We start from the raw sequence: 72,089 nt of genomic DNA, 5'->3' as shown, positions 1-72,089 counted from the left end.
TGGTTAAGGTGTTGTGTTTGTTAGCGGGAGGTTGCGAGTTCGAGTCCTGCCCCGGGCGGTTTATTTCTTTTTAATGCTTCTAAGGTATTATTATTTACTATTATTATTATTATTATTATTATTATTATTATTATTAGTAACATATTGTACATATATTTTATCATCATTATATTTATTAACTTATTATTACAATTATTATTATCAATATTATTATTATTAGTATTATTATTATTATTATTATTATTATTATTATTATTATTTTCATTTTTAACATTAATATTATTATTATCATTATTATTGATTTAACTAAACTTACTAAAAGTATTATTATTTTCATTACAACGAATATTATTTATAATTATTACTTATAGCATACGTATAATAATATTACAAGTTACCATGTTTTTATATCTTAACTAACATATTATTATAACATTAAATTATATATTTTATATATAACATAACCTATTATAGGTACTAATATAATTATACATAAACATATTAATATTAATACATTATAAAATATATATAAACTTTATTCAATTACAAGTATATGTGTTAATATATATATGAATGATATAGGTTCGTGAATCTGAGGCCAACCCTACATTTGTTAAATGTCGTCATATGTATTTTTACTACAAAATACAATAGTGAGTTTCATTTGCCCTTTTTACTCTTTACGTTTTTGGGCTGAGAATACATGCAAATGCTTTATTAACTGTTTTACAATACTTATATGTGTGAGTTTCATTTGCCCTTTTTACTCTTTACGTTTTTGGGCTGAGAATACATGCAAATGCTTTATTAACTGTTTTACAATACTTATATGCGTGAGTTTCATTTGCTCCCTTTTTACTCTTTACGTTTTTAGGCTGAGAATACATGCAAATGCTTTATTAACTATTTTACAATACTTATATGCGTGAGTTTCATTTGCCCTTTTTACTCTTTACGTTTTTGGGCTGAGAATACATGCAAATGCTTTATTAACTGTTTTACAATACTTATATGCGTGAGTTTCATTTGCCCTTTTTACTCATTACATTTTTGGGCTGAGAATACATGCAAATGCTTTATTAACTGTTTTACAATACTTATATGCGTGAGTTTCATTTGCTCCCTTTTTACTCTTTATGTTTTTGGGCTGAGAATACATGCAAATGCTTTATTAACTGTTTTACAATACTTATATGCGTGAGTTTCATTTGCTCCCTTTTACTCTTTACATTTTTGGAACTGAGAATACATGCGCTGTTTTTACAACTGCTTTATTAAATGCTTTTGAAATATATCTTGAATTGCGAATACATGAAATGCTTTTATAAATGTTTGATGAGATAGACACAAGCAAAACATTCCTCGAATGAATTATTATGCAGACAGAAGTTCTGTGGATTATTATTGAATTATGTGGACATGATAATTGCCACCATTGAATTATGTGGACATGATAATTGCCACCATTGAATTATGTGGACATGATAATTGCCACTAATTGAAGTGAATGTTATATATCGAGAGAATGATTTTATACACAGGTTATGTGTATGATATTTTGTAAACGAGATATGTGTACGGTTACAAAGATTTGTTAAAATGGTTTCGTACACGAGAAAGGTGTACTGTATTTAAAAGATATCGCATGTACATTACAGGTGGGTATAGGATTCGGGCCCATTTGTACCATGCGGGATTTAAATCTTGTGGTCTATCAAAATGATAAATTTTATTGTTTTATGATAAACTTATGAACTCACCAACCTTTTGGTTGACACTTTAAAGCATGTTTATTCTCAAGTTTGAAAGAAATCTTCCGCTGTGCATTAACTCATTTTAAGGATATTACTCGGAGTCATTCATGACATATTTCAAAAGACGTTGCATTCGAGTCGTTGAAGTTCATTAGAGATTATTATTAAGTAAATGACAGATTAGGTCATTTATAGTTTGGATATTATGAAATGGTATGCATACCTGTCAACTTTCAATGAAATGAAAGATTGTCTTTTGAAAACGAATGCAATGTTTATAAAAGGTATCATTTAGAGGTCAAGTACCTCGCAATGTAATCAACTATTATGAATCATTTATAATCAATATGGACTTCGACCGGATGGATTAGGACGGGGTGTTTCATAATATCAGGCTTAAAAGCTGATTTTTAATCTTTAAGGAGATTATCCTTTATGGGGGTCTGATTCATTAGTCTTATCAAGCTAATTTTCACGACGCCCTCCCCATTTTACGAGATAAATCCTTCTCATGGTTAGGATAAATCTGACCACTTGGCGACCCTGTTTGATGCTGAGGTCCGTGGATTTCCTGCTGATATTAGAGATGACTTTTCTAGATTTTTCGTCAACCTACAGCTGGTCTGGACGACATCTTCCTGACCTAAATCAAGAAGCGCGTGTCTTTTTCTGAAGACTTTACTTCATTTTAATGATGGAATTGATTCATCGTGTAGATCTATCTTTTCTTTCAAATGTATTACAGTAAATCGGGTAAAACTGATTAGTCTAGTCCAAAGTAAAAGTACCTGCAATAATCTGTACCAAATATGTGATATGTGTTTTAAATAAATTGGTAAATTCTTCCCACACTTAGCTTTTATTTATTCTTTTCTTTGCCTTTTTATTCTCCTCTATTCCATTTTAAATGAATTCTAACGTTTTGGGTTGTTTCTCCATTTATGTTCTCTTCTAGGTAACAATAATTTCGGCATTAACACCTAGTTTTATTGTTCATAAATATGTATAAATATGATTTTGAATTCATTTAGTTGAAAATTTTTCAAATGTTCACAAAATTTGGCAATTTAACTAAGTGTAAACCCGAGAGAATTTATAACCCTTCCCCACACTTGAGATCATGCAATGCCCTCATTTGCATGAAATCAGACTATAATTATAAATTCATAAGGGTGATTAGTGTAGAAAAGTGATTAAAAATACCGAGTTTGCAACATATTATTTTATATCACATTTGATATTTTGCGTCTTGTCGTCAAAATTAGTAGCTTTTGCTGAACTTAATGTCAGCCTTTGATGTTTTACCCTGTTTTGTATATAAGATAAACTACAAACATATATATAGTATATATAAAAATATTTATTTTTTTTTATAAAACCTTTATTTATTAAAACAATTTAAATGAATAAATTTTTTTTTAAAATTTTGTTTCCTTTTACATTAGGTAGTTTCGGTATGTTTACCTAGTCCGTCCCTCGATAAAATTTAAAATTTGTCGTTTTTAAAGCGATTGTTTTAAAAGCAAAGGTTTTTGGGTTTTTTTTAATTTTTTTGGTATACTTTAGATCAATAATATTAAAAATAATGATAACAAAATTTTTCGCCCAGCCCTCGGGTAAAGCTATTTCGGTTCCATGACCTAATCTTCAACTTACGATGAATTTTAGAAATCATTTTTTTTTAAATTTAATGAAATAAAGTAATTTTTGTTTTTAAATTCACACAAAACTTAAATTGAAAAAGCGTATTAATTTCATACAAAACCTACAAAACAAAAATTCAGAATGGGGGGAGAAAACTGGTTGTTTAGTGTCTGCTAGTGGAAAAGACCAATCGGATTCCATTCTCGGAACTAAACGAGAACAGAACAACTAACCCTAGACAGCATTATTTCTTAGAACATTTGAATCTCCCCACACTTAGGTAGCTGTGGTGTCGAAATTGTGGTAAACTTCATCGTCAATTTCTCTTGGACCATAATCAACTTGCATATCTGTGACTTTTGCTTTAAGCCATTGGTCGGATTCATGTGTAATATCCACAAATTCAATTAGTTTCGCCTTTTCTTTAGGTGAAAGATTGGATACTAACCGGTTACATAACTTAAAGTTCCCCTTGGTTCTAGCATCGCGAATCCGTTTAATAAGTTTCTTCATTGAACTGTTAATAACTGGATCATTTAATTTCGTACCAACAACGGGGTTCTTTGTTATCAAGTCATCATTAGGCGTTACTTCATCTTCCCCACACTTAGGCGTTTTATTACTGTTAAGCACTACCGTTGGAGTTGGTAAAACAACATGGTTCTTACCAATCGTTTTTGTTGGTTCAACGGTTTTGGTTGGTGGAGATTTAGGCTTTCGACTTACAAAGGTGATCAATTTTTCATCATTACTAAGTGTCATTCTACCCTCTCGTACATCAAATAACGCCCTGGTGGATGCTAAGAATGGTCGACCTAAAATTAGAGGAATGTTTGGGTCCTCTTCTATGTCAATGACAATAAATTCGACTAAAAAGGTTAAATTACCTACTTGAACGGGTAGGTTGTCAGCAATTCCAACTGGGTGCCTAATGGTTTGATCAAAGAGTCGAACACTCATTTCCGTTAGACTTAACTCACCTACTCCTAATCTCTTATATAATGAAAGAGGCATAACACTCACACTCACACCTAAATCTGCTAGTGCATCATACATGACACAATCACTAAGTAGACAAGGAACAATAAATTCACCCGGATTACCCAACCTGGGTGGAGGTTTTGGTGGAACTATCTTCACCGGGTTTATCTTTACGGTTTTTGTTTCTTGTACTTTCTTATTCTTCTTCTTCTTCTTCTTTCCAGAGGTATCACAAACTTTATTACCTATTACTTGCTCATACTCAACTCCTTTTCTTGGAAACGGGATGGGTGGTCTGTATGGTGCCACCACTGGTTTTACATACTCGGGTGGTGGTGGTGTTGTAACTTCTTCATTGTTACTCACGTCTAAAACCTTCCCATCTTCAGTATTACTCGGTAGCTTTCCTTGTTCCCTCTCACTCATCATGCTAGCAAGAGTACCTACGTGTTTTTCTAGATTCAAAATGGAAGCTTGTTGAGTTCTTAATGACTGATCAAACCTCTCATTAGTTTGGGTTTGAGATGTTATAAATTGTGTTTGAGATTTCATTAGTTTTGCCATCATTTCTTCTAGATTTGACTTTTTCTCTTCGATTTGTTGTGGTGGTTTATACAAACTAGGTCTTTGTTGATCGAAAGTGTTGTTTTGAGTTGGTTGGTTATTCGGACCTTATTGGTTATACTTGTTGTTGTTGGGTCCATTTGGATTGTAAAGAATGTTTTGATTTCGATGGAAGTTTGGCCTTGCCGGTTGATAATTATTTCCCAGCCTTTGGTTCATGTAGGAAACATTCTCTCGTTATTCCATCGTTTGCTCAATGTGACAATCTTTCGTTAAGTGTGGTCCACCGCATTGCTCACAATTGATTCGTATTGCGTGAATATCTTTATTCATCTTTTCCATTCGTCTTTCGAAAGCATCTATTTTTGCGGAAACGGAATCAAAGTCATGGCTAAAATCGGCTCTAGCCGCTTTAGATGATCGAAAGATATCTTTTTCTTGGTGCCACTCATGAGAGTGGGAGGCAGTGTTATCAATGATTTTGTAAGCTTCAGTTGCGGTTTTCTTCATAATGGAACCACCAGCTGTTATGTCGATGTCTTTTCGTGTAGCAATGTCGCATACTTGGTAGAATATTTGTACTATTTGATAAGTGTCTAAACCATGCTGCGGACATCCTCTTAACAACTTTCCAAATCTTGTCTACGCCTCATATAATGTTTCATTTGGCTTTTGCGTGAACGTAAATATTTCTCCTTGAAGTCTCACGGCTTTAGATGCCGGAAAGAATTGTTTAAGAAATTTTTCAACTAAGACATCCCATGTATCAATCGCCCCTTCAGGTAACGATTCTAACCAATCTTTGGCTTCTCCCTTTAAAGTCCAGGGAAACAACCTGAGATAGATCTGTTCATCCTCAACTTCTCAGATTTTAAATAGAGTACAGATCTTATTAAAGGTTCGAAGATGTTCGTTTGGATCTTCCTTCGGCGTACCACTATATTGGCATTGATTAGTTACCATGTGTAGGATTTTTCCTTTGATTTCATAATCTGACGCATTAATGTCTGGCTTAATAATGGTGTGACCTTGGCCAGTGCGTGTGGCTCTCATTCGGTCTTCCATACTTAGAGGTTCAGTTACTTCCATAATTGAATTTGTTGAATACAAATCACTAGAGAATTCTGATTTAACGGTTTGTGGTTCAGAAGGAATGATTAGTGGTTCAGAATCTTGGAATTGTCCTTGAATATCCTCCGGGTTCTCGGTAGTGAAATCGGGTTCAAAAAAATGGATTATCGGAAATTTGAGTTGGAATACTTGGTCGACTAGATGACGATTCTAAAGGAAGATCAACGACGACAATATTGGCTAGATGTCTTGATCGAGTTACATGTGGTGAACGTATGAAAGGTGGTGAACGTTTTGCTCGGTGCATTCACAGAATATCCTATTAGTTATAAAAGATAAAAATTATATAAGTTATCAAATTAATAGACTTTTCTGATTTTGCCCACGTTTCGAATAGCCAATAGATGCAGCAGGTAGCCAGGACCCTTTAAATCGGAAGCCCACAACTCGCCACTAACAAATTCAACTATTACTATGAACCAGAAAATTTTGGATGTCTATCAATTTAACCGCTTAAAATAATTTTTCGTTTTGAATTTTTAGAGAAGAAATAGAAAATTATATGTCCTAAAAACTAGAGCGTCGAGAAATAAGAAAGAAAAAGAGCGCGTCAGAAAACGTCGAAAAATAAAAGGTCGAAAAATAAAAATAAGAAAGAAAAACGTCGAAACTTAAAAGTCTAAAAACTAAATCTAAAAAGTTGCGCCTAAAGGTATTAAAGCTTAAAAGGAATTCTATATCCAAAATGGCAATAACTTAAAAAGTACTAAAATCTTAAAACGGCGTCACAAAATTCTAAAGCACCTAAATCTTAGTCTAAAGAAAAAGCACTTAAGGGATTTTACGGCAAAGCCTAAAAATATAGAAATAAAAATAAACTATGGCTTTTACTATATCTTAAAACTAGTTACGAGCAAAAAATATACAAATAAATGATTAAAATATATAATTTATAAAAAGATAAAAAATAATAAAATTACTTATTTTTATACAAATATTATTTTTATATTATTATTTTATAAAAGTATTAATTTATTATATTAATAAAACTAAATATAACTTAAAAATACAAAATAAATAACGACTAAACTAAATTATTATTAAAATAAACCCTAATTAGGTAATTAATAATAATAATAATTAATTAACTTAACCCTAATTCGGCTGTCCTAGGTTTCAGACGTGTCAGACATCACCATGCGGTCGCATGGATTTGAAGCTTCCGGTTCATGCGATCGCATGGGCCTGAATTTCAGATCACAAATTGGGCTTCTACAGTATCAGGCCCGATTATTTTTACTTTTTTTTCTGTTTTATATTTTTGATTATATTATATAAAACGTATTTTTATAAAAATGAATTAAAGCTTAATTTTTTTTTTTAATAGCGTTTCGCTTCGGCGTTCCCCGGCAGCGGCGCCAAAAACTTGATGTTAAAGCAGAGGGGTACGAAATAGTTATATTTTTTTAATATGAAATACGACGAAATATGATACAAGTTTTATTTATTTATGGAATATACCTAAACCTTGCTACAACACTTATAGGCAGTGTACCTAATCGTAGAGTAGTGTAGTTTTTAGTAAGTCTGGTTCGTTCCACAGGGAGCTAGCTGAGTTTAACGCTATATTTTTAACAACTATATTTATATAAAATATATATAATTATATATAGTAATATTATTATAAAAGGGGTTTTTTTACCGTTTAATGACCGGTTTGTCGATTTTAAATAAAGCGTAAAGATAAATGACGATAATATAAATGACAGAATTTAAATTGCGATAAAGTAAATTGCAGTAATTAAAATGACAGTAAATAAAGGTACGATGAAATATGAAATAAAAATATTATGCTTATTTAAACTTCCGTAATCATGATGTTTGACGTTTTGATTTTAATTAATTGTTACCCGGGTTAATTGTCCTTTGTCCTGGTTTATTTGATACCTATCTGGTTTTTATCCATAATAGTCCATCGGTCATAATTATAAAATGCTCGTCAAATTAACCTTATTCCCGAAGTCAAATATTCCAACTAATTAGGGATTCGAACTGTAACAAGGTTTTAATACTTTGTTAATAATTACACCAGGTTATCGACTGCGTGTAATCCAAGGTTTTAATACTTTGTTAACAATTACACCAATTATCCTTATATGTAATCCACCCCTGTTTTAATGAGATATGAATATTAATTTATCCACTTGATCAGAATGAATAACTAATTACCCAACCCGAATAATTAATTAAATGATCGTAAAAGATGTCGTATAAACGTCACTAAATAGAACATACATAATCATTTTAATAATTATTAGATTAACTAATTTGAAGATAGGTTCGTCAGGTTTCAATAAGTTATCGCTCGATTAGACAATACTCCCTATCTATTAATAGTCAATAGTCCAATTTCCACAAGTGTCGGTCTTATGTCCAAACCTTAATTATGGTACAAAATCTAATAACCCCGTCATAATATTTAGTCTAACATCGTGATTACTTCGGCTTAAATAAGCATAATAATAACTTAGTTATGAGACAATAATTTAAAAGGGAAGAACATAGCTTACAGTGGTATTTAATCGCGTAGCGTTACACGGACAGAGTTCCGACTTTAAAACCCGTAAAACATTTCTTACATTAACCCAACTAAACCATAATTTATTATTAATCTTAATTATAATTAAAATTATAATTATAAATATATATTACATAGAGAGAAAGAGATATTGAAAAAGGTATATAACTCGTCCGAAAAATGCTGAATTTATAGAATGTGGCCTGCTACAGTAACTCATGCGGTCGCATGAGATTTTAGTGCAAATCTCATGCACTCGCATGAGTTTTATGCCTATTTCCCATGCGATCGCATGGCCGTCAGATCCAGCTCACGTATTTTTTGTTTGCTAGTTTGTCGACGTTATTTAATATAATATATAATATATAAATAATTTATATAATTATTTAAATATTATATTATATTCTTGTGCATAGTTGACTTGTAATTTTAGCTCCGTTACGTCGCGCGTTGATAGTTGGCTCAGGTCCCAGTTCCGGTTTTTCGAACGTCCTTTCGTATAATTTAATATCTTGTACTTTGCGTTTTGCGGCTCGTACTCTTGTAATTTTGAGACGTTTCTCATCAATAAATTGAACCACTTGAATTATATCTTGTACATTTGAGCTTTTTGGTCATTTGCGTCTTCAAATCGTCGTTTTCGTCTTTTGTCTTCGCACTTATTTATTTAAACGAGTATTACATAAAAATAGAACAATTGCAACTAAAAGCTTTACATATTGGAAGGATATTGATACTAAATATATGTTCATTTAGAGCACTATCACTTAGTAAATAATTCGTTAACAATCAATGTGATCTCTACAGGACACCATGAATCACAAAATAACATAGCAATTTGATTAGCCTGATTAGCCTGCAATGTGTCATAAGTGTTTATACACTTACTCAAAGTATTTACCCACTTGGGAATCAATATTCATAGACATGGCCATTTCAGTATAAATCCATTACTCATTTGAACGCCCTCGTGACCAAAACTACAACGACTGCTCATGTATAATGTTTGACCTGTTATTCAATTATGCAACTTGGTAACATAAACAAAAAATGCAAAAATAAAACAATACCTTTTGTAAAGATGAGGTTCAAGATTTCAGAGCTTGCATTATATAGCTGCAAGTTAAACGCGCACACACACACAAAACGTCAAATCAAACATACACATAAATAATTTATGATGATTAACCAGCATAAAGAGTAAAAATTCACATACCACACCTTCCATCTTAAAGGAGTATTCCCATGAAGAAACTTGACGATGAACCATCAAACGACTTAACTTTTTTAACTCAAATATAGTAGGCTCCTAATTGTGAAACACATTAAGCTACAAAAAGACTCTATATAAGCTGAAACATTTTAGATTTAAAACACTAAAAGTATCTATCCCTATTTCAATTTGTAGAACATACTATTAGTAACTTTCAAAATGTTAGAAGTAGATCACAAGAAGTGACAATGGAATACTCAGACACCTTTGGTTGCATTTTATGAATATAGTGTTGTTAAGATCCTGCAAAGAAGAACAGTCGAAGAATATCATATAAAACTAATACCTATAAACTATAATGTAGACACAAAAATGGTGAATCCTACATATACTCATAAACTGAACAAAAGGTTAATTCATTGAACATTTAATAATCTTTTCACAAGCATGCAACATCAAGTCCATGGAATTGATACATGATATAAATGACCATATTGTTGGACCCACATATGAGAATGAGACATGATAAACGTCAAATGTGAAGAATGCTATGCTAACTAAAAAAAGTGCTAGAGAAAAAACTAACCAGTTTTAGGCGAGCAGAATGATCGAGTTCAATGAAATACCCTGAAAACATTTAAAATAGTAGATCTTTGGTAGAGTTATTCACATTGAAGAACACCTATTTGATGGGTTTATAATAGCGTTTAATTTTTACTTACGATAACATGCCTCTTTTTCCATATTTCAAACATAGACTATTTAAATATCTTTAACAGTATGCTCACTCAGACCATCCTTTGTGATGATAAAAGTATCTTTAACTTGTACTTTAGAGAAGAAATTACCATGTGTATAACAGTATGCTCACTCGGATCATCCTTTTTTGTGATCACTCAGACCATCCTTTTTTGTGAGACTTCTCTGAAGTTAATAGAAACATAGACATCACAGTTAGCAAAAGGCATTGCAGCATGTTTGAAACAAAAACAAAGTATGCAAAGGCACACTACGCTTTTGGTTGAGAAGATCAATATGTTGATAATTAACTATAACCCAAATCGGCACCTTTATAAGTAATTGGGTCAAAATGGAGATCTCTAATAAATAGAGTTATAGACAGAGGGAGATTTAAGTACCTTGCGTCATATGAATATAATTTCTTGATGAGATGCGTTGAAGCTTTTTAATCCCCCTTTATATATGGACCTTCTAGTAGATGCAATGCAAGCTCATTTTCTGAATCCGAGATTATATTTCTTTGAAACTCTACAACAGTTTCACAACCAACAATAACAGAATACACTGTTGGACCACACAGATGCATTCGTAAAACCAAACAAGACAAGCATTCGTAAAACCAATCGATATATACATAAGTGCCTCGTGGTTTCTGAAATAATCACCATCTGTATAACAATTATATTTTGATTTTGAATGTAGTAAAAACACAAAAATACTATCAGTTTACTAACCACTTATTTGATCATGAAGTCATCAAGTAAGCGCCTCCTATTTTCTGAAATAATAACCATATGTATAAATCGCAGAATCATGACATAGTAATCAATTTGTCCTCTGATGTGTATGATGATGATGATATTCAAAAAGCTATAAAAAAAATACATGATACAAAATGTTGAAGTATACAGATCAAGATTGTTGAAATTGACATGCCTTCAAACAATCGTATTGAATCGAGCCTTTGTGTAACCTTGTATTTAAAAAATGTAAACGCAAAAAATCAGGATATTATATGTAAAATCATGAAATTTAGTAATCTAATTGACAATCTTTTTTTTTATTCAAATCGATAAAAAAAAAACCTAAGAAAACCTGCATCATCGTCTTCATCGCTGAACAAAGGTATGTTTCTAATAACATACCTTTATTTAATCGTCTTCATATCAATTTGCATCGAGACTATATGCCATATTCATTTCAGTATCATCGATAAAGCTAATCACAGTGATTAGATGTTAAACATCATCTCTTATAACATTGAATGTAGTCGTTCTTTTTATTTGATTAGGTTTATCGGGTTAATTAATTAAATTAAGGGCATGAGTGTAATTAGGGAATGTAACTACCCATTAGAAAGGTAAATGACGCTATGTTCAATTTAAATGGATGAGCATAAAGAGTAAAAATTCACATACCACACCTTCCATCTTAAAGGAGTATTCCCATGAAGAAACTTGACGATGAACCATCAAACGACTTAACTTTTTTAACTCAAATATAGTAGGCTCCTAATTGTGAAACACATTAAGCTACAAAAAGACTCTATATAAGCTGAAGCATTTTAGATTTAAAACACTAAAAGTATCTATCCTTATTTCAATTTGTAGAACATACTATTAGTAACTTTCAAAATGTTAGAAGTAGATCACAAAAAGTGACAATGGAATACTCAGACACCTTTGGTTGCATTTTATGAATATAGTGTTGTTAAGATCCTGCAAAGAAGAACAGTCGAAGAATATCATATAAAACTAATACCTATAAACTATAATGTAGACACAATAATGGTGAATCCTACATATACTCATAAACTGAACAAATGGTTAATTCATTGAACATTTAATAATCTTTTCACAAGCATGCAACATCAAGTCCATGGAATTGATACATGATATAAATGACCATATTGTTGGACCCACATATGAGAATGAGACATGATAAACGTTAAATGTGAAGAATGCAATGCTAACTAAAAAAAGTGCTAGAGAAAAAACTAACCAGTTTTAGGCGAGCAGAATGATCGACTTCAATGAAATACCCTGAAAACATTTAAAATAGTAGATCTTTGGTAGAGTTATTCACATTGAAGAACACCTCTTTGATGGGTTTATAATAGCGTTTAATTTTTACTTACGATAACATGCCTCTTTTTCCATATTTCAAACATAGACTATTTAAATATCTTTAACAGTATGCTCACTCAGACCATCCTTTGTGATGATAAAAGTATCTTTAACTTGTACTTTAGAGAAGAAATTACCATGTGTATAACAATATGCTCACTCAGATCATCCTTTTTTGTGATCATTCAGACCATCCTTTTCTGTGAGACTTCTCTGAAGTTAATAGAAACATAGACATCACAGTTAGCAAAAGGCATTGCAGCATGTTTGAAACAAAAACAAAGTATGCAAAGGCACACTACGCTTTTGGCTGAGAAGAATATGTTGATAATTAACTATAACCCAAATCGGCACCTTTATAAGTAATTGGGTCAAAATGGAGATCTCTAATAAATAGAGTTATAGACAGAGGGAGATTTAAGTACCTTGAATTATATGAACATAATTTCTTGATGAGATGCGTTGAAGCTTTTTAATCCCCTTTATATATGGACCTTCTAGTAGATGCAATGCAAGCTCATTTTCTGAATTCGAGATTATATTTCTTTGAAACTCTACAACAGTTTCACAACCACCAATATCAGAATACACTGTTGGACCACACAGATGCATTCGTAAAACCAAACAAGACAAGCATTCGTAAAACCAATCGATATATACATAAGTGCCTCATGGTTTCTGAAATAATCACCATCTGTATAACAATTATATTTTGATTTTGAATGTAGTAAAAACACAAAAATACTATCAGTTTACTAACCACTTATTTGATCATGAAGTCATCAAGTAAGCGCCTCCTATTTTCTGAAATAATCACCATATGTATAAATCGCAGAATCATGACATAGTAATCAATTTGTCCTCTGATGTGTATGATGATGATGATATTCAAAAAGCTATAAAAAAATACATGATACAAAATGTTGAAGTATACAGATCAAGATTGTTGAAATTGACATGCCTTCAAACAATCGTATTGAATCGAGCCTTTGTGTAACCTTGTATTTAAAAAATGTAAACGCCAAAAATCAGGATATTATATGTAAAATCATGAAATTTAGTAATCTAATTGACAATATTTTTTTTATTCAAATCGATAAAAAAACCTAAGAAAACCTGCATCACCGTCTTCATCGCTGAACAAAGGTATGTTTCTAATGACATACCTTTATTTAATCGTCTTCATATCAATTTGCATCGAGACTATATGCCATATTCATTTCAGTATCATCGATAAAGCTAATCACAGTGATTGGATGTTAAACATCATCTCTTATAACATTGAATGTAGTCGGTCTTTTTATTTGATTAGGGTTATCGGGTTAATTAATTAAATTAAGGGCATGAGTGTAATTAGGGAATGTAACTGCCCATTAGAAAGGTAAATGATGCTATGTTCAATTTAAATGGATGGATTTAAAAGTAGCAAACTGATCTAACGGAGGAGAATTTGACATGTGGGTTTTTAACATTAAATAAATATAACATTATAATATTTTTCTTATTAAGTGTAAGACACATTATAATAATAATAATAACGATAACGATAATAATTAAGATTAAGGAAGGTTAAAAGGTTTAATTAGATGTGTTCTGTTAACTTATGTTAACAGAACTATAAGAGTTAGGTTGATTAAACGGAGCTCGTTAACTTATATAACCCGTTAACTTATTTAAACTTATTTAGTCGTGTTCTGGTTAAAAGACGTTTGTTGCAAACTAATTAGACGTGTTTTTTGTAACTTATTAGACATGTTTGTGGCAAAACTTTTTAGACGTGTTTCCAATTAGACGTATTGTTTTTTCATTCAGACGTGTTCCTGATAAAAGTTATTAGACGTGTTGTTAATTAGACGTGTTCCTTTATGTACTTGTTAGACTTGTTGTCAATTAGAAGTGTTCCTGGTAAAGTTATTAGACGTGGTTACCAATTAGAGGTGTTATACTTATTTAGACGTGTTGAAAATTTCTAATTAGACGTGTTGCTACTATTATTTAGACGTGTTCCGTGCTTTTTTTTTTTTTTTTTTTTTTTGTTTTGTAAAACCCTTAATTAGACGTATTCCGTTTGATAAATTAGACGTTTTAAGGTTCCGACCCCGTCTTGCGTCTTTTTCAACATATATATATATATATATATATATATATATATATATATATATATATATATATATATATATATATATATATATATATATATGGTGAGGATCTAAAGAGAATCAAGGGTGGAAGAGAACTCAGAGAACTCGCATATTGAATGCACATTCACTTACCATATGCATCTACTCTTTGAAGAAAAAATATTCAGAAAAAAAGTTTGACATTTTTTTTTAATTACACGTCAGCTCTGACTGACTGCGACGTCAGCGCAGACTCACTGCCACGTCAGTGCAGACCGACACGTGGCTCAATATGTACCACACAGACTGACACATGTCAGTCTGCACTGACGTGGCAGTCAGTCAGTGCCGACGTGGTAGTCAGTCTGCGTTGACGTTAAATTTTAAAAAAAGCAATGATGTCCCATGTATTAAATTGTATTAATATAATTATAATTAAATGCAAGCATGTGGAAAATTATTTTTCACACATTTACTAATACACACACTTCTTTTTATTTTTTTTTGGCAAAAAAATGTTATGAATTAAAAACAGGTAATTAACCCGATATCTACCATAACCTTCAATTTTCTATACCATACATATTCAAGAACCAATGTATTTTTATTCTTTTTTGTCTTTTATTGTATTCATACAAATCTTTTGTCTTGCATTGTAATCATATAAATCTTGATGCTAAGAAATCACATATACATCCATGAATGAACAATCTTTAAGGATACGATTTTTAAATCCTATTTTAAACCTTTTTTTCTTATTGTTTTCAAGTTTGTTCATGATCCTTTATGATTTTCTTATGTAGTTTGCTTGCGTATATGTTTTTTTTTTCTGATTCTTTTTGTGTGGCTGGTGGTGCTGATGCTTCCACCAACGAAGCTGATAACGGAAGCATATGCATATGTGACGGTTAAAACAAATGTTAAATTTTGTATACATATATAAGTGATTTATAGTAATGTATATATTAACAAATACTTCGTACATTTTTTGTAGTATTTATATTTTAAACATGTTTAGTATAATTGTGCTATAGGAGGCTATGTTGGAGTCTGTTTTCTATCAATAAAATCAGTAAAATCATATATCAACGTACATTAATAGTTAACCTAAAACTATTGTGAATGACACTAATATTATAAACATCTTATAATAAACAATATAAAAATATATACTATAGATATTTAAATTCAATTAATTTAACCAAATAGCGAGTAATAAATGTAATTAACGGGTCAATGACACTAATATTATAATGTAGATGTCTTCATCAAATTCGTAAAATTCTGGGGTCGATGAACTGGTATATATATATATATATATATATATATATATATATATATATATATATATATATATATATATATATATATATAGTAGAGGGATCAAATGAGAACTTTTTTTGTGTGAGAACCCTGAGAACTCAAAAATAAACTATAATGCGAGCAAAAAAGGAGAAATTCGAGCAAAAAAAAGAAAAATTCGAACAAAAATAGGAAACGGACGAACAAAAAAAAGCAATTCGAGCAAAACATGGAACAAGGGCGAACAAAAAAAAGGCGGGCGAACAATTTTGTGTTCTACATTTTTGATAGTCGAACAAAAAAATGTAGAACACACGGGTAGTCGAACAAAAATGCTGATATTTGAACAAAAATGTGTTCTAGATTTTGAAATTCGAAAAAAAAAATCGATAATGAATTTTTTTGTTCGTCTTTGTTTTTGATTTTGCTCGAATTTCTTTTTTTTGCTCGCCCGTGCACTTTTTTTTGCTTGAATTTCAGTGTTTTTGGAGTTTCTAGAGTTCTCACACTAAAAAAATTCTCACTGGATCCTCTTCCTATATATATATATATATATATATATATATATATATATATATATATATATATATATGACACATTTATGCCAAGTATATATGCAACACTATTTAGTTACTAATCGCAAATGGCGAGGCTACTTCAATGGCTATGGGTCATATGACCCACATATTTAATTTTTCATTAATAATGTACTCTTTAAATTGTACATGACATCACTAAATTTAAGTATAGGACTTCATATATATTCAAAATTTATAGATTTTTATAGGTAAATGACCACTAAAATATCCTTCAAATATAATTAGTATTGGAAAAAAAAATCAGGATCCCATTGAACTTTGATCCTAGATTCGACACTGCTAATTGCTTTTGAGCACCCATCGGCCATCATTACGTATAGGGTTTGTAAACGTTAGCTAGCATTACAAATCTCAACACATGAGATCTTGCATCATTATATCCAGCAAGCCAGCCTAGCTACACATTTTTCTCTAATAATAATACTAATTACTATTTACTAAGATCTATATATATCGATATATATACATGAGAGGCCCATTACATAAATTGGAGAAAAGGGATTGAGAGCAAAAACTACCCGATCGAGGAAAATGAGAACGGTCGTCGATCCTCATGGCAACTTTTATAGTGATTTTGAAGAAGAAGATGATAATAATGAAAGTTATTCATCACCTTACAAATTACGCGAAGGATCCTCGTCATCATCCTCGTCATCATCGACTGTTTCATCATCAATAAAACAAAATAATACCGAGAAAATGGTGGAAGTAGTTAATGTGTTGGTGGTGGCAGGATGTAAAAGGTGTTTGATGTATTTGATGGTTGCTAAGCATGTAGAAGAATGCCCAAAATGTAATGCTCAACTCATTCACTTTCACACATCTCTAGCTTAATAATAATTACGGAGTACATTACAGTATAAGATATGATTATTTACTCTATTAATCAATGTCTACCTCCCTTAATTTTGTTAGTATATGATTATGCAATATGCAATTTAATTGTTTAATTTTATGCTTACTTTTCATTTTAACAAGAATTTTAAAGGGAAGGTCAACAAGTTGAATTGTATGGTTGTTATTATAAGTGTAAGATTCGGGAAATGGAAGGAGAGTGGGTTTTGTTGGGTAGAAGATATTTCTATAATTGTTTTTGATAAAAAAAAAATCGAAATAAATAGTGTTAATGCACATTTTTTTTTTTTTTAAAGGCAAGCCCCCGAAGTGTAATGTGAAGATTGAACCTGAATCCTTTTAGAATGTTCCAAGCATCTTACCACCAAGCCACTCCTTGGGGTTGCTAATGCACATCTTTGAATTTTGAAATGAACAAATTACACGGTTGGTCAGTCCTGTTTGGCTAATATTGCACATTAGCCACTAACGTTTATTTTGGACACGGCTGGTCACCCAACTATGCACATGGTTTCGTGGTTGGTCACTCGACCTAACGATTGTTGAATGTTTCCGTTAATATAAGTCATGTGCAAATGTGCTAAACATGTGAGGGTGTTTTCGTCTTTTTACCTTTTTCTTCCCCATTTAACTTACATGTTCACTTACTTCCCTTCATTATTTTAACAAAACTGCAAATGATAAACCCAACAATACCCAAATCATAAACTAAATTGCAATTCAAATTATACAAATTCAAATTCAGATAATTTATCCGTGATGTTATAATTATATCAATAGAGAACATACTTTTACTATTCACTAAAAAATAATTATATCAATAGAGAACATACTTTTATTATTCACTAAAATTTTTTATTCTTAATTTTAATCAAACACTAAAAAATAGGTTTTGTAAGTTAACCATTAACAATAAAAAAATGAAATAAGACCCTTAATTAATCATTATTCATTATGTTTCTTCATCCGTTCGTTATCCATTAAGACGAGATGAACCAAACTTACAAATTTATTTCAATATAACCATCAAACAAACACTACCACTGCCGGCCGCAGTTAAGGTGGATATATACAAGTACCATGTTGGGATCGTGCTACACCATAATGTTTCTTCATCCCTTCGTTATCCATACTCAAACCTCTCGTATAGCGCATCACACGTGTCGATCACGTGCCAATAAAAACCACATCAGTGCGAAATATCATAACATTGCGCGCCACTTAAGGTGTATATGCGCTGAAAAGTGACATGCGGAAATAGACCCCGAACCTGCCATCCCCAGAAGGGACACAATGGTGTAGCATGATTCCAACATGGTACTTTTGTCAGAAAGTGCCAGACACTACAAGACAGACCCGGCAGACCCGACAAGAATACTTTTACTTTTGCCAGCCATCACAGACCAATAATACAAAGGGGACTCGCCACGATCTCTTTGTCCTATTACGTGACACTAACAGACAATGCGAAGTTACACAATAAATAAGAAGCTCAAACTACGACACAGATGGATTCCAATCATCAGAAGAACACCTCACATTCGTATATTCGTTGTCGTCAACAGTCAGACCACCCTATTACCCGCACTAGTCTGTCAATGCAATATTCTCCCCCGCTACCGGGTTCACATTATCTCAAGCTACCATCTTAAGGTTAAAGGTAAGGTTCTATGAACATTAACCCTACAAACCTCTTGCGAGCCATCGATACCGGCTATCCTGACGATAGTGGGTCGACGTTTTACCAACCCTGTCGAGATCCTCATCTTACATGGGGTTATTCACGGTACACCATACCGGAGAGTTAAACTCGAATGACCCTTAAATCTCCCCGTTTGTTGTCAAGTATGGACTGAACCCGTCTGATCCAATCTATGCTTGATCACCGAGCATTTTTGTTTTCTTTTGTATTTGTTTATAGGTTTCTTCATTCTTGATGAAAGTCCTTGCTTAGTTATATTTTAGTTATGTTTTTTTTAATGACACGAAACAAAATGGCTTTATTTAATTTTATTTTTCCTACATTTCATATTGGTAAAAATCACACGAGGGTAATGTTTAAACGAGCCCAGCCCATCTTAGTCCAGACCAGACCAACCTACTAGGTCTAAGAGCCCATTAGCTATTATGAACATGAAGAGGAGGTACTGCAAACAGAAAATAGAATCAAAATTTAGAAATAGAAACAGAAACAGAAAAGAAAATCAGGGGAGAATGGGGTTTTGGGGGACGCGAGTGATGGAAATAGTAAAGAAGCACGATTCAGGTGGACTTGTTTGGAAGAGAATTAAGCTCACCACCACCCGTAAAGCCAACGCCAAGAAGCGTATTCTTCGTGTTTGGCAGGTATCCTCTCTTATTCTCATTCTTTTTATTTTATTTTTAATTTAGGATTTTTAATAATAATTAATAATAATAATAATAATTATTATTATTATAATTACTAATTACTATTTCATTTGTTGATTATTGCTGTATTATATCACGAATTACCTTGGATTTTAACTACGTTCGTAAAGTCTACTCATTCCTATCGGTGTATTAGGGTTCTTTTAATCATATATTTATACATTTGGGGGTTAAGTTTGCTGTTATTCGAATTGTATATGATTATTAATGTTGATTAGTAATGCTTGATCGAATGTCTGCGGTTTATGATTTATCTTATTCAGTGTCTGTCAATGATGCTAGTGATTTTATGATGATGATGATGATGATGATGATGATACTAATTATATATTCATTGATAATTATATTATGTGTGGCCTAATATAAACTCCCTTGTAGCTCTGTCTATCATACCAGACTTTGGGGAGACTGGTTTTCTTGCCTTAGATAACAGTAAATGGGACCCACACATCGTTCGAACTTGTTTTTCAAATGCAGTTTGAAATTAGGTTGTAAGTTGGCATGTGACAATTTGTTAAAATTGGTCTATATGCGTTGAATACGAGCAGTTTGTATTCTTGATATAATACATTCCGTATTATGAAATGCTGCAAGCCTGCAACCATTGTTTGTGAAACAAACTTTTGGTGAGTGGCCAATTGTCGCAATATTTAGGATATGCGAGATACGACAAGTAGCTCGGCTCATGTAGACACGTATAGGTGACCAGTAGTAGTGTTGTTAGCAAGTTTGTTAGTTGATAGTTGTACAATATCTTAATCAAGTTTTTTAGTTTTATTGATGTATGAAGGTTTGAGCCATGTGAGATTAACATTGCTGTTATGTGTGACACAATTAATTATAGAAATCTAAGAAATTGTCTGGTCACTAGTTTTTATTCTGAAGCAGAAACATGTCATTTTTTGAAAATATAAGTACGTGTACAATTGTTTTCTCATAACTTTGTGTTCCCGTACTAAAAACAATGTTGGACCAATTGTGGTTTTCTAAAGGGATGATAGCGCTAGACCTTTTAACTTTTACGTAATGTTTTCTTTAGCCTGACGGTTGCATGATATTAGGTGTTGTTTGTTTCCTAAGATGTTTTTGTCTGAAGATTTGCAAACCTTGTATGTAAAGAAGATGTGGCCTGAAGGTCTGTATGCTGAATAGTGACGAATGTTTGTTTTATGTCTGCAAAATAACTTAATCCTGTCTGCAACACTTAGAAGTACATTTTTAAGTCTGCGAGGTTGCAGACAGAATAAGACATTATTTTATCTTATGTCTTCAGAAAAACAAACAGTTTGCAATAAAAACAACATCAAGCGCCGCACAGACATAAGACATAATAAGATCTGCATAGTGAAAAACAAACAACACACCTTAGTGTTGTTACTACCTACTGATTTCTTTGATGACAATGCTTATATTTTCACCCTTTGTATTACATTGTTTCTCTATTTGAGCTGCAAATGCAACCGTTCATTGAAATCTAACTTCATTAGTTATCTGAAATGATAAAAACTTGGTTCCTTTTTGTAGAACGAAGCTGTTCTGAGGGCATGCGCAGAGCCACCACCTTCAAAGAAGACACCAACAAGTACTGAAGGGGCCTCTGTGCAAAAAGTCTAGACAATCAATATGAGAATACCTAACAAGCCCGAAAGGTGTTGTTTTCCCCCGGGTTTTTATATTGTTATTTGTTAGACCTGTGCTGCTGTGCACCTTTCTTTAGCACTAATACTTTCATAATTATAGAAACTCATTAGTTTTGCTAGAAAAATGATTGATGTATGGTTGTTTTTTGCACAATTTGAGTGTCGTTTCTTTTTTTAAGGACTACCTCGTTTATCTTTTGTCGAATTTAATTATGATGTGATGCTCCCTCCGTTTCATAATTATTGTCTCTCGACAAAAATCACAAAGTTTAAGAAAAAAGTGACTGTCACATATACTTTTTGTTAACTTTCCAGTTTACCTCTTCCTTTTTTACACTTTTTTGTTTTACATACATAAAGCAAGGGCATAAAAGAACGTTATCTATTTATATTTATGGAAGTGGACAATTAATTTGGGACAGTTCAAAAAAGAATAGTGGACAATAAATATGTGACGGAGGTAGTATATATGTATGACATATCATGACTGCCCAAAATTCCTTTAGTTAAGTATCTAATATGATCAAGATGCGTTTGATTAGTGGAGTACTGTTGGAGTAAAGGTCACCGTCTACTTTTTTATTTGCTTACATGTTGATTGCAAGATAAATCACCATCGGTGTCAAATTTATAACAAGTGTATACTGCTGTGTGAAACTTGTCCACAGAGTAATGATTCTGAATCTTGAAATAAGATAGCGAGGACCCATTTTAGATTTCGAAATATGCGGTTAGATAAGATAGCACTCTAAGCTGAAAATTCATCCGAGTCCCTCTCGAAAAGACATTAAGAGATAAAGCGACCGTTTATGTTATAAGAGAAAAAGAATGACAAATCCCTTTTCGCTCCTTTATGTTGATTTTAGTATGGAATAATATCAAAGAGTCCTTGTAGCTATTAGTGGATTTCCATTTTTGCACGCAATTACTAACTTTGCACCCAAAGCGGGAGAATTGCGATTTTCTTCTTTCTTTTTTGAGCTATGATATATTCCGAAAATTGTCTGTTATAGAGTTTGTTGATTTGATGATGTACGATATTGCATGAAATCTGTACTTTGGATATGATATGTGACGGTAATTCGGTAACCATAGTTGTTTGGATATGATATTGCGTACGTTGATGGCCGTAAGTTTTGACCCGGTCGATCGTGTGGGTTGTTTGTTTGTTGCATATAATCTTCTGTGTGATATCAGCAGATCTGTTACCTCATATTTTGAAACAGGCTTTGCTTTTTGAACTCATGATCCTGTATTGTCATTAGTATTACTTTGTTTTGTACGTGAAATGTTTGGCTTTTTGGGTGGGTTTGTTTAGCGTCTTTTCGTGAACGTTTAATTGATTAATGTGGATAAGTTAGTGTTAATCCCTTATTGACAAACATCCATAGGGGACCTACAAGCCGTCTATATTTTGCAAGCTATCTTGTTTTTTTTTTTTTTCTTTATATTTATATTTAATTTAATTTAGAATTTATTTTGAAACGTCGCTGTTGCAGAGTGTGTAAGCAATCTTGCTATTTCTTTACCTAAATAAACAGCATTTAAGGTGGTTGGTTTTGGAATTGGTCAACTCGTGCACTGCTCTTGAGTAAGTGGGGGGACCTTTACTTTTATTTTATTTTGGAGTTTGCTAATGACATAATTAAGAGGTTATTATATCCTGATGATTATATACAAGGCCGATCTTGAGTATTTTAGTATCTAGAACGAGGCGAAAAAGAACCTTAGGCCTTAATGAATAATATAAGCTATTTAAAAATGGTCGTTAGATCATAACGAATAATATAAGCTATTTTTTAAAAAAGACTCAAATGAATACTAGCGAACTTAATCATTCTCTTTTACCTAGGGCTTTGATTGTTTTTTTGTGTCCGTTGTGTTTCGTCTTTACTGTTGTTTCAGTTGTGTTTTCATAGTTCCCGTGTTATTCAAATCTCCGATTGTATATGTATATATAAAAAAATTGGGCTCCTGAAAACTTTGTTTCCCCTTCGGGGCTCCCATGATTATATATATATATATATATATAGTACTTCCATTATTTATCTTGGACTAATCTAAGTTTGTTGTGCTCAGATACACGTATTTACGAACTTATGAGTTATGACTCACTTATATATAATAACATAAAATGCTGTGTTAAATCTTTGAATTTAATATAATCAGGCGATTCCTTCTTATTAGTGAAGATGTTGGTTAAGGTTAAAAAAAGAACATAATAGAAGTACATCTACTACATTTTATGGGGTAATAGATTACTTATTTTAGTAGGTAATAATTGACTTGATGATATGATGGTTGTTGAATAAAGTATGATAACTCCGTAGTATTATTAATTCATATAGTAAAGTAATTTTGGTAGAAGTTGACGATTAGACAAGAAAGATGGTTGTTGAAATTGAAGAGTTACCGAAGAAGGCGGGGAATGATTAGTTAGCCGTTGATTAGTAGCTCATAACCACCTCGGAGCACTTTTAGCTCATGAGTGTTAAAGATTGTTTATTCAACAACTCCGAGATTATTAAAGCCAATATATATATATATATATATATATATATATATATATATATATATATATATATATATATATATATATATATATATATATTACGGAGTATTACATTACAATTATATCATTTGAGAGCGGAATTTACTGTTGACTATTGACGAGAATATTAAATTGATTAAATGACATTACATTACAATTATATCATTTGAGAACAAGGATTTACTGTTCACGAGGATATTTTATTGATTAAATAGCATCTCAGTTTTTTTACACCCTTGGTATATAAGCTTTATATTGTAGGATTAATGTGCAAGGTACAACATATAACTGTATGGCCAACTTCATTTGAGCATTCGGGGTCACACACATATACACCGAGACGTCAAATAAAATATATATATGATGTATATATATTACTCAAGTAACAAAATAGTAAATCGAAATTAATTCATTTACTATTCATATGAAACGAAATTAATTAATTTACTATTCACATGAAAGCGACATGATAGAAATTATTAATTATAAGTTACATAACATAGCCCTAAAGTATTTGAGAAATACGATTTTTTAAAATTATATCAAATCCTCCTTATGTTTTTTTGTGATTGATATAAATTGATTTTAAGTGATCAATCAATATGGTATCATTTGGATTTTGTTTTTATCCTCTTAGATGTATACCAAAAGGATATGTTTAACTACCTTGTAAGACCATATATATTCTAATATGTTTTGTTTCTTTTTATAGATACACAAACGGAAAAACAAACTAGAAAAGAGATTACAAATATTGAATAGAAAGATATCCTATTATTCCATTTCAATATCATTCATAAACACATACGGAGTATTATTTTGGGTTCATAATATTAATCAAATGTTGATTAATTATTACTTGAGTTTGGACTAGCATCCATTGACGTTGTTTGAAGTGTAGTGTGGACTATCCAAAGAGACGGTCATACTTTTGATCGTAGGTTTCTCTCCTTCAATCAGTTTCTTCAAGAAAGGTATATCGTTTACTCACTTTGTGAATTACATATTTTGACAATTATTAGTGGTGTAACTGGATCTTTGGAAAAGATTAATCGTGTGCATGTTTCATTAAATAAGTGAATATTTAATCTTATAAAATTTTGTTCAAAAAATAATAAAAGATTATTATTTTAACTGTCCGCTGCGTTAATTTGAATTAAAAGTACACACGGTTTTCCAACAGTGGTATCCGAGCCGCTTTTACACTATCTTAATTGTCGCGTGATTTTCTTTAGATTTAGCTTTGTGGTGAATTGGTAAGAGTCAAAACCTTTATGGTTTTGAAAGTCAACTTTGTTGATTACCTCATGACGCACGAATAAGATTTGAAAAAAAGTCACTATTATAAATTTTGAATTTATTTATTATGGCTTGAATAATTGTTGTTTATTTCATTACATGGTTGTACACATGCATTGTAACTATGGACAAGCCATATGTAGGTTTTAATAATGTAGTTATTAAAAATTATGATTGCACACATAGCCCATAATGCCCTGATGTGACGATCGCTCCAAATCCATATGGACGAACACGTCATTCATCGATTTCATTGCGAGGTATTTGACCTCTATATGATACGTTTTGTAAACATTGCATTCTTTTGAAAAGGCACACCATAAATGAATATTTAAATCAAAGGTTTTCGACATCTGATGATTTCTACATATAGACAATCACCATAAATAATAGTTTACAATAGTACTTCCGTTGACAATGCAGTCAAAATAAGATACATGGTGTTGATTTGGTGAATGCAACGTTTTCTTGAAAAAATATGCCATGTAAGACTCCATGCACATAGCTTGTCTAACATATAATCAAACAGCGGAAGACTTCTAGGGAACCTGAGAATAAACATGCTAACAAGTGTCAACACAAAGGTTGGTGAGTTCATAGTTTTAATGTTGCGCATAATCTGTATATAAAGGTGGATCACAAGATTTCAGTTGTTCAATCCAGAAACGTTTATCAAAATATTCTACGAAATTGAGGACCCTGGTAACTAAACTTAACGTATATATAATTTGTACCCTTTGTATAATCATCTTAATAATACACGCAAACCAACGTGTACGTTTCTCAAATAGCATACGTCCGTTAAAAGGCTAGTGCTCTAGCTCGGACGGGGATATCAAGCCCTATGGATCCATATACTACTACTCGCGCCCACAAGTTCTTATAACTGGCAGTTAACAGTTACCAAAGCTAAGGGATTTTCGGTTCAAACTCATTGTAGAATTTAGTATGTACTTGTATCCATTGCGTTTAAAATAAAGTGCATGTATTCTCAGTCCAAAAATATATATTGCAAAAGCAATTAAAAAGGGATCAATGAAACTCACCTTAGCAGCATATAAAGTCGTTCACCAAAATGTGATCGAAACTCGGATTACCAAATAACCGTAGATCTTAACCTAGAGAACATATGTTGGTCAATAAATGTCTATCAAGCTAGGTCAGGTCATAGTGTATCACAATCCTAATGCTCGAGATCGACATACAAAAGTTATCCAAAGTCGTTTCAAAAAGTCAATTTTGGCAGTTGTTTAACAAAGCGAGACGTACCTTATATAAGGATTCATTTACTCGGTTGGTAATATTCAAAAATCCAATTTATCAATCTCGTAAACAATTTGTTTAAATCTTAATTGCAGATTCAAAAGCAATTTCAATTAACGTCAATCATAATTCAGTTGATCATATCTTTTAATCTGTTCATCGAATTTATTCGATATCTAAATGAAAAGTTATTGATTTTTCGCTAGCTTTCCAAAAACATGTATATCATATACCTTTTACCAGTAATATATGTATTTAATTCGTGATTCATTATAAACTGTTTAACGACGAAATTTAGCATATAAGCATGTATAAATATATATACTCGTGCACTAGACATGGAAACACAATTAATGTATAAAAGATAAAATATGAGTGCTTACGTATCAATATTGAGATTCAATATTGTAGAAAAGTACGTAGATGCAACAGAGATGATAAACACTAGATTTGATTCACAAATATACCCTCGAACATTACCCATAACCTCCTTGGCAATAACCCATAATTTCCTTAGCTCTATCCCGCTTGAAAACCATTTTGAAAGTGACACGCTCATAACCTCGTCGTAGTATTTTATGTATAATACTAATTAATAATATTAATAATAATAAGATTAATAATAATAATAATAATAATAATAATAATAATAATAATAAATAAATAAAATAAATACGGAGTAATATTAGAGAAAGAAGTGTGAAAACTGAGCAATTTATAGAACCTTTTTTGAAAAAGTACCCCATGCGATCGCATGGGATTTGTGCTTCAAGGTCATGCGATCGCATGGCACCCTGGGACAGCTCATAAATTTTTAACTTCTTGTTTGTCGACATAATTTTATATTATATATATAATATATTTAATTTATATAATTAATTATATATTATATTAAATTCACATGCATAGTTGACTTGTAATTTTTGTTCTGATAAGTCGTACGTCATCACTCGACTTATGTCCCGGTTCCGGTTTTTCAAATGTACTTTCGTACGCTGAGAAAACTTGCATTTTACGTTTCGTGTCACGTACCTTTGTCAAAATATAGCCTTAAATTATCCCTAAACTATACCACTCAAAGTATATCTTAAACTTTCGAGTATTTTGGTCATTTACTTTTATAAATCATCGTCTCGCTATTTGTTAATATATATATAATAACAAATCGTTTTATGACCAAGTTAATATATATTTTCAACATTTATAAACACGTTTTAAATATACGTCGCAAGTTATTCAAATAATTAATATTCCAACTTATCATATATATTCAAATAAATATTTAAACCAATAAGTTTAATGTACGGTATCAAACAATTAATACATTGTTACGTTTTCAAGTTATAGTGTATATATATGTATCTATATACATATAATTGTTCGCGAATCGTCAAGAATAACCGAAAGGTATTTGAATATATGAAAGTAGTTCAAAAATTTTGAGATTCAGTTTTACAGACTTTGCTTATCGTGTCGGAAATGTTAATCATACAAAGATTAAGTTTAAATTTGGTCAGAAATTTCCGGGTCATCACAGTACCTACCCGTTAAAGAAATTTAATCCCGAAATTTGAGTGAGGTCGTCATGACTAACAATAAAAATGTTTTCATGACGTATATGTGTTGATAAATAGAGTTTTATCACCGTTTAATAATATGGATAAAACAATCCGATTATTCGAAGTGTATGAGAGAAGTTATCGTAAAAGAGTGAAATGAAGAATAGAGATTCGTCTTAACTCTTGACATATTAACGATTGATTTCCGTAATTTAAGGAATAGAAAATCTTCATAATCTAAATAAGATTTGATTCTTCGGAAATTAAGGAGATTAAGATCTTCTTTAATTAAATGCGTAATCTGCCTCTATTGCTGCGTCCGATATTTTGCTATAAATGGACCTCTTCCGTTTCATTATTTTCACTACTCCTACATCTTCTTCCTCATTTCATACTTTCAAAAGATTGTGAAATGCTTCATCCAGTTCTGATTCTTGATATATTCCTAACTTTCATATCTGTCATTTTTCTTTTTCATCTACCACCAGAGGAAATTACTTTCTTCTACTATTACCTTGGGGTTATAGTGTTTTTCATTCTCCCATGTCTTTATATTGCTATACGTATTTATATACACGGTTTGTAATTTCGGAGTTGTTATCGGGCTTTATATTCTCCATTATATTTCGGAGCTTCATGCTTTCATTTTCTCTTCCCGACCTTAAGTCAAGCGGATAATGGTCCAGAATTCGTAGGTATGAAGTTTCAGATGAACATAACTAATGTTCTAAGAAAGAAATGGTAATAGTACAATCTGACTTGTCAAATTACCAGAATACCTCGAAAAAGACCGAATCATTAAGAAAATATTTTCTTGATATTTTTAGAGATTATATAGAATGAAAGAGTTATGTAACATGGTTCACGATGAGGGTATGATCTGTGAACCTTTATCACGTTCTATTAAAAACTCAGCATGACTTACTGTAATATAATCACGTTGATCAAATGTTATTATATTATACTAACTCATGCTTCAGTTCCCAACACTACTTCAAAGACATCCATTTTTCGAAATTTTCAGAATTTAGAAACTGAAACAGTTTCTTTTATGATATAACACAGATAGCGCGAAGAGATGAATGATTTCAGATAAGAATAGTTATGAAAATATCTTCAGAAATATGGAGGATATTTATAACGGAAGATACGATGATATCTTATAATATTTAAGATAAGATGATGATAAAGAATATTATACGTAAAGGTTTTAGAGTAAGGAGCAAGGTATTCGCTAATGATTTCAGCAGACACTGAATCATTTGGATTCTTTGAAGGTAGATTTAGTCTTTGTGATTTGTCCACAGCCTCCTTCATGGTCTGCTCAATCCGTTTTTCAATTCCAAACCTTCTCTTTTTCTCAGCTTTACCACCATACTATTCTTTATGATCAAACTTTTGACTGTTAAGGTCGTTTACAGTTTTTGCTGCTTCATCAGCATTGTTCCAATTTCAGAGAACTATTTCATAGTTTGGGATGTTTTTCAGAAACTTCACATTCGAAGTATGTAAGTCTAGAAGATAGATGTTATCTATATATAACTGTTGTCGTAGAAAATGCTGCGAGATTCAAAATACTGATTGCTAATTCCCGGTAGTTGGTATGACAATTACCGTTACAAGATGTGGATGAGTACATAATAGGGTTTCAATAAGTATAATGACTTTTCGGAAGGTTAAGGATCAATGAAGTTGTTGGTAAATTTACTGCTAATGTGGTGGAACATAAAAGGTTATCCAGTAATAAAATGTATATGTCAAGGTTATAATAAGACTAATCTGAAAAGTCGAAATTGACTGGTTGAAATTGTGGTAAAACTGGATATTTTGAAAAAGAAATTGTAAGGTTATTTTCGGTAAAAACAACGCTAAAGGATCTTGCACAGTTTTGAAGTCAAAGTATAGCTTTGAAAGATGTAGAGATCTAAGAATGACGTCACCGGTCAGAATTATGAGTTGGATTCTGATCCGTCAATATCAGAATATGTAATTGAATTTGTATGAAATAATTGTGTATCATTGTGAAGATAGTGAGTATAGTTAATGATTTTTGAATCAAAATTGAAGAATGTACAATATAACATATTAATTGTGAACTTATATATTTCCCGGGAATTACCTACCCGTTAAAGATTTCACAAGTAATATTTTGTACAAAAGAATTTTCATTACAGTCTTTATGAAAATATATGTATGTATATTTCTTCAGATGTAATACGGATTTAATGAGTTAATATCATATTAAGCTCATTTGATTTTCGACTTGACTTAAAAATGATTAATCTCTAAAGCATTAAAGATTACATAGTCTTTGCGGAGTATTTCACTAATGAAATCAACACTTCATTATGTATTCTTATTGATATTCCTCAGTGAAGGATGTTGGTGCTCGTGGAATTTTTGTGAACCTTACAAGGCACAGATGATGTTTTCTGGAAAGTTTCGAGTATATCGAAATTGAAAATGTAAAATCAATTATGTAATTGATTAATACACTTGGTTTATTATGAAATGGAATTCATTGGGTTGAAACAGAGATTGTAGTTAACAATGGTTAAGTTGTTAAGGAAGGATGTACATCATTGCATATTAGTAATATGAACTAACCGAGTAGTACCTACCAGTTAAGATTCACATGTAATAGCTTAGTACGAAAAGATTTATTTTGATTTCAAAATTCATATATATTAAATATACATAAAATTTCTTCAGGGGAAATGAGTTAATACTTCATCGGTTATTGTTGCTGGTATTTCTTGGTAACTACGGTGCGTATGACGTTGATGCTAGTGGAACAGATTGAGAAGTTGAGATTTGCGATGCGGATGTTGTTGGTGGTGGTAATGGTGTAGTGACCCGAACTTTTCCATGTTTATATATATATTAAATGAAATTGTTATTTACATGATTAAGTGTTTCCAACATGTTAAGCAATCAAACTTGTTAAGACTTGATTAATTGAAATAAGTTTCATATAGACAATTGACCACCCAAGTTGACCGGTGATTCACGAACGTTAAAACTTGTAAAAACTATATGATGACATATATATGGATATATATATAGTTAACATGATATTATGATAAGTAAACATATCATTAAGTATATTAACAATGAACTACATATGTAAAAGCAAGACTACTAACTTAATGATTTTGAAACGAGACATATATGTAACGATTATCGTTGTAACGACATTTAATGTATATATATATATATCATATTAAGAGATATTCATACATCATATTATCATGATAATATAATAATTTAAAATCTCATTTGATATTATAAACATTGAGTTAACAACATTTAACAAGATCGTTAACCTAAAGGTTTCAAAACAACACTTACATGTAACGACTAACGATGACTTAACGACTCAGTTAAAATGTATATACATGTAGTGTTTTAATATGTATTCATACACTTTTGAAAGACTTCAAGACACTTATCAAAATACTTCTATTTAACAAAAATGCTTACAATTACATCCTCGTTCAGTTTCATCAACAATTCTACTCGTATGCACCCGTATTCGTACTCGTACAATACACAGCTTTTAGATGTATGTACTATTGGTATATACACTCCAATGATCAGCTCTTAGCAGCCCATGTGAGTCACCTAACACATGTGGGAACCATCATTTGGCAACTAGCATGAAATATCTCATAAAATTACAAAAGTATGAGTAATCATTCATGACTTATTTACATGAAAACAAAATTACATATCCTTTATATCTAATCCATACACCAACGAGTAAAAACACCTACAAACACTTTCATTCTTCAATTTTCTTCATCTAATTGATCTCTCTCAAGTTCTATCTTCAAGTTCTAAGTGTTCTTCATAAATTCTACAAGTTCTAGTTTCATAAAATCAAGAATACTTCCAAGTTTGCTAGCTTACTTTCAATCTTGTAGAGTGATCATCCAACCTCAAGAAATCTTTATTATTTATAGTAAGATATCTTTCTAATACAAGGTAATACTCATATTCAAACTTTGATTCAATTTCTATAACTATAACAATCTTATTTCGAGTAGAAATCTTACTTGAACTTGTTTTCGTGTCAAGATTCTGCTTCAAGAACTTTCAAGCCATCCAAGGATCCTTTGAAGCTAGATCCATTTTTCTCATTTCCAGTAGCTTTATCCAGAAAATTTGAGGTAGTAATGATGTTCATAACATCATTCGATTCATACATATAAAGCTATCTTATTCGAAGGTTTAAACTTGTAATCACTAGAACATAGTCTAGTTAATTCTAAACTTGTTCGCAAACAAAAGTTAATCCTTCTAACTTGACTTTTAAAATCAACTAAACACATTTTCTATATCTATATGATATGCTAACTTAATGATTTAAAACCTGGACACACGAAGAACACTGTAAAACCGGACATACGCCGTCGTAGTAACACCGCGGGCTGTTTTGGGTTAGTTAATTAAAAACTATGATAAACTTTGATTTAAAAGTTGTTATTTTGGGAAAATTATTTTTCTTATGAACATGAAACTATATCCAAAAATCATGGTTAAACTCAAAGTGGAAGTATGTTTTCTAAAATGGTCATCTAGACGTCGTTCTTTCGACTGAAATGACTACCTTTACAAAAACGACTTGTAACTTATATTTCCGAATATAAACCTATACTTTTTCTGTTTAGATTCATAAAATAGAGTTCAATATGAAACCATAGCAATTTGATTCACTCAAAACGGATTTAAAATGAAGAAGTTATGGGTAAAACAAGATTGGATAATTTTTCTTGTTGTAGCAACGTGAAAATTGGTAACAAATCTATATTAATCATATCATAGCTAACTTATATTGTATTATACATGTATTCTAATATATTATGTAATCTTGGGATACCATAGACACGTATGCAAATGTTTTGACATATCATATCGACCCATGTGTATATATTATTTGGAACAACTATAGACACTCTATATGCAGTAATGAGGGAGTTAGCTATACAGGGTTGAGGTTGATTTCAAAAATATATATAATTTGAGTTGTGATATAGCCTGAGATGTGTATACACTGGGTCGTGGATTGATTCAAGATAATATATATCAATTTTTTTCCTGTACATCTAACGTTGGACAACTAGTTGTAGGTTACTAACGAGGACAGCTGACTTAATAAAATTTAAAATATCAAAATGTATTAAAAGTGTTGTAAATATATTTTGATCATACTTTGATATATATGTACATATTTGTATAGGTTCGTGAATCGATCCGTGGCCAAGTCTTATTTCCGAGGAAGGAAATATCTGTGAAAGTGAGTTATTGTCCTACTTTTAAAATCTAATATTTTTAGGATGAGAATACATGCAGGTTTTATAAATGATTTACAAAATAGACATAAGTACGTGAAACTACATTCTATGGTTGAATTATCGAAATCGAATATGCCCCTTTTTATTAAGTCTGGTAATCTAAGAATTAGGGAACAGACACCCTAATTGACGTGAATCCTAAAGATAGATCTATTGGGCCTAACAAACCCCATTCAAAGTACCCGATGCTTTAGTACTTCGAAATTTATATCATATCCGAAGGGTGTCCCGGAATGATGGGGATATTCTTATATATGCATCTTGTTAATGTCGGTTACCAGGTGTTCACCATATGAATGAATTTTATCTCTATGTATGGGATGTACAATGAAATATGAAATCTTGTGGTCTATTATTATGATTTGATAATATATAGGTTAAACCTATAACTCACCAACATTTTTGTTGACGTTTTAAGCATGTTTATTCTCAGGTGATTATTAAGAGCTTCCGCTGTTGCATACTAAAATAAGGACAAGATTTGGAGTCCATGCTTGTATGATATTATGTAAAAACTGCATTCAAGAAACTTATTTTTGATGTAATATATTCTTATTGTAAACCATTATGTAATGGTCGTGTGTAAACGGTATATTTTAGATTATCATTATTTGATAATCTACGTAATGCTTTTTAAACCTTTATAGATAAAATAAAGGTTATGGTTGTTTTAAAAATGATTGCAGTCTTTGAAACACGTCTCATATAGAGGTCAAAACCTCGCGACGAAATCAATTAATATGGAACGTTTATAATCAATATGAATGGGACATTTCAGTTGGTATTAGAGCGTTGGTCTTAGAGAACCAGAATTTTGCATTAGTGTGTCTTATCGAGTTTGTTAGGATGCATTAGTGAGTCTGGACTTCGACCGTGTTTACTTGAAAAATGATTGCTTAACAAATTTTTTTGAAAACTATATATTTTTAACATGTGAATATTATGTGATATATTAATCTCTTAACGTGTTTGATATTATGTGATAGATGTCTACCTCTAGAACAAGTCCCATTGACTCACCTAATAATAATGAAGAGTCAAATGTAAATTGGAATGATTCGTGGACTGATTCACAAGTTCCCGAAGAGGAACCGAAAGAAGAGTCGGAACCGGAAGAAGAATCGGAATCGGAAGAAGAAATAGAACCAGTGAGGGTAAATAATAAAACGGTTAAGTAGAAGAAAATCCTCAACCAACCGACCAAAGTTAATTATGGTCAATGGTGTTTCCGCCAAGGAAGCAAAGTATTGGGAGGATTACCAATTCTCCGATGAATCGGATCCCGACAAGGATTCCGATGATGTTATAGAAATTACCCCAACACAATTTAATAAGGCAAAAGAGAACAATAAGGGGAAGGGCATAAAAATAGAGAAATTTGATTCCAAACCCGATGAACTTTATATGTATCGTCAACACCCGTATTTCTTAATTTGTGACAATAACCCGGGAACCTCTAAACCACCAGGTTTTTCTAAACCAATGTGGAAAATGACGACTCGTATTAGGGGAACATCATATATCCCTAGAAACTTGGCAAAACGAACCAAAATCGAAGAAGAAGAAACGAGCGAGTCGGAATAAGATAGTTGTATTCGTGTGGTGTAATATATGTAATATAGTGTGCTTATGCTTTATGATATATGTAAAAATTGCTTGTATTAATAAGTATTTTTTTATGAATCTAACTCTTGTCTATTTTACAGTATAAAAACACAAAATGGATAGACAACCCAATATTTTAAGAGACCTACCCGGAGACATGATTGATGAAATCTTGTCTAGAGTCGGTCAGAATTCCTCGGCACAACTATTTAAGGCGAGATCAGTTTGTAAGACATTCGAAGAACGTTCCAAGAATGCCTTGGTTTATAAAAGGCTTTCGTTCGAAAGATGGGGGATATCACATTGGGAAATCCATAAGTTACGATGTGTTTACTTTGACGCATATATTGCGGGGAACCCAAATGCTATTTTACGCAACGGGTTAAGAAATTATTTTGACTCAATATATCCGAATATAGGACTTCGTGATTAAGAAAAAGCGGCTAACATACAACATAAAGAAGCATGTTATGCTTACGAGTTAGTAATGTTCGCTTCTCACCAAAGTGAGAACAAGAACATCGGGCTACAACTATTAAACAAAACATTCCCACAAGTGACGGACTCAGTAGTTGGGGTGAGAAACAAAGTTTTTAGATTGTTACGGGACTGTTGGACATTATGTAACCCTCGTCCCTTTGACGACGTTACAACACGCTGTCTTATCAATGGCCATAACGGTTATGTTCCACAAGACCAAGAATGGGAAGTAGCCCTAGTAAAACCAGAATGCATGACTTGTTTCTGGACGTGTGAATTACGTGTCTTTATTGCCTTTGCTGAACGACTTGTGTACTAGCTAGAATTATCTTCACAAATATCTTGTATCAAAGTTATTGTGTGCTATATTTCATGTTATATGTAAAATAAGCGGTATTGTAAGTTTGTAAAATATTGTGAAAAAGTTTGAACGCGAAATATTATTATAATCAGTTTTTCATATAGAATTGTAGTAGTTGAATTGTATATTAGCTACTAAGTATGAACTTAACGGGTAGGTACTACCCGAATTTAAACTTATAAAACGCTAATATGAAGAAAAAGCTTTTATAAATGAGTTCATATTATGCTACGAGATACTATTGACTACTCTTAATATTCTGTATGATTAACTTGTTTCATTTGACTATTTGAAGAAAATGGCACCGACTACTCGACAAACCATGAATATGAGCGAAGAGGAATTTCGTACCTTTCTTGCTGCAAACATAGCCGCAGTACAGGCTGCGCTACATACCAACAATAACTCCGAATCTAGCAATGCAGCTAACGGTGCAAGAAATCGTGTAGGATGCACCTACAAAGAATTCACTGCCTGCAAACCTTTGGAACTTGATGGAACCGAAGGACCGATCGGATTGAAACGATGAACCGAGAAGGTCGAATCGGTGTTTGCCATAAGTAAGTGTACTAAAGAGGACAAAGCGAAGTACGCTACGCATACCTTCACAGGTACTGCGTTAACATGGTGGAATACCTATCTAGAGCATGTGGGACAAGATGATGCTTACGCACTACCGTGGTCAGCATTCAAGCACTTGATGAACGAGAAGTACCATCCCAGAACCGAGGTCAATAAGCTCAAGACAGAACTTAGAGGGTTACGAACCCAAGGATTTGATATTACCACGTACGAAAGACGATTCACAGAATTGTGCCTATCATGTCCGAGAGCGTTCGAATATGAGGAAAAGAAGATCGACGCGTTTGTGAAAGGATTACCGGAAAGAATCCAAGAAGATATAAGTTCACACGAGCCCGCCTCCATACAACAGGCATGTAGAATGGCTCACAAACTAGTGAACCAGATTGAGGAAAGAATTAAAGAACAGGAGGCTGAAGAGGCCAATGTGAAGCAAGTCAAAAGAAAGTGGGAGGAAAACGGTGATAAGAATCACCAATACAACAACAACAACAATTACAACAATAATCGCAACAACTATCCTAACAATCACAACATCAATCGCAACTACAACAAACAGCCAAACAATAACAACAACAACAGCAACTACAACAATCATCCCAACAACAATAACAACCGCAACAACAACAATCAGAAGCAGCTATGTCAAAGGTGTGAAAAGTATCACTCGGGGTTCTGCACCAAATTTTGCAACAAGTGTAAAAGAAATGGTCATATCGCGGCGAAGTGTGAGGTCTACGGACCAGGGGTTAACAGAACAAAAGGAACAAATGGTGTCGGAACGAGTAATGGTGGAGCAAGTAGTCTCGGAGCTAGTTATGCCAATGTAGTTTGTTATAAATGTGGAAAACCGGGCCACATTATTAGAAATTGCCCGAACCAGGAGAACACGAATGGACAAGGCCGCAGAAGAGTTTTCAATATTAATGCGGCAGAGGCACAGGAAGACCCGGAGCTTGTTACGGGTACGTTTCTTATTGACGATAAATCTGCTTATGTTTTATTTGATTCAGGTGCGGATAGAAGCTAAATGAGTAGAGAATTTTGTGCTAAATTAAGTTGCCCATTGGCGCCTTTGGATAGTAAATTTTTACTCGAATTAGCAAATGGTAAATTAATTTCAGCAGATAATATATGTCGGAATCGAGAAATTAAACTGGTTAGCGAAACATTTAAGATTGACTTGATACTAGTAGAGTTAGGGAGTTTTGATGTGATAATCGGTATGGACTGGTTGAGAGAAGTGAAAGCAGAGATCGTTTGTTACAAAAATGCAATTCGCATTATACGAGAAAAAGGAAAACTCTTAATGGTGTACGGAGAAAAGTGCAACGCGAAGTTAAATCTTATTAGTAATCTGAAGGCACAAAAACTAATAAGAAAAGGTTGCTATGCTGTACTAGCACACGTCGAGAAAGTCAATTCCGAAGAAAAGAACATCAATGATATTCCCGTCGCAAAAGAATTTCTCGATGTATTTCTGAAAGAATTACCGGGACTACCTCCACACCGATCCGTTGAATTTCAAATAGACCTTGTACCGGGAGCTGCACCAATAGCTCGTGCTCCATACAGACTCGCACCTAGCGAAATGAAGGAACTTCAGAGCCAATTACAAGAACTTTTAGAGCGTGGTTTTATTCGACCAAGCACATCACCGTAGGGAGCTCCTATTTTGTTTGTCAAGAAGAAAGATGGTACATTCAGGTTGTGTATCGACTACCGAGAGTTGAACAAACTTACCATCAAGAACCGCTACCCACTACCGAGAATCACGACTTATTTGATCAACTACAAGGCTCGTCTATTTATTCAAAGATTGACTTACGTTCCGGGTATCATCAAATGCGGGTGAAAGAAGATGATATTCCAAAGACTGCTTTCAGAACACGTTACATTCATTACGAGTTTATGGTCACGCCGTTTGGTTTAACTAATGCACCAGCTGTGTTCATGGACCTTATGAACCGAGTGTGTGGAACATACCTTGACAAATTTGTCATTGTTTTCATTGATGACATACTTATTTACTCAAAGAATGACCAAGAACACGGTGAACATTTGAGAAAGGTGTTAGAAGTATTGAGGAAGGAAGAACTGTACGCTAAGTTTTCAAATTGTGCACTTTGGTTGGAAGAAGTTCAATTCCTCGGTCACATAGTGAACAAAGAAGGTATTCAGGTAGATCCGGCAAAGATAGAAACTGTTGAAAAGTGGGAAACCCTGAAAACTTCGAAACACATACGCCAATTTTTAGGACTAGCTGGTTACTACAGAAGGTTCATCCAAGACTTTTCCAGAATAGCAAAACCTTTGACTGCATTAACGCATAAAGGGAAGAAATTTGAATGGAATGATGAACAAGAGAAAGCGTTTCAGTTATTGAAGAAAAAGCTAACTACAGCACCTATATTGTCATTGCCTTAAGGGAATGATGATTTTGTGATTTATTGTGACGCATCAAAGCAAGGTCTCGGTTGTGTATTAATGCAACGAACGAAGGTGATTGCTTATGCGTCTAGACAATTGAAGATTCACGAACAAAATTATACGACGCATGATTTGGAATTAGGCGCGGTTGTTTTTACATTAAAGACTTGGAGGCACTACTTATATGGGGTCAAAAGTATTATATATACCGACCACAAAAGTATTCAACACATATTTAATCAGAAACAACTGAATATGAGGCAGCGTAGGTGGATTGAATTGTTGAATGATTACGACTTTGAGATTCGTTACCACCCGGGAAAGGCAAATGTGGTAGCTGACGCCTTGAGCAGGAAGGACAGTGAACCCATTCAAGTAAAGTCTATGAATATAATGATTCACAATAACCTTACTACTCAAATAAAGGAGGCGCAACAAGGAGTTTTAAAAGAGGTAAATTTAAAGGATGAAATACCCAAAGGATCGGAGAAGCATCTTAATATTCGGGAAAACGGAACCCGGTATAGGGCTGAAAGGATTTGGGTACCAAAATTTGGAGATATGAGAGAAATGGTACTTAGAGAAGCTCATAAAACCAGATACTCAATATATCCTGGAACGGGGAAGATGTACAAGGATCTCAAGAAACATTTTTGGTGGCCGGGTATGAAAGTTGATGTTGCTAAATACGTAGGAGAATGTTTGATGTGTTCTAAGGTCAAAGCTGAGCATCAGAAACCATCAGGTCTACTTCAACAACCTTAAATCCCGGAATGGAAATGGGAAAACATTACCATGGATTTCATCACTAAATTGCCAAGGACTGCAAGTGGTTTTGATACTATTTGGGTAATAGTTGATCGTCTCACCAAATCAGCACACTTCCTGCCAATAAGAGAAGATGACAAGATGGAGAAGTTAGCACGACTGTATTTGAAGGAAGTCATCTCCAGACATGGAATACCAATCTCTATTATCTCTGATAGGGATGGCAGATTTATTTCAAGATTCTGGCAGACATTACAGCAAGCATTAGGAACTCGTCTAGATATGAGTACTGCCTATCATCCACAAACTGATGGGCAGAGAAAAAGGACGATACAAACGCTTGAAGACATGCTACGAGCATGTGTTATTGATTTCGGAAACAGTTGGGATCGACATCTACCGTTAGCAGAATTTTTCTACAACAACAGCTACCATTCAAGCATTGAGATGGTGCCGTTTGAAGCACTTTATGGTAGAAAGTGCAGGTCTCCGATTTGTTGGAGTGAAGTGGGGGATAGACAGATTACGGGTCCGGAGATAATACAAGAAACTACCGAGAAGATCATCCAAATTCAACAACGGTTGAAAACCTCCCAAAGTCGACAAAAGAGCTACGCTGACATTAAAAGAAAAGATATAGAATTTGAAATTGGAGAGATGGTCATGCTTAAAGTTGCACCTTGGAAAGGCGTTGTTCGATTTGGTAAACGAGGGAAATTAAATCCAAGGTATATCGGACCATTCAAGATTATTGATCGTGTCGGACCAGTAGCTTACCGACTTGAGTTACCTCAACAACTCACGGCTGTACATAACACTTTCCACGTCTCGAATTTGAAGAAATGTTTTGCTAAAGAAGATCTCACTATTCCATTAGACGAAATCCAAATCAACAAAAAACTTCAATTCATCGAAGAACCCGTCGAAATAATGGATCGTGAGGTTAAAAGACTTAAACAAAACAAGATACTAATTGTTAAGGTTCGATGGAATGTTCGTAGAGGACCCGAGTTCACCTGGGAGCGTGAAGATCAGATGAAGAAGAAATACCCGCATTTATTTCCAGAAGATACGTCAACACCTCCAACTGCTTAAAATTTCGGGACGAAATTTATTTAACAGGTAGGTACTGTAGTGACCCGAACTTTTCCATGTTTATATATATATTAAATGAAATTGTTATTTACATGATTAAGTGTTTCCAACATGTTAAGCAATCAAACTTGTTAAGACTTGATTAATTGAAATAAGTTTCATATAGACAATTGACCACCCAAGTTGACCGGTGATTCACGAACGTTAAAACTTATAAAAACTATATGATGACATATATATGGATATATATATTGTTAACATGATATTATGATAAGTAAACATATCATTAAGTATATTAACAATGAACTACATATGTAAAAGCAAGACTACTAACTTAATGATTTTGAAACGAGACATATATGTAACGATTATCGTTGTAACGACATTTAATGCATATATATATATATATATATATATATATATATATATATATATATATATATATATATATATATATATATATATCATATTAAGAGATATTCATACATCATATTATCATGATAATATAATAATTTAAAATCTCATTTGATATTATAAACATTGGGTTAACAACATTTAACAAGATCGTTAACCTAAAGGTTTCAAAACAACACTTACATGTAACGACTAACGATGACTTAACGACTCGGTTAAAATGTATATACATGTAGTGTTTTAATATGTATTCATACATTTTTGAAAGACTTCAAGACACTAATCAAAATACTTCTACTTAACAAAAATGCTTACAATTACATCCTCGTTCAGTTTCATCAACAATTCTACTCGTATGCACCCGTATTCGTACTCGTACAATACACAGCTTTTAGATGTATGTACTATTGGTATATACACTCCAATGATAAGATCTTAGCAGCCCATGTGAGTCACCTAACACATGTGGGAACCATCATTTGGCAACTAGCATGAAATATCTCATAAAATTACAAAAGTATGAGTAATCATTCATGACTTATTTACATGAAAACAAAATTACATATCCTTTATATCTAATCCATAGACCAACGACCAAAAACACCTACAAACACTTTCATTCTTCAATTTTCTTCATTTAATTGATCTCTCTCAAGTTCTATCTTCAAGTTCTAAGTGTTCTTCATAAATTCTACAAGTTCTAGTTTCATAAAATCAAGAATACTTCCAAGTTTGCTAGCTTACTTCCAATCTTGTAGAGTGATCATCCAACCTCAAGAAATCTTTATTATTTACAGTAAGATATCTTTTTAATACAAGGAAATACTCATATTCAAACTTTGATTCAATTTCTATAACTATAACAATCTTATTTCGAGTGGAAATCTTACTTGAACTTGTTTTCGTGTCATGATTCTGCTTCAAGAACTTTCAAGCCATCCAAGGATCCTTTGAAGCTAGATCCATTTTTCTCATTTCCAGTAGCTTTATCCAGAAAACTTGAGGTAGTAATGATGTTCATAACATCATTCGATTCATACATATAAAGCTATCTTATTCGAAGGTTTAAACTTGTAATCACTAGAACATAGTTTAGTTAATTCTAAACTTGTTCGCAAACAAAAGTTAATCCTTCTAACTTGACTTTTAAAATCAACTAAACACATATTCTATATCTATATGATATGCTAACTTAATGATTTAAAACCTGAAAACACGAAGAACACTGTAAAACCGGACATACGTCGTCGTAGTAACACCGCGGGCTGTTTTGGGTTAGTTAATTAAAAACTATGATAAACTTTGATTTAAAAGTTGTTCTTCTGGGAAAATTATTTTTCTTATGAACATGAAACTATATCCAAAAATCATGGTTAAACTCAAAGTGGAAGTATGTTTTCTAAAATGGTCATCTAGACGTCGTTCTTTCGACTGAAATGACTACCTTTACAAAAAAGACTTGTAACTTATATTTCTGACTATAAACCTATAATTTTTCTATTTAGATTCATAAAATAGAGTTCAATATTAAACCATAGCAATTTGATTCACTCAAAACGGATTTAAAATGAAGAAGTTATGGGTAAAACAAGATTAGATAATTTTCCTTGTTGTAGCAACGTGAAAATTGGTAACAAATCTATATTAATCATATCCTAGCTAACTTATATTGTATTATACATGTATTCTAATATATTATGTAATCTTGGGATACCATAGACACGTATGCAAATGTTTTGACATATCATATCGACCCATGTGTATATATTATTTGGAACAACCATAGACACTCTATATGCAGTAATGAGGGAGTTAGCTATACAGGGTTGAGGTTGATTCCAAAAATATATATACTTTGAGTTGTGATCTAGCCTGAGACTTGTATACACTGGGTCGTGGATTGATTCAAGATAATATATATCAATTTTTTTATGTACATCTAACGTTGGACAACTAGTTGTAGGTTACTAACGAGGACAGCTGACTTAATAAACTTAAAACATCAAAATGTATTAAAAGTGTTATAAATATATTTTGATCATACTTTGATATATATGTACATATTTGTATAGGTTCATGAATCGATCCGTGGCCAAGTCTTATTTCCGAGGAAGGAAATATCTGTGAAAGTGAGTTATAGTCCCACTTTTAAAATCCAATATTTTTGGGATGAGAATACATGCAGGTTTTATAAATGATTTACAAAATAGACACAAGTACGTGAAACTACATTCTATGGTTGAATTATCGAAATCGAATATGCCCCTTTTTATTAAGTCTGGTAATCTAAGAATTAGGGAACAGACACCCTAATTGACGCGAATCCTAAAGATAGATCTATTAGGCCTAACAAACCCCATCCAAAGTACCGGATGCTTTAGTACTTCGAAATTTATATCATATCCGAAGGGTGTCCCGGAATGATGGGGATATTCTTATATATGCATCTTGTTAATGTCGGTTACCAGGTGTTCACCATATGAATGAATTTTATCTCTATGTATGGGATGCATATTGAAATATGAAATCTTGTGGTCTATTATTATGATTTGATAATATATAGGTTAAACCTATAACTCACCAACATTTTTGTTGACGTTTTAAGCATGTTTATTCTCAGGTGATTATTAAGAGCTTCCGCTATTGCATACTAAAATAAGGACAAGAGGGAAAATGGTGTCTCGAAAAGGTTCGCCGGTAAGTGCTTCAGGTTCTTCGCCAAGAGGGAAATGTGGTGGATGGAAGGGATCATCTTCTTCTTGTCTCCAATGATTAAGTAAACTACGAACCCATCCCCAATTCATCTAGAATAGATGATGGCTAATTGGTTGATCCATTCCGGTTACAATGTCTTCGGAATTCAGGTGAATATCCATATCGGAATAGCTGTCGGAGTTTAAGGAATTTGAACTAGATACGGGATCCATCTTGTATAATTAGGGAGATGATTTTTGATATAAATTAAATTATTGAATTTAGTTTGGTATTATTCAATACATAATTTACGTATGTATATAAAATACCAAATTCCATAAATTACGGAGAAATTTTTAGAAGATGTCAGGAAAAGTTTACAGTAACAGATACGCTAAGATATGAATTTTTGTCTATACACTATTTATACAATAAATGCAGGAAAATGTGTCAAGACTTAAGAATGATAAGCATGTAATTTCCGACAAGAAATGATAAGCAAAACTTTTAATATGCAGACACGGTCGAAGTCCAGACTTACTAATGCATCGTAACAACTATCAGTTAGACACACTCATGCAAGACCTGGTTCGCTAGGACCAACGCTCTGATACCAACTGTGACGATCGCTCCAAATCCATATGGACGAACACGTCATTCATCGATTTCATTGCGAGATATTTGACCTCTATATGATACGTTTTGTAAACATTGCATTATTTTGAAAAGGCACACCATAAATGAATATTTAAATCAAAGGTTTTCGACATCTGATGATTTCTACATATAGACAATCACCATAAATAATAGTTTACAATAGTACTTCCGTTGACAATGCAGTCAAAATAAGATACATGGTGATGATTTGGTGAATGCAACGTTTCCTTGAAAAAATATGCCATGTAAGACTCCATGCATATAGCTTGTCTAACATATAATCAAACAGCGGAAGACTTCTAGGGAACCTGAGAATAAAACATGCTAACAAGTGTCAACACAAAGGTTGGTGAGTTCATAGTTTTAATGTTGCGCATAATCTGTATATAAAGGTGGATCACAAGATTTCAGTTGTTCAATCTAGAAACGTTTATCAAAATATTCTACGAAATTGAGCACCCTGGTAACTAAACTTAACGTATATATAATTTGTACCCTTTGTATAATCATCTTAATAATACACGCAAACCAACGTGTACGTTTCTCAAATAGTATACGTCCGTTAAAAGGCTAGTGCTCTAGCTCGGACGGGGATATCAAGCCCTATGGATCCATATACTACTACTCACCTTAGCAGCATATAAAGTCGTTCACCAAAATGTGATCGAAACTCGGATTACCAAATAACCGTAGATCTCAACCTAGAGAACATATGTTGGTCAATAAATGTCTATCAAGATAGGTCAGGTCATAGTGTATCACAATCCTAATGCTCGAGATCGACATACAAAAGTTATCCAAAGTCGTTTCAAAAAGTCAATTTTGGCAGTTGTTTAATAAAACGAGACGTACCTTATATAAGGATTCATTTACTCGGTTGGTAATATTCAAAAATCCAATTTATCAATCTCGTAAACAATTTGTTTAAATCTTAATTGCAGATTCAAAAGCAATTTCAATTAACGTCAATCATAATTCAGTTGATCATATCTTTTAATCCGTTCATCGAATTTATTCGATATCTAAATGAAAAGTTATTGATTTTTCGCCAGCTTTCCAAAAACATGTATATCATATACCTTTTACCAGTAATATATGTATTTAATTCGTGATTTATTATAAACTGTTTAACGACATAATTTAGCATATAAGCATATATAAATATATATACTCGTGCACTAGACATGGATACACAATTAATGTATAAAAGATAAAATATGAGTGCTTACGTATCATTATTGAGATTCAATATTGTAGGAAAGTACGTAGATGCAACGGAGATGATAAACACTAGATTTGATTCACAAATATACCCTCGAACATTACCCATAACCTCCTTGGCAATAACCCATAATTTCCTTAGCTCTATCCCGTATGAAAACCATTTTGAAAGTGACACGCTCATAACCTCGTCGTAGTATTTTATGTATAATACTAATTAATAATATTAATAATAATAAGATTAACAATAATATTAATCTTAATAATAATAATAATAATAATAATAATAATAATAATAATAATAATAATAATAATAATAAATAAAATAAATACGGAGTAATATTAGAGAAAGAAGTGTGAAAACTGAGCAATTTATAGAACCTTTTCTAAAAAAGTACCCCATGCGATCGCATGGGATTTGTGCTTCAAGGCCATGCGATCGCATGGCACCCTGGGACAGCTCACAAATTTTTAACTTCTTGTTTGTCGACATAATATTATATTATATATATAATATATTTAATTTATATAATTAATTATATATTATATTAAATTCACATGCATAGTTGACTTGTAATTTTTGTTCTGATAAGTCGTACGTCATCACTCGACTTATGTCCCGGTTTCGGTTTTTCAAATGTCCTTTCGTACGCTGAGAAAACTTGCATTTTACATTTCGTGTCACGTAGCTTTGTCAAAATATAGCCTTAAATTATCTCTAAACTATACCACTCAAAGTATATCTTAAACTTTCGAGTATTTTGGTCATTTACTTTTATAAATCATCGTCTCGCTATTTGTTAATATATATATATATATATATATATATATATATATATAATAACAAATCATTTTATGACCAAGTTAATATATATTTTCAACATTTATAAACACGTTTTAAATATACGTCGCAAGTTATTCATATAATTAATATTCCAACTTATCATATATATTCAAATAAATATTTAAACCAATAAGTTTAATGTACGGTATCAAACAATTAATACATTGTTACGTTTTCAAGTTATAGTGTATATATATGTATCTATATACATATAATTGTTCGCGAATCGTCAAGAATAACCGAAAGGTATTTGAATATATGAAAGTAGTTCAAAAATTTTGAGATTCAGTTTTACAGACTTTGCTTATCGTGTCGGAAATGTTAATCATACAAAGATTAAGTTTAAATTTGGTCAGAAATTTCCGGGTCATCACAGTACCTACCCGTTAAAGAAATTTCGTCCCGAAATTTGAGTGAGGTCGTCATGACTAACAATAAAAATGTTTTCATGACGTATATGTGTTGATAAATAGAGTTTTATCACCATTGAATAATATGGATAAAACAATCCGATTATTCGAAGCGTATGAGAGAAGTTATCGTAAAAGAGTGAAATGAAGAATAGAGATTCGTCTTAACTCTTGACATATTAACGATTGATTTCCGTAATTTAAGGAATAGAAAATCTTCATAATCTAAATAAGATTTGATTCTTCGGAAATTAAGGAGATTAAGATCTTCTTTAATTAAATGCGTAAGCTGCCTCTATTGCTGCGTCCGATATTTTGCTATAAATTGACCTCTTCCGTTTCATTATTTTCACTACTCCTACATCTTCTTCCTCATTTCATACTTTCAAAAGATTGTGAAATGCTTCATCCAGTTCTGATTCTTGATATATTCCTAACTTTCATATCTGTCATTTTTCTTTTTCATCTACCACCAGAGGAAATTACTTTCTTCTACTATTACCTTGGGGTTATAGTGTTTTTCATTCTCCCGTGTCTTTATATTGTTATACGCATTGATATACACGGTTTGTAATTTCGGGGTTGTTATCGGGCTTTATATTCTCCATTATATTTCGAAGCTTCATGCTTTCATTTTCTCTTCCCGACCTTAAGTCAAGCGGATAATGGTCCAGAATTCGTAGGTATGAAGTTTCAGATGAACATAACTAATGTTCTATGAAAGAAATGGTAATAGTACAATCTGACTTGTCAAATTACCAGAATACCTCGAAAAAGACCGAATCATTAAGAAAATATTTTCTTGATATTTTTAGAGATTATATAGAATGAAAGAGTTATGTAACATGGTTCATGATGAGGGTATGATCTGTGAACCTTTATCACGTTCCATTAAAAACTCAGCATGACTTACTATAATATAATTACGTTGATCAAATGTCATTATATTATACTAACTCATGCTTCAGTTCCCAACACTACTTCAAAGACATCCATTTTTCGAAATTTTCAGAATTTAGAAACTGAAACAGTTTCTTTTATGATATAACACAGATAGCGCGAAGAGATGAATGATTTCAGATAAGAATAGTTATGAAAATATCTTCAGAAATATGGAGGATATTTATAACGGAAGATACGATGATATCTTAGGTAAAAGAGCTAAAGATCTTTTAGGACTAATACATACTGTTGTATGTAGCCCTTTAAGAACAATGTATAGATTTAGTTAATTTTACTTCATTACATTTGCTGATGAGTACAGTGGCTATGATTATGTTCATTTGCTGAAGCATAAACATAAAGCTATTTTAACATTCAAAAGTATTCCAAAATGAAGTAGATAACCAGCTTGGAAAGACCATTAAAGCACTTCGCTCTGATGGAGTAAGTAAGTTTATGAATCAAGAGTTTTTTTTTGGACCACCTAAAGAATTGTGGAATTGTCTCATAGTTCACTCTACCTTACACACCACAACACGATGGTGTGTCTGAGTAAGAGGAATCGAACTTTACTTGATATAGTTTGATTTATGATGAGTCTGATTTCTCTACTACCGTCTTTTAGGGATATGCATGAGAGTCTGCTACATGCATACTCAATGGGATTCCAACTATGAAGGTAGAAAAGACACCATATGAGTTATGGCATGGGAAGAATCTCAAGTTGTCTTATCTGAAAGTCTGGGGTTATAAAGCGTACGTGAAGCATGACACTTCAAACAAATTAGAACCCAGAACTATCTAATGTTACTTTGTACGATACATAAAGGAAACAATGGGTTACTACTTTTACTACCAAGCTGAAGACAACGTGTTTTCTGCTCGGTCTGCTAAATTCCTGGAAAGAGATATTCTCTTACAAGAAGTCAGTGGGAGTAAAGTAGATCTTGAAGAAATTTAAGTACTTTAAAGTAACATACCTTGTAAGCACTAGCAATCCACACGTTGAAACTGAGCGCACTGTTGGTGAGCCAGAACGTGTTACACCTGCACTTTATAGATCTAGTAGAACTCATCGGCTTATGAGGTTTAAACTGATTAATCCACACGTTGAAACTGAGCGCACTGTTGATGAACCCTCTATCTGCGTGAGGCCATATCAGATCCTGAATCTGAAAATGACTAGATTCTATGAATACAGATATGCAGTTTGTAACAACCCAACTTTTTCGACTTGTTTTTGTGCCTTGTGATTTTTGCGAAACTGCGTATTTGTGCGTACTGTGCTACTTTATGTAGTGACCCGAACTTTTCCATGTTTATATATATTAAATGAAATTGATATTTATATGATTAAGTGTTTCTAACATGTTAAGCAATCAAACTTGTTAAGACTTGATTAATTGAAATAGGTTTTATATAGACAATTGACCACCCAAGTTGACCGGTGATTCACGAACGTTAAAACTTGTAAAAACTATATGATGTCATATATATATGGATATATATACATAGTTAACATGGTATTATTATAAGTAAACATATCACTAAGTATATTAACAATGAACTACATATGTAAAAGAGAAAATTGCGCGGGTAGCCCCTGTGGTTTGTACCACCCAGCTAGGATAGACATACTTGTGGATTTGAGGGGGGATAGTCATTATGCTTGAATTCTTGTGCAAGGATAGCCCTAGTTACGGTTTCTGTTTGCTTCTCCCGTTAACCCATTACCACGTGATCTCCACGTGAGGGTAATTTGGTCTTTATTTGTTACACTCTCGTTATCCCCATTAACTCACCCACTTTTTCATTTATTCCCAATAAATTAAAGACCTCTCTCATATTCAATCTACTGGTTCGAGTTCTTCATCCCCAAATCTTAAAAAAGTAACCAAGATGAATTCTTGTGATTGTGGTCGACCTTTGATTGAACAGATAGCATGGACAGAGGGCAACGCTGGTCGTCGATTCGTTTCTTGTCAGGTTAACAATTTGTGAGTATAACCCTAATTTTTCCATTATTTAATTGAATAATTGATTCATTTTTTTTTTGGTACTTAGATTCGCAATTGTGGGTTTTTTGAATGGATTGACCCACCAACCCCTGTTCGTCTACTAGCTATAATTCGTGGATTGTTAAGATAAAAAAATGCAGCAGAGGCGAAGGCCAAAGAGCTTGAACATAAATTGTGGAGATATCAGTTGATGACAATGGTCTTGTCGATGGTAGTTGGTTATCTTGTGTTTTTTTAAGTAGTATGAAGTATGAAGTAGAGCAGCAGATGTAATTTTGTTCTTTTTTTTGACATCTCTGTATTTGTTGAACAACTCATGTAATATGATGGATTATGTTCTATCTTTTATTGAATTGGGTTTATTTACTTTTAGTTTTAACCATCCAAATAACAATTATAAGTTATACATGAGACACAAGTTTTAACCATCCAAAAGTATTCATGAAACACAAGTTATATAGTAATATCCATTGAAACACAAAAAACAGTTACAAACACAAGTTATAAAGACATTACAAGTCATACATAAAACAAGTCATACATTACAAAGACATTACAAGTTACAAACACAAGTTATAAAGACATTACAAGTTACAAACACAAGTTATAAAGACATTAATAAAGTCATACATTACAAACCAAAGTTTACATCAAACAGAAGTTTTAACCATCCAAAAGACATTACAAGTCATACATAAAACACAAGTCCTACATCCAAAACACAACACAAGTCCTACATCCAAAACACAAAACATGAAACTTAAACACTTAAACTCTTGACTTCTTGATACCACTTGTAACATTGGTATCCTTCTTCCTTTTCTTGCTACCTGCACCATTTTTGCTGCCACTTACACCATCATTGCCACTTTTACCTGCTGTACATGTCCTCTTGTTATGACCATCCCCTCTACAGTTACCACAAGTCAAGGTCTTTCCCAATCTTGACAACTTTCCATTATTCACCATGCTGTCATTCTCATCCATACCTTTCCTCCTGTTTTTCTTTGGCCTTCCTGCACATGCTACTCTAATTGGTGGTAACAGAGTGGTTTGCCCTGTTGCTTTCTCCCATAAAGCACTTCCATTAACTGCCGTGATTGTTGATTGGTAGGTTTTTTTCCGGGTTTCCAACCAATACACTGGATGAACCCATTGCTCAGGCACTTGAATGTTTTCACTATGTAAAGCCATGTTATTCAGGGCTGCAACAGCATGTTTACATGGCATGCCAGTCAGTTTCCATTTTCTGCATGCACAAGTTTTTGCACCTAAGTCTACAGCACACTGATCATTATGAGGTCCAGATACTTGATATTGATCATCTCCACCCTAAATAATAGTATATTGTGAAGCAGCTTCTTTGATAGTTTCAAACAATTTGGTTGCAGTTGGGGTTAGATGTCCATCAGCCTTTGAAAGTTTAACTTTCACAACTGCGATTCTTCTCATCAAATACTCCCTCACATACTCTAAGGCAGTTATTATTGGTTTGTCCCTAGCCTCCAATAAACATTTATTCAATACCTCACACATATTGTTAAGTAACACATCAGACAAAGCTCTCCCTGTGAAGACACATCAGACATATGATATAACTAATAATGAAGACAAGTACCAGTAATAATGATATAACTAATATGATATAAATAAGAGAATAGAAAAGTACCAGTAAAATGACTCATACCCCAATGTTTTGGTTGAATGTCTGCCAAGTATTTCCAACAAGCTGCATTCAGTCCTTTCATTTCAAGCATGGCTTTCTCAAACTGAGGCACAGTAGTTGCACTTGCACAGTTCCATAACTGTTTTTTGCATACCAGCCCACCCCATTTCTTCTTCATGTTCTCATGTATATGTCTTAGACAGAACCTATGTTCAGCACATGGAAAAACTTTTTCTACTGCATGAATTAATCCCTAAATACATAAAATAAAACTATATAAGAACATTAAGTTGATAAATGTGATAAAGTAAGAACTAAAAAAATCTTGAATAAAGTCATACCTTCTGTCTATCACTCATAAAGGTGAAATTTGATGTTCTGTCCATCTCTAAATCATCTCTCAAGCAATCAAGAAACCAGCACCAAGCATTGTAATTTTCTTGCTCCACCATAGCATATGCAAGTGGATAGATTCCATTGTTTGAATCAATCCCCACAGCTGTCAAGAGTTGACCATGAGCAGGTGCCTTCATAAATGCACCATCTACACCAATTAAATCTCTGCCTAATTCATTAAAACCTTGTTTCAAACCCCCTAGACAAATATATATTCTCTTAAACTGAACAGCTTCTGCATTAGGATCTTGATTACCTGTTAAAACCCTAACTGTTGTGTTTGGATTACTTCTCTGTAATTCCTTAATATAATCCCTTAAGTGTAGATACCAATCCATGTAATCCCCTTGAAGTTTTGTATGTGCCTCTCTTAAAGCTCTATATGCCTTGTATCTAGAAACATTCAAGTTGAAATTAGCCTCAGATTGTGCTTTAACAGCCTTAGTGGGTAGATTAGGGTTTGAGGTTAACTGGTGAATGATCTTTGAGGAAAGAAACTTATATGTGCAATTCTTGTTAGATTTGGTCTTCAAACATTTGTGTTTATCGTTCAAGGTTTTGACCTCAAATGTCTGTGTTTTTAGATTAATGGAGATCTGAACCACCCATGGACATTTAAGATTTTGAGTCTTGCTTTTCTTCTCTCTAACTTGGTACCCACTGCCTTTGTTTTCTCTTTCTTATCACCCATTTTGATTCCTTTTCTTGGATTCTTCTCACTTGTATTTACTTTTTTGGTGGTTCCCACATTTATGTCTTTTTCTGTTTCACCAACCCTTTATCTTGTTGCTCAACATTATTAGCACCACAAAAATCCTTTTTCACAAACTTTGGCAGCATTCCCTCACAACCTCCTCTTATCCTATCTTTCTCATTTCTTATTAAAATAAGAGCTCTCCTTGTTTCTACAGCATGCAACTTAAAGTACTCTTTTGCATCTTGAGCAGTTGCAAATTCTTGCCCAACATAGAAACTAGTACTTTGTAATTCACTATCTTCTTCCTCTTGCAGCCTCAACTCCCTCAATTTTTGTTTCCTTTCCCTTTCCAAATCAACATCATTTTCATCATCACTTTCAAATTGTTCAAGATCCAACACATCCAAGTCAATATCTTCATCATCATCTGTGAGATGAAGGTCTTTGTTTTGAGCACCATTACCCATAAACTCAACATCCTTGTCTACACTACAGTGAAAATTCCTCATGTCAACTTCATGATCACTAATATCATTCTCCTCATCAACCAAAAAATCAGGGTCCCCAATTTGATCATCAACTCCTTCAGTTTCATCATCCACTACCTCACTATTTTGAGTGATCACATGATCATTCACAGGTTCATTCACAGGATCATTCACAGGTTCATTCACATGTTTATTCACAGGATCATTCACATGTTCATTCACAGGTTCATTTATAGGGTAATCTAAAAAAATTTACTTTGAAACCCTAGGATTTGAACAGCTAGCTCCCTGATTGAATTTTGTAACCTTAGGTACCTCATCCCCTTCATCCTGAATTTCCTCTAAAATGAACGGTTTTTGGGTGGGCTTATAAAATAATTTACATGTGGTTCATCATGTTCAGCGTATACAGCCATGTACCTGTTTTCAGACACATATCTAGACATAATACGAACATCATCATCACAACCTAGAGGTTCTAATCCATTATCTAAAGAAAAACCAGGTTTCTGAAAGTGATAAATTATGAAACCCCAACCATCGTAACCTAACATCTCTATCACATCATTCAAATCATGAACTGAAAACATATCAATGTCTATAGCATCAATATAGGTTACCCGTCCATTTTTGTAGATTCTGCCAGGAGCATCTGTAAAAACTCCTCCGTGATGCAACTCGATTGTGAAGTAAGTGTCGTACAAACCTGCAATTGAAATAGGCATTAATAATTGAATAAAAAATGCAATTGAGATTAATACTTACATTGCTGGGATACTTACCATATAGCATTCGAAGATCGCTGTCATCGTATTCAACATCATTATCTCGTATATGTATCCCATCGTTGTTCATCTTGCAAGTCGATTAATTAGGTTTTTTTAGTATCTCATCAGTGATAAATTGAAAGAGGGAAAAGGGGAAATGCACGTGCAATTATAATAAATAAATGAAAAAGTGGGTGAGTTGGTGGGGATAACGAGAGGGTAACAAATAAAGACCAAATTACCCTCACGTGGAGATCACGTGGTAATGGGTTAACGGGAGAAGCAAACAGAAATCGTAACTAGGGCTATCCTTGCACAAGAATTCAAGCATAATGACTATCCCCCCTCAAATCCACAAGTATGTCTATCCTAGCTGGGTGGTACAAACCACAGGGGCTATCCGCGCAATTTTCTCTATGTAAAAACAAGACTACTAACTTAATGATTTCGAAACGAGGCATATATGTAACGATTATCGTTGTAACGACATTTAATTGTATATATATCATATTAAGATATATTAATACATCATCATATCATGTTAATGTAATAATTTAACATCTCATTTGATATAATAAACAATGGGTTACAACACTTAACACGATCGTTAACCTAAAGGTTTCAAAATAACACTTACATGTAACGACTAACGATGACTTAACGACTCAGTTAAAATGTATATACATGTAGTGTTTTAATATGTATTCATATACTTTTGAAAGACTTTAAGACACTTATCAAAATACTTCTACTTAACAAAAATGCTTACAATTACATTCTCGTTCAGTTTCATCAACAATTCTACTCGTATGCACCCGTATTCGTACTCGTACAATACACAACTTTTAGATGTATGTACTATTGGTATATACACTCCAATGATCAGCTCTTAGCAGCCCATGTGAGTCACCTAACACATGTGGGAACCATCATTTGGCAACTAGTATGAAATATCTCATAAAATTACAAAAATATTAGTAATCATTCATGACTTATTTACATGTAAACAAAATTACACATCCTTTATATCTAATCCATATACCAACGACCAAAAACACCTACAAATACTTTCATTCTTCAATTTTCTTCATCTAATTGATCTCTCTCAAGTTCTATCTTCAAGTTCTAAGTGTTCTTCATAAATTCTATAAGTTCTAGTTTCTTAAAATCAAGAATACTTCCAAGTTTGCTAGCTTACTTCCAATCTTGTAAAGTGATCATACAACCTCAAGAAATCCTTGTTGTTTATAGTAAGATATCATTCTAAATCAAGGTAATACTCATATACAAACTTTGATTCAATTTCTATAACTATAACTATCTTAATTCGAGTGATAATCTTACTTGAACTTGTTTTTGTGTCATGATTCTACTTCAAGAACTTTCAAGCCATCCAAGATCCTTTGAAGCTAGATAATTTCTTATCACTTCCAGTAGGTTTACCTACTAAACTTGAGGTAGTAAAAATGTTCATAACATCATTCAATTCATATATATAAAACTACCTTATTCGAAGGTTTAAACTTGAAATCACTAGAACATAGTTTAGTTAATTCTAAACTTGTTCGCAAACAAAAGTTAATCCTTCTAACTTGACTTTTAAAATCAACTAGATACATGTTTTATATCTATATGATATGCTAACTTAATGATTTAAAACCTGAAAACACGAAAAACACCGTAAAAATGGATATACGCCGTCGTAGTAACACCGCAGGCTGTTTTGGGTTAGTTAATTAAAAACTATGATAAACTTTGATTTAAAAGTTATGCTTCTGGGAAAAATGATTTTTCTTATGAACATGAAACTATATCTAAAAATCATGGTTAAACTCAAAATGGAAGTATATTTTCCAAAATGGTCATCTAGACGTCGTTCTTTCGACTGAAATGACTACCTTTACAAAAACGAATTGTAACCTGTATTTCCGACTATAAACATATACTTTTTCTGTATAGATTCATAAACTTAGGTTCAATATGAAACCATAGCAAATGGATTCACTCAAAACGGATTTAAAACGAAGAAGTTATGGGTAAAACAAGATTGGATATTTTTGCTTGTTGTAGCTACGTGAAAATTGGTAACAAATCTATATTAATCATATCCTAGCTAACTTGTATTGTATTATACATGTATTCTAATATATTATGTAATCTTGGGATACCATAGACACGTATGCAAATGTTGACATGTCATATCGACCCATCTATATATATTATTTGGAACAACCATAGACACTCTATATGCAGTAATGTTGGAGTTAGCTATACAGGGTTGAGGTTGATTCCAAAAATATATATACTTTGAGTTGTGATCTAGCCTGAGACGTGTATACACTGGGTCATGGATTGGGTCAAGATAATATATATCAATTTATTTTCTGTACATCTAACTATGGACAACTAGTTGTAGGTTACTAACGAGGACAGCTGACTTAATAAAATTAAAACATTAAAACGTATTAAAAATGTTGTAAATATATTTTGAACATACTTTGATATATATGTACATATTTGTTATAGGTTCGTGAATAGACCAGTGGCCAAGTCTTACTTTCCGACGAAGTAAAAATCTGTGAAAGTGAGTTATAGTCCCACTTTTAAAATCTAATATTTTGGGATGAGAATACATGCAAATTATAAATGTTTTACGAAATAGACACAAGTAAATGAAACTACTTTATATGGGTGAATGATCGAAGCCGAATATGCCCCTTTTTAGCTTGGTAGCCTAAGAATTTTGGAACAAACCCCAAATTGACGCGAATCCTAAAGATAGATCTATCGGGCCCAACAAGCCCCATTCTGGAATTTGGAATGCTTTAGTACTTCAAAATTATCATGTCTGATGGGTGTCCCGGAATGATGGGGATATTCTATATGCATCTTGTTAATGTCGGTTACCAGGTGTTCACCGTATGAATAATTTTTATCTCTATGTATGGGATGTATTGAAATATGAAATCTTGTGGTCTATTATTTCGATTGATAAATATATAGGTTAAACTATAACTCACCAACATTTTTGCTGACGTTTAAAGCATGTTTATTCTCATGTGATTATTAAGAGCTTTCGCTATTGCATACTAAAATAAGGACAAGATTTGGAGTCCATGCTTGTATGATATTATGTAAAAACTGCATTCAAGAAACTTATTTTTGATGTAATATATTCTTATTGTAAGCCATTATGTAATGGTCGTGTGTAAACGGTATATTTTAGATTATCATTATTTGATGATCTACGTAATGCTTTTTAAACCTTTATCGATAAAATAAAGGTTATGGTTGTTTTAAAAATGAATGCAGTCTTTGAAAAACGTCTCATATAGAGGTCAAAACCTCGCGACGAAATCAATTAATATGGAACGTTTATAATCAATATGAACGGGACATTTCACTTTATATGCTGGAATATTTATACACATGACCTACTTTCATTTATGTGTTAAAACGTGCCTTTAAGTACGTAGGATGCTTAATTTGATCACCGGAAGCCTTTATGACCGTTAGTGTCACTTGACGTTACGAACAAACTGCGTACTGCTTACACGTTTAACTTTTGTCGTAATCGGAATATTATGACTACGAAATCTTAATTATTATTTCATAATAATAAATACTTGGGTTTTTGGATGCTTAATTACGCGTAGTAATTTACTTATGCTTACTAGTTAGTCTTGTTGGACTTTCTACCTTGTTGGGCCTTAGCCCACCCTACACTAATTAGTGGACTATTTAATTAGCCCAATTATTAATAGCTAGTGACCCATTAATATGTAAGATAAATGCCCATTTATTAGAGGGAACATGCTAGCATTTTTGTCAAGTATTATCCTTAATATTGCATGGAATCCTAACATAAGCACCAACTTTAGACAACCATTAACCAAAAAGCAAAAGTGTGTCCCCCTTATCCCCCTCCCATTCCAATGGCCATCACCACCACCCTCACCCTCATTCACCTATAAATACAAGCCTTATTCCATCCATTTTACAATTGCTCTCATTTACATTTCACACACACTTACTCTCTTATTTCCTCTCTAGTCTTTCTCACTCTAAAACTTGTAAGTTTTTGAATTTCTTCTTCTTCTTCTCTTATCATTTTCGAATTCATCATCATCATTAAAGGGTCTAGCTTTTTAGCTTTGATCTTGATTACATCTTGTAGATTCAAACTTGGATTTGAATCCTTCAAGAACATGGAAGATTCAAGCTTTCTAGCTTTGAATCTTCACCTACTTTACAGATCTATATCTTTTATCTTTAATCTTGTTATTTTGTTATAAAGATTCAAACTTGTGTTTGTAATCTTCATGTAACTTAAAGATCCAAGCTTTATGCTTCAAGATCTTCAAGAACAACCAAGATGCAAGCTTTCTAGCTTGAATCTTCATATATTTTGTTGGATCTAAGTTTCCTAACTTATGATCTCATTATTTTGTTATAAAGATCAAAACTTGTATTTATGGTCTTCATATAACTTAAAGATCTAAGCTTTATGCTTCAAGGTCTTCAAGAACACTAAAGGTTCAAGCTTTCTAGCTTTGTGACCTTATAACTTGGGTGAAAAGGATCCAAGCTCTCTAGCTTAGGGCTCCATCACTTTATTTGACCTAGATTATGTTCATACTTGCTTGATTGAAGTAAAGTTTGTAGCTTTAGTTGTAAATGTAACTTGTAATTGTGTTAAGACTAAGGATATGATGTAACCTTGGTTCATCATCCATCTAAGACTCTTAAATGAGTTGTGTTCTTACTTAGTCTTAACATATTGTGTGTTTATGGTAGAATCTTGGTCAAAGTGATGCTAACCCATCAACGAGTTGTACACTTGAAGCTACAAGCATCAAGGATGAGAACCGTGATGAGCCTCAAGCACTAAGAAACTTACCGGAGCACCTTGCTTACTGTTTTCGTGATCTGATCATGCTCCTGGGCTACTGGAAAAGTTGATTTTAAGATAATCTGGTTCGAGTATATGACTTTCCGTTTAAGACTCGTCTCAATTCGAGTTACGGTTTGGGATTTATGGCCTTTTCAAAATCACTACACCCTTGTAACGTTGTGCTGAAAATTCGGACCTACTCGCACTTAAACCATCGCCATGGTCAAACGAAGACGAGTTTAAGTCTAGAAATTAGTCAGAAACTATAGGACTCCCATACGGAGCCATAGCCACTAATTACGTGTCTTTTCGATTTACGTAGAGGCCGTAGCAGATGATCAAACTCAACCTATTGTTTAGACCTCTATACTTGTTAACCTTACTTAACTTTTACAATGATGAATGATGATGATGATCACACTTAAACTTATTTACGACCTTTGACTTAGGTTTACGACCTTTCGGACCGACTTACTACTTGCATACTTTCATTATCGACTTTACCGCTCTTATCACTGTGAGTTATAGCATCCCTTTTTACTTTAATTATTTTGGAACTAAGAATACATGAGCTTTTTACGTTTTACATACTAGGAACGAGTACTTAAACTTTATATATGTGTGGGTTATACAACGGCATAAACTTTCCCCTTAGCTTGGTAACGTTTAGTCATTGGTTTTTGAACCGATGAACGCGAATCTTAGATATGGATCCATAGGGTGTGACATCCCCACTCGGGCTAGTCGCGCTAGCATTTAACGGGTGTTTAATACTTCGTAAACTTACGCACTTGCCAAGTGTACTTTTAGGGGGTTATAAACGTTAAGTTAGTTACCAAGTGCCCACGGTTAAACATATACTTTTCATACTGTTTTGAAACACTGAAATTTCGTGGTCTACCTTACATTACTGTTACAACTTAAACTATAGCTCACCAACATTATTGTTGACGTTTTTAAGCATGATTTCTCAGGTGTTTAGAGGTTTGTTGCTTCCGCTGTTTAGACTTGCTGTCTTGGTGTTTAAACTTGGTGTTTAAACTTGCTGTTAAGGACCTGCTGTGCTAGAATTCCGCTGCATTACTTAGAGATGTCTCAATCATGGAACTTTTCTTTTGCATTCGTAATTTATGTTATTTTCAAATAATGACTTTGTAACGACCTTTGTGTCACGTTATCTTTTGTAAATGCTATCTTTTTATGAATGCAAAACTGGTTTTCAAACAGCATATAGTGTTTGACCTTGTAATGATCCTGTTGTTGATGATCCATACACGATGGTTTTGTACAGGGTGTCACATTTGGTATCAGAGCATTGGTTGTAGGGAATTAGGTTGCATTAGTGAGTCTAGACCGGACCGAGTAGGATTCACTAATAGGACTAATCTACAACTTGCTAGTTTACTTGTTTCTGCGAAACTTACTGCATGCGGCCGCTTACTTTTACTGCTATATGACGTATACTGCTACTCGATTTTCATTACTGCATGCTACTATCTACTTTCGATTGCATGATACTTCTGTACGATTTGCTATTATTGCCATGCTATTTACTGCTATAGATGATCTAGACTGTCGTAGTTATTTTGCCTAATACGTGCTTGCCTTATGACTTACTGACATGGAAAAAGTTATTTTTCCCTGTTCAGATGTCGGATGTCCCGCCCGTTATCATTTTGGAGAGCGACTCAGACTCATCCGCCACCTCGCCTGCCATTGTTGCCGATTCACAGATCCAGTCGTCGACACCCTCCAGTAATTCTGGTGCTTCGTTCCCTGGAGCCAGTGGCCATGCACCTGACCCAGTGATCACCTCAGATGGACACGAGCATCCACCGGAGATTCCAGCTCCTCTCATCCCAGGACCCTCGGAGCCACAACACCATTCCAGTGGTGTTGTGATTCCTGGGGAATACGGGGACGTTCCATTCCGTAATGAGCATAACCATTGGGCTAGACGCCTTCCTGATGGGCGTTTCGTGCCGATCCCACCTTTCAGATATCGGATTATGACTACTGGCCGAGCGCATCCACCTTCAGAAGATTCCGACGACTCACCACCCGACGACTCATCATCCTCTGATGACTCCAGTGACGAGGATTCCGACGAGGACCCTGAGGAGGCGCCCATGCAGCCACCCTCTACCCCACCGAAGAAGCGGTATCGTTTTGATGGTACCATTATTCCAGGGGTTAATGGAGGTAGGTCGTTCGTTAACGCACATGGACTGAGGACTAGGGTCACCGCCCGCAAGCGAGTTGTGCCGTATCCTGCCGATCCATTCTTGTGTAAGGCTTACCGTTACGCACCATCTACTTCTGGCGCTGGACCGTCTGCACCACCTGTACTGACTGCACCGCCTGCCCCACCATCTCCCTCCGTCAAGGAACTGATGAGGGAAATGGAGATCCTCCATGCTCGGGTGACTGAGCTCGAGGACCAGATGTCCCACGTAATGGACATCCTTTACCCACCGTCACCATAGGGCATTGTAGTAGATTTCATTATGTAATCTCGTTTGTAGTTTCATGTTTTACTCATGTATTGTACGAACCTATGCGGATGTATGCAACTTATTATTAATGAATAAAACTTAGTGTTGTTTACTTTTTGTACGGTGTTCTAATTACGTTACTGTATGATGATTCTGTGGTATCTGTATCTAGTTGCATTACTTAGTTAACGTGTGTTGCGTTGATTCCATGTTGGTTGCCATATACTATATTATTATTTATTAAATGCTGGATTTTGACTTAAGTTAAAATTTTTGTTTAGTAGAGCAATGGCAAATGGAAGAGCAGCGCCCACAGCAGCACAAATTGAGGAAATGATTGCTGGAAGAGTAGCAGCAGCTATTGCGGAAATCAACCCACAAGCTCCACCAGTTAACCAGCCCATATGCAACGGGTGTACATATAAGGAGTTTCAAAGCTGTAAGCCCCACAACTTTAGTGGTACTGAGGGGCCAGTTGGATTGACTAGGTGGTTTGAGAAACTAGAAGCTGTGTTCCGTGTAAGCAACTGCTCAGAGATGAACAAAACCAAGTATGCCTCCTGTACGCTGTTGGACGGCACCCTAACCTGGTGGAACACACTTGCTCAGGCCAAAGGTATTAATGAGGCTTATGCTACTCCTTGGGAAGAATTTAAGGGAGCCATGATCGAAGAGTACTGCCCCAGAACATAGATACAGAAAATGGAGGCTGAGTTCTGGGAGCTGAAGGTTGTGGGAAACGATCTTGATGGTTACAACCGTAGGTATCTGGAATTAGTGCTGATGTGTCCCATGATGGTTACCCCGGAGTTTAAGAGAATGGAGCGATACTTGTGGGGACTTCCCAAGTCCATTCAGGGAAATGTCACCTCTTCTAAGCCACCCAACGTCCCGGAAGCTATGCGCATGGCGCATACCTTTATGAACCAAATTACCAGCAAAGAACTGGAAAAGGCTAAATCCGAATCGGGAGCCAGTGGTGAGAAGCGTAAGTAGGAAAACAACAAGGGGAGAGCCTATGATCAAACCCCCGCTAAGAGGCATAAAGACGGAAGGAACCCCAACCCAAACACTAGCTCGAACCCCAACTACAAGGGTAGTCTACCGCAGTGCAAGAGGTGCTACAAGCACCATACCAGGTACTGTAATATGGTCTGTGAAAAGTGTAAAAGGACCGGGCATATTGGTAAGGACTGCAAGATTCCCACCCCAACGGTGAAGACAAACCCTACTGGACCAAGGCAGTGCTATAAGTGCGGACAACATGGCCACTTCAGGAATGAATGTCCCAACAAGAGAAAGGACGGCGGGCCAGCGCGTGAAAGAGCTTTCAATGTAAACGCAAGGGGTGCCCATGAGAACCCTGACTTGGTTACAGGTATATTCACTATCAACAATCTATTAGCTTCTGTCCTATTTGATACTGGTGCCGATAGGAGCTATGTTTGTAGACACTTTTGTTCTAAGATAGATTGGTCATTAGTTCCTTTAAAGGAGAGTACGCTTGTTGAGGTAGCCAATGGAAAACTTGAGAAAGTTGACCAAATTGGCCAAAGAGCTATTGTCAACATAGCTGGTGTGGATTTCGAGATTGACTTGATACCCATTCAATTGGGAAGTTTTGATGTGATTGTCGGTATGGACTGGTTGACCAAAGTGAGGGCCGACATTATCTGTGGAGATAAAGCTCTTCGTATACCACAAGGGGATGGTGAGCCACTTATTATTTACGGAGAGAAATGTAGTTCGAAGCTGAACCTCATTAGTTGCATGAAAGCACAAAAGATCATGAAGAAAGGACGTCTTGCTGTTTTAGCACATGTGAAAACGTTAGAAGATGAGGTGAAGAGTGTGAATGATGTACGAATTGTGAACGAATTTCCTGATGTCTTTCCGGAAGAATTGCCTGGATTACCGCCACCGAGAGCAGTGGAGTTCCAGATCGATCTAGTGCCGGGAGCTGCACCCGTAGCTCGCGCACGTTATCGACTAGCACCTTCTGAACTGCAAGAGTTGCAGAGTCAACTGCAGAAATTGCTAGACCGTGAATTTATCCAACTGATTTCTTCGCCTTGGGGCGCACCTGTTTTATTCGTGAAGAAGAAGGACAGATCTTTCCGTATGTGTATCGATTATCGTGAGCAGAACAAGTTGACGATTAAGAATCGATATCCCCTTCCCCGGATTAACGATCTTTTCGACCAACTGCAAGGATCAAGCGTTTACTCCAAGATCGATATGCGATCCGCTTATCACCAATTGAGGGTGAAGGAGAGTGATGTGATGAAAACTGCGTTTAGAACCCGTTATGGTCATTATGAGTTTCTCGTGATGCCATTCGGTTTAACCAACGCACCTGCCGTATTTATGGACCTCATGAATCGTGTATGCAAGCCATACATGGATAAGTTCATTATCATTTTCATAGATGATATCCTCATCTATTCCCGAAGTGAAGAAGAACATGAACAACATCTTCGACTAGTGTTGGAACTCTTGAGACGAGAGCAACTTTATGCCAAATTCTCTAAGTGTGAATTTTGGTTGCAGGAAGTCCAATTTCTGGGTCATATTGTGAGTGATCAAGGTATCAATGTTGATCCCGCAAAGATCGAAGCAATCAGCAAGTGGGAAACCTCCACTACTCTGACTCACATCCGCCAATTTCTAGGTCTTGCCGGTTACTACCGAAGATTTATTGAAGGTTTCTCTCTGATTGCACGTCCTTTGACCGCGCTGACTCACAAAGGGAAGAAGTTCGTGTGGGAAACCGAACACGAAACAGCATTTCAAAACTTGAAGCAGAAATTGACCACCGCACCTATCTTATCTCTTCCTGAAGGCAGTGATGATTTCGTCATATATTGTGATGCCTTAAAAAATGGTTTTGGTTGCGTATTGATGCAAAGATCGAAGGTTATTGCCTATGCTTCTCGTCAACTAAAAATTCACGAGCGAAACTACACTACTCACGACCTCAAACTTGGAGCCGTTGTCTTTGCGCTCAAATTGTGGAGACACTATCTTTATGGAACTAAAAGTACCATCTTCACTGACCACAAAAGCCACCAGCACATATTCGATCAGAAACAACTGAACATGAGGCAGCGATGATGGATCGAGACGCTGAACGACTATGATTGTGAACTTCGTTACCATCCTGGAAAAGCAAATGTTGTAGCCGGTGCCCTGAGCCGAAAGGAGAGGATGGTACCTCTTCGTGTCCGTGCCTTGAACATCACCATTCATTCAAATCTAAATAGCCAGATCCGAGTAGCCCAAGATGAGGCTCTCAAAGAGGAGAATATTTCTCAAGAACGCTTGAACATTCTCGTTTCACGATTCGAGGTTAAGGAGACTGGACTCCGATGCTTTGCTAGAAGGATTTGGGTACCTAGTTATGGAGATCTATGGAGCCTTATACTAGATAAAGCCCACAAGTCGAGATATTCGATTCATCCAGGAGCCGGTAAAATGTACCACGATCTCAAGGAACAGTATTGGTGGCCTAATCTTAAAAAGGATGTTGCAACTTACGTTGGTAAGTGTATGACTTGCTCAAAAGTTAAGGCCGAACATCAAAGGCCATCTGGATTACTTCAACAACCAGAAATCCCGCAATGGAAGCGGGAAAGGATAACAATGGACTTCATCATGAAGCTACCAAAGACGGTGGGCGGATACGATACCATCTAGGTTATTATTGACCGTCTTACCAAATCTGCACACTTCTTAGCCATGAAGGAAACGGTTACGATGGATAGACTCGCTCAACTATACATCAAAGAGGTTGTATCCCGTTATGGTGTGCCCTTATCGATTATCTCAGATCACGATACCCGTTTTGCTTCCAGATTTTGGCGTTCTTTGCAAGAAGCCTTTGGAACTCGTCTCGACATGAGCATCGCGTATCACCCACAGACCGACGGTCAGAGCGAATGAACGATTCAGACTTTGGAGGACATGTTGCGTGCCTATGTTATTGACTTCGGAAAGGCTTGGGAGAGACATTTGCCGCTAGCTGAATTCTCTTACAACAACAGTTATCATTTGAGTATTAATGACACACCTTTTGAAGCGTTGTATGGCCACAAATGCCGTTCTCCTATATGTTGGGCCGAAGTAGGAAAAAAGCAGATCACCGGACCCGAGGTAGTCCATGAAACAACCGAGAAGATTGTCCAAATTCAAGCGAGACTTAAGGCAGCCCGTGATCGCCAAAAGAGTTATGCCGACCTTAAACGTAAAGACTTTGAATTCAACGTGGGTGACCGTGTAATGTTGAAGGTCGCACCTTGAAAAGGTGTGATCCGTTTTGGAAAGCGCGGAAAGTTAAACCCGCGATATATTGGTCCTTTTGAAATCTTGGAGCATATTGGACCCGTTGCTTACCGTTTGGACCTTCCGACTCAATTGAGCTCCATACATCCTACCTTTCATGTATCAAATTTGAAGAAGTGTCTTGTGGAACCAGAACTTGTCATACCACTAGAAGAGCTTACGATTGATGACACACTCCACTTCGTGGAAGAACCTGTTGAAATCATGGACTGAGAGGTTAAAACCTTGAAGCATAATAAGTTCCCAATTGTTCGAGTCCGATGGAATGCCAAACGTGGACCTGGGTTAACTTGGGAACGAGAGGATAAAATGATGCAGAAGTATCCTCACCTTTTCCCGACTCCAACACCTGCCTCAGCTTAAAATTTCGGGACGAAATTTCCATTAACAGGTGGGTAATGTAACGACCTGACTTTTTTGACTTGTTTTTGTGCCTTGTGATTTTTGCGAAACTGCGTATTTGTACGTACTGTGCTACTTTATGCTATAGAATCTTTATACACATGGCCTACTTTCATTTATGTGTTAAAACATGCCTTTAAGTACGTAGGATGCTTAACTTGATCACCGGAAGCCTTTATGACCGTTATAGTAAAACTTTATGTGTTAAAACTTTATGCTATAGTAATTTACTTATGCTTACTAGTTAGTCTTGTTGGACTTTCTACCTTGTTGGGCCTTAACCCACCCTACACTAGTTAGTGGACTATTTAATTAGCCCAATTATTAATAGCTAGTGACCCATTAATATGTAAGATAAATTCTCATTTATTAGAGGGAACATGGTAGCATTTTTGTCAAGTATTATCCTTAATGTTGCATGGGATCCTAACATAAGCACCAACTTTAGAAAACCATTAACCAAAAATAAAAAGTGTGTCCCCCTTGTCCCCCTCCCATTTCAACGGCCATCACCACCACCCTCACCCTCATTCACCTATAAATACAAGCCTTATTCCATCCATTTTACACTTGCTCTCATTTACATTTCACACACACTTACTCTCTTATTTCCTCTCTAGTCTTTCTCACTCTAAAACTTGTAAGTTTTTAAATTTCTTCTTCTTCTTCTCTTATCATTTTCGAATTCATCATCATCATTAAAGGGTCTAGCTTTTTAGCTTTGATCTTGATTACATCTTGTAGATTCAAACTTGGATTTGAATCCTTCAAGAACATGGAAGATTCAAGCTTTCTAGCTTTGAATCTTCACCTACTTTGTAGATCTATATCTTTTAACTTTAATCTTTTTATTTTGTTATAAAGATTCAAACTTGTGTTTGTAATCTTCATGTAACTTAAAGATCCAAGCTTTATGCTTCAAGATCTTCAAGAACAACCAAGATGCAAGCTTTCTAGCTTGAATCTTCATATCTTTTGTTGGATCTAAGTTTCCTAACTTATGATCTCATTATTTTGTTATAAAGATCAAAACTTGTGTTTATGTTCTTTATATAACTTAAAGATCAAAGCTTTATGCTTCAAGGTCTTCAAGAACACTAAAGGTTCAAGCTTTCTAGATTTGTGACCTTATAACTTGGGTGAAAAGGATCCAAGCTCTCTAGCTTAGGGCTCCATCACTTTATTTGACCTAGATTATGTTCATACTTGCTTGATTGAAGTAAAGTTTGTAGCTTTAGTTGTAAATGTAACTTGTAATTGTGTTAAGACTAAGGATATGATGTAACCTTGGTTCATTGTCCATCTAAGACTCTTAAATGAGTTGTGTTCTTACTTGGTCTTAACATATTGTGTGTTAATGGTAGAATCTTGGTCAAGGTGATGCTAACCCATCAACGAGTTGTACACTTGAAGCTACAAGCATCAAGGATGAGAACCGTGATGAGCCTCAAGCACTAAGAACCCCACCGGAGCACCTTGCTTACTGTTTTCGTTATCTGATCAGGCTCCTGGGCTACTGTAAAAGTTGATTTTTAGATAGCCTGGTTCGAGTAGATGACTTTCCATTTAAGACTCGTCTCAATCCAAGTTACGGTTTGGAATTTATGGCCTTTTCAAAATCACTACACCCTTGTAACGTTGTACTGAAAATTCGGACCTACTCGCACTTAAACCATCGCCATGGTCAAACGAAGATGTGTTTGAGTCTAGAAATTGGTCAGCAACTAGAGGACTCCCATATGGAGCCATAGCCACTGATTACGCATCTTTTATATTTACGTAGAGGCCGTAGCATCTGATCAAAGTCAGCCTATTGTTTCGACCTCTATACTTGTTAACCTTACTTAACTTTTACAATGATGAATGATGATGATGATGACACTTAAACTTATTTTATGCACTATTAGAACTTATGAGGATAACATACTGACCTAGTAACCTTTGACTTAGGTTGACGACCTTTCGGACCGACTTACTACTTGCATACTTTCATTATTGACTTTACCGCTCTTATCACTGTGAGTTATAGCATCTCTTTTTTACTTTAATTATTTTGGGACTGAGAATACATGCGCTTTTTACGTTTTACATACTAGGCACGAGTACTTAAACTTTATATATGTGTGGGTTATACAATGGCATAAATTTTCCCCTTAGCTTGGTAACGTTTAGTCATTGGTTTTTGAACCGGTGAACGCAAATCTTAGATATGGATCCATAGGGTTTGACATCCCCACTCGGGCTAGTCGCGCTAGCATTTAACGGGTGTTTAATACTTCGTAAACTTACGCACTCGCCAAGTGTACTTTTAGGGGGTTATAAACGTTAAGTTAGTTACCAAGTGCCCACGGATAAACATATACTTTTCATACTATTTTGAAACACTGAAATCTCGTGGCCTACCTTACATTACTGTTACAACTTAAACTATAGCTCACCAACATTATTGTTGACGTTTTTAAGCATGATTTCTCAGGTGTTTAGAGGTTTGTTTCTTCCGCTGTTTAGACATGCTGTCTTGGTGTTTAAACTTGCTGTTAAGGACCTGCTGTGCTAGAATTCCGCTGCATTACTTAGAGATGTCTCAATCATGGAACTTTTCTTTTGCATTCGTAATTTATGTTATTTTCAAATAATGACTTTGTAACGACCTTTGTGTCACATTATCTTTTGTAAACGCTATCTTTTTATGAATGCAAAACTGGTTTTCAAACAGCATATAGTGTTTGACCTTGTAATGATCATGTTGTTGATGATCCGTACACGATGGTTTTGTACGGGGCGTCACACAGTCCATGAAGGATAATCAAGTATGAGACTTGATTGATCTTCTACCTAATTGTAAGACAATGAGGTAAAAATGGGTCTTCAAAGAAAGACTAATATGGACGGTAATGTAAACACTTTTAAAGCTCGATTGGTGACAAAAGGTTATGATGAAAGTTTTTCACCAGTCGCAAGCCTTAAAACAATTAGGATACTTATTGCCATGGTTACTTTTCATAATAATAAAATATGGCTAATGGATGTCAAAACCGCTTTCCTAAATGGCGACATAAGCGAGGACGTATATATAGTTCAGCCGGAAGGGTTTATGAATCCGAAGCATCCTAATAAAGTATGCAAGCTTCTAAAATCCATTTATGAATTAAAGAAAGCATCCAGGAGCTAGAATCTTAAGTTTAATGAGAAAATCAAAGTGTTTAATTTTTCTCAAAACCAAGATAAGCCCTAAGTTTACATTAGAGCTAGTGGGAGCAAATTAGTGTTCTTGATCTTATATGCTGATAACATATTACTTATTAGAAATAACATTCCAACTTGCAAGATGTCAAGTCTTGGCTTGAAAAATGTATTTCCATAAAGGATCTTGATGAAGCTACTTATATTATTGGAATGAGGATCTATACAATAGATTCAATTGGCTTATTGATTTGAATCAAAGTACATACATTATCTTGCAGAGATTTAGCATGCAAAACTCCAAGCATGGAGCTTTGCCAATGCAAAAGGGCATAACCGTGAGAAAGTCTCAAAAGTCCTATCACAGCAGATGAGATGAGACAAACGAAATGTATCACATATTCTTCGGCTATATGATCCATTATGTATGCCATGATATGTACTATACTCGATGTTTCGTTAGTTTTGAGTTTGAAAAGTTATTGTCAACATAATCCAGGTGAAGTACATTGGATTGTTGTTAAGAATATTCTTTAGTATTTGCAGAGTACTAATGATATGTTCTTGGTTTACGGTGGTTTGGAAGAAGAGTTAAGTATTAAGTTTTATACTGATTCTAGTTTCCAAACTGATCAAGATGATTCTCGATCCAGTCACGTTGTTTCTTTGTCATGATGGGCAAGACAATTGATTAAAAGAGCTCTAGGCAGAGCACTATTGAACAATCTACAACAAAAGCAGAATACATTGTTGACTGAGAAGCTGCTTAGAAAGCTGCCTGGATAAGGAAGTTTGTTGTTATACTCAGAGTAGTACACAACATTTAATCTTCTATAATATGTAGTGTGATAGTTCGAGTGTTAATATACTTTTAAAATAATCACATGTACATAAAAGCATCTGGCACATTCTTCAAAAGTTTGACTACATTCATTAAGTCATTAAGAGGAATGATATTAGTATTCTTAAAGGTTCATACAAATAATAATGTGGCTGACCCGTTCATGAAGCCCATGATGCACAACAAGCATGATGATCATTCTAGTAATAATGGACTTCGTTATGCCGCTGATCTTTTTCATTTGTAATTTAGTATTAGGATATTTTTGGAACATTAAGCAGTTTTATATTAATGAATTGATATATAGTTGGTATGATCGTTTTCATTTATATCACTGTGTTTTATATTAGCCTGTTTAATCCATGAATAATTGTTGATTATTCAAATCTCCATAGTCGGTCATGTTATGGGAATAACATGAATTAAGATTAATGTGAAATTTTGGTTATATTCATTGATGATGAATAGTTAACTTAGTGAGACCAAAATTCATATGTATTCATTGATGATGAATATTGGAATGACCCAACCATGAGATGTCACTACATAGATCGTAGTTAGTAGTGAATCTTTTAGTGATTATGTCTTTGTATTCTTAGACTTGAGATGCACGCCTGTCTTGATGAGTGTAGCATTGTACTTTGATATGGTTAAACACTGTCCTGAATAAGACTGTTATAAAGGCCATTATTGGGTATAATGTAAAGCTCGTAATAGACACGTGTATGCAATATAGGATTTGTTCCTCTAAAATGTTTGGAGTTAGATACTTTTTGAGCTCCTCGATGAATGAATAAGATATTTGTGTGGCCGCACCCAGATGTAATTAAGACGATACTTAATTAATTTGGTGATCTAATTCAGTTCTAAGATCGAGAAACAAAATTGTTAAACAAATGAGAATGACCGATGATCCATATCTCAAGTTTAACTAAAGTATTTGAAACAAAAGGACTAGACGCAACAGAGATGGATACACAATTAATATATAAAAGATAAAATATGAGTACTTACGTATCAATATTGAGATTCAATATTGTAGGAAAGTACGTAGACGCAACAGAGATGATAAACACTAGGTTTGACTTGAGAACAATACCCTTGAACATTATCCATAACCTCCATAGCTATAACCCATAGTTTCCTTAGCTCTATCCCGCTCGAAAACCATTTTTGAAATCGTTTGGACATTACCTCGTCGTAGTATTTTATGTGTAATACTAATAATAATACAAATACTACTAATAATAATTAATAATAATAATAATATTAATAATAATAATAATAATATAAATAACTTAAATAATACTGAGTAAAATAAATAATGAAATAAGCTGGAACCAGATCGAGTTTTTATAGTATGTGGCCTGCTACAGTACCCCATGCGATCGCATGGGGTTTAGCCTCCTTGGCCATGCGATCGCATGGCTAGAGGATCCAGCTCACAATCGTTTAACTTTTAGCTCGTCGACATAAAAATACTGTAGCAAACAGTGTTCACTGTAGCAAATAGTGTACTGTAGCAATAGTGTTACTGTAGCAAATAGTGTTTACTGTAGCAAATAGTGTTTTCACTGTAGCGTTGTAGCAAAGTCGTTTTCGCTGTAGCAAATAGTGTTTTACTGTAGCAAAGTCATTTTCACTGTAGAAAATAGTATTTTACTGTAGCAAAGTGATTTTTACTGTAGCAAATAGTGTTTACTTGTACGTCTTTGATATATATATATATATATATATATATATATATATATATATATATATATATATATATA

General features: G+C 33.9%; 1 protein-coding gene, 1 long non-coding RNA gene and 1 pseudogene across 2 annotated transcripts; 2 read left to right on the top strand and 1 right to left on the bottom strand.

Moving 5' to 3' along the window:
• Nucleotides 1-15,105: 15,105 nt before the first annotated feature.
• Nucleotides 15,106-17,583, top strand: LOC139864688 (uncharacterized; annotated as a pseudogene).
• Nucleotides 17,584-19,749: 2,166 nt separating this feature from the next.
• Nucleotides 19,750-21,781, top strand: LOC139864932 (uncharacterized). Its single transcript, XR_011764540.1, has 2 exons — nt 19,750-19,894; nt 21,482-21,781. It is a non-coding gene; the product is annotated as an uncharacterized lncRNA (long non-coding RNA).
• A 29,134-nt stretch (nt 21,782-50,915) lies between these two features.
• Nucleotides 50,916-52,900, bottom strand: LOC139864687 (uncharacterized). Its single transcript, XM_071853259.1, has 5 exons — nt 52,823-52,900; nt 52,155-52,679; nt 51,817-52,066; nt 51,576-51,715; nt 50,916-51,479 (listed from the first exon to the last, which is right to left on the bottom strand). The coding sequence occupies exons 1-5, from the start codon at nt 52,898-52,900 to the stop codon at nt 50,916-50,918; spliced, it is 1,557 nt and encodes a 518-aa protein (XP_071709360.1).
• Between the last annotated feature and the right edge of the window lie 19,189 nt (nt 52,901-72,089).

The sequence above is a fragment of the Rutidosis leptorrhynchoides genome, chromosome 8 (assembly GCF_046630445.1).
Source record: "Rutidosis leptorrhynchoides isolate AG116_Rl617_1_P2 chromosome 8, CSIRO_AGI_Rlap_v1, whole genome shotgun sequence".
Taxonomy (NCBI): Eukaryota; Viridiplantae; Streptophyta; class Magnoliopsida; order Asterales; family Asteraceae; genus Rutidosis; species Rutidosis leptorrhynchoides.
The sequence above is the reverse complement of the archived record's forward strand: the minus strand, read 5'-3'. Positions and strand labels throughout refer to the sequence as shown.

Bases quoted from the DNA above. Each gene is read 5' to 3' on its own strand.
- LOC139864687 (XM_071853259.1), bottom strand. From the start codon at position 52,900: ATGGGTGATAAGAAAGAGAAAACAAAGGCAGTGGGTACCAAGTTAGAG. The intron at 52,680-52,822 runs GTCCATGGGTGG...ATCATTCACCAG, and splicing joins CAAGACTCAAAATCTTAAAT to TTAACCTCAAACCCTAATCT. The intron at 52,067-52,154 runs GTATGACTTTAT...TTATGTATTTAG, and splicing joins TTATGAGTGATAGACAGAAG to GGATTAATTCATGCAGTAGA.